Source organism: Schistocerca piceifrons, chromosome 5 (assembly GCF_021461385.2).
Source record: "Schistocerca piceifrons isolate TAMUIC-IGC-003096 chromosome 5, iqSchPice1.1, whole genome shotgun sequence".
Lineage (NCBI taxonomy): Eukaryota > Metazoa > Arthropoda > Insecta > Orthoptera > Acrididae > Schistocerca > Schistocerca piceifrons.
The window spans coordinates 341,837,795-341,909,883 of NC_060142.1; positions in this window are offsets into that span (position 1 = coordinate 341,837,795).

The window sequence follows — 72,089 nt, forward strand, 5'->3', positions numbered from 1 at the left end:
ACCCCAGGAATGTGTCAATAAAGTTTCCCCTTCCTGGGACAATGAATTCACGGTGTTCTTATTTCAATTTCCAGGAGTGTAGAATCAGTGGGTCGTGGGAATGTCCGCTTTACTGATAAGTCGCATATAAGTACAGTATTTAATAATCACTTTCTAAATATAGCAGGTGAACTAAATAGAATAGCGCTCTTAGAAAAAAGTGTTCCTAGACTGTTACCTAAATGCTCCTCCATGATACTGGCAAGAGGGAGATTGAGTTAATAATTAAATCACTAAAGACCAAGAACTCTCATGGATATGACGGGGTATCTAGCAGAATACTGAAGTATTGTTCTATGTATGTTAGCCCAGTTCTCAGCCATATCTGTAACTTTTCCTTTAGGACCGGTCGGTTTCCTGACCGATTAAAGTACTCGGTAGTGAAGCCACTTTATAGAAAGGGAGACATTGATAATGTTGACAATTTTAGACCTATTTCTATGCCATCGGTGTTTGCTAAAGTTATCGAGAAGGTTGTATATACAACGTTACTGGAACATTTAAATGCACATAATTTGCTGTCAAATGTTCAGTTTGGTTTTAGAAATGGTTTAACAACTGAAAATGCTATATTCTCTTTTCTCTGTGAGGTTTTGGACGGATTAAATAAAAGGTTGCGAACGCTAGGTGTTTTCTTTGATTTAACGAAGGCTTTTGACTGTGTTTACCACAAAATATTACTGCTGAAGTTGGACCATTATGGAGTGAGGGGAGTAGCTTACAATTGGTTCGCCTCTTAGTTTAAGAACAGAAAGCAGAGGGTAATTCTCCGCAATATTGAGAGTGGTAGTGATGTTCAGTCCCAATGGGGCACTGTTAAGTGGGTCGTTCCCCAAGAGTCGGTGCTGGGGCCACTGCTGTTTCTTATTTATATAAAAGATATGCCTTCTAGTATTACAGGTGATTCAATAATATTTCTGTTTGCTGATGACACCAGCTTGATAGTGATGGATCTTGTGTGTAATATTGAAACAGTAACAAATAACGTAGTTCATGAAATAAGTTCATGGCTTGTGGAAAATAATTTAATGCTAAATCACAGTAAGACTCAGTTTTTACAGTTTCTAACTCACAATTCAACAAGAACCGATATTTTGATCAGACAGATTAGGCATATTATAAGCGAGACAGAACAGTTCAAGTTCCTAGGCGTTCGTATAGATAGTAAGCTGTTGTGGAAAGCCCATGTCCAGGATCTTGTTCAGAAGCTAAATGCTGCTTTATTTACCATTAGAACAGTATCTGAAATAAGTGACACTTCAACACGAAAAGTAGTCTACTTCGCATATTTTCATGCGCTTATCTCGTATGGTATTATTTTTTGGGGTAATTCTTCTGATTCAAAAAGTGTATTTTTGGCTCAAAAACTGGCTGTTCGAGCTATATGTGGTGTAAGTTGGAGAACCTCTTGTCGACCCTTATTCAAAAATCTGGGAATTCTGACATTGCCCTCACAGTACAAATTTTCTGTAATGTCGTTTGTTGTTAGCAATATTAGCCTATTCCCAAGAGTTAACAGCTTTCACTCAGTTAATACTAGGCAGAAATCAAATCTACATGTAGAATGCACTTCCTTGACTCTTGTGCAGACAGGAGTGCAGTAGTCTGCTGCATCCATTTTCAATAAGCTACCACAAGAACTCAAAAATCTTAGCAGTAGCCCAAACTCTTTTAAGTCCAAACTGAAGAGTTTCCTCATGGCTCACTTATTCTATTCTGTCGAGGAGCTCCTGGAAGAGCTAAAAAATTAAGCAAATTCCAGTGTTACATTGCTGATTTTCTTCATTTAAACTTACGACTTGCCACCTGAATATGTTTTTTTATGTTTCATTTTATCTGTTTCTAATATCGTGTCATAATTTCATGTATTGACTCGTTCCATGACCATGGAGACTTTTCCTTAATTTGGTCCCACGGAACAATAAATAAATAAATAAAAAATAAATAAATTTAGTTTCTGAACAAGATCCTGGACGTGGGATTCCCACAGCAGTTTACTATCTATCCGAACGCCTAGGAACTTGAACTGGTCCGTCTCGCTTATAATATGCCCATTCGGTCTGATCAAAATATCGGTTCTTGTTGAATTGTGAGTTAGATTCTGTAAAAACTGAGTCTTACTGTGATTTAACATCAAATTATTTTCCACAAGCCACGAACTTATTTCATGAACTACATTATTTGATACTGTTTCAATATTACACACAAGATCCTTCACTACCAAGCTGGTATCATCAGCAAACAGAAATATTTTTGAATCACCAGTAATACTAGAAGGCATATCACTTATATAAATAAGAAACAGCAGTGGCCCCAGCACCGACCCTTGGCGAGCGCCCCACTTAACAGTGCCCCATTGGGACTGAACATCACTACCACACTCAATAATGCGGAAAATTACTTTCTGCTTCCTGTTCTTAAAGTAAGAGGCGAACCAATTGTAAGCTACTCCCCTTACTCCATAATGGTCCAACATCTGCAGTAATATTTTGTGGTCAACACAGTCAAAAGCCTACGTTAAATCAAAGAAAACACCTAGCGTTCGCAACCTTTTATTTAGTCCGTCCAAAACGTCACAGAGAAAAGAGAACATAGCATTTTCAGTTGTTAAACCAATTCTAAAACCAAACTGTACGTTTGCCAGCAAATTACGTAAATTTAAATGTTCCAGTAACGTTGTATTTACAACCTTCTCGATAACTTTAGCAAACACCGATGGCATAGAAATAGGTCTAAAATTGTCAACATTATCAATGTCTCCCTTTTTATAAAGTGGCTTCACTACCGAGTACGTTAATCGGTCAGGAAACCGACCACTCCCAAAGGAAAAGTTACAGATATGGCTAAGTACTGGCCTAACATACATAGAACAATACTTCGGTATTCTGCTAGATACCCCGTCATATCCATGAGAGTTCTTGGTCTTTAGTGATTTAATTATTAACTCAATCTCCCTCTCGTCAGTATCATGGAGGAGCATTTAGGTAACAGTTTAGGAACACTTTTTTCTAAGAGCGCTATTTGATTCCCTGTTGGGACTAGGTTACTATTTAGTTCACCTGCTATATTTAGAAAGTGATTATTAAATACTGTACATATACGCGACTTATCAGTAACACGGACATTCCCACTACGCACTGATTCTATATCCTCGACCTGTCTTTGTAGACCAGCCACTTCCATTACGACTGACCATATGGTTTTAATTTTATCCGGAGACTTAGCTATTCTATCTGCATACCACATACTTTTTGCCTTTCTAATAACATTTTTAAGCACCGTACATTACTGTTCGTAATGGGCTGCTGCATTTAGATTTTGCCTGTTTCTAACGATTTGATATAATTGCCACTTTGTTCTACAAGATATTCTTATCCCTCTAGTCAGCCACCCAGGCTGCCTGTTTCTGCTAGTACCCTGTTTTGAACTTCTAACGGGAAGCAACTTTCAAAGTCTTGAGAAAAGCATTATATTTATCATCTACTGTATCAGCGCTATAAACATCTTGCCACTCTTATTCCTAAATAAGGTTCGCAGAGGTCTCTACAGCAACTGGATCAGCTTTCCTAAACAGTTGATAACTATATTTAAGTGTTGCAGCACAAAAATCTTTTAAAGTTAAAATTTGTGCATCATGATCTAAAAGGCCATTCATCTTTTTGCTACCAGAATGCCCTCCTAGTAATGAGGAATGAACAAAAATATTGTCTATGGTTATTCCACTGATCCCTTGCACTCTCGTTGGAAAGAATACGGTTTGCATAAGATTATATGAATTAAGGAAGTCTACCAGCATCTTTTTCCTTTTACAATCACTTATGCAATTAATATTGAAGTCACCACATATAACTAACCTTTGGTATTTCCTATAAAGTGAACCAAGAACCTCCTCTAGCCTTGGCAAAAATTTGTGAAGTCGGAGTCTGGGGATCTATAAATAACAATAGTTAGAAGTTTATCTCCATTAAATTTAACCACACATGCACAACATTCAAACACCTTTGCAGTGCAGTACTGTGAAACATCAGTTGACTCAAATGGGATGCCGTTCTTCACATACAATGCTACTCCCCCACACCGCAAAGAGCTCCTAGAAAAGCTTCCAGCCAACCTGAATCCTGGTAAAGGAAGCCTCTGAATTATCTCCTTATTTAAGAAGTGTTCAGAAATACCAATAATTTCAGAGTCAATATCTATAAGTAGTTCACTAACTTTATCTCAAATACCTTGTATATTTTGATGAAATTTACTAATTCCCTCATTACTCGGATACCTAAGCTTTGTCAAAAGTGGTTCCTTTGTTAGAGAGACTTCTCTTAAGCAGGAATACCTATCAGCTGACTTCAATCTAAAAAAGGTGCAGCTCTAACACCCACTACTGAAGAAATTATTTTCTCATGAGTGAGTGATCCCAACCCCCCCCCCCCCTATGCTGTCACCTATAAGCTTTGCCAACCTCCCCTTCCCATACCTGTTGAGGTGTAGGCCATGTCTAGTGAAACCCGTCCTGCTGATAGACTCCACCAACACCACTGAAATGTGATTCATGCTTTCTATCATCAGCGCACCTCCAAGTCTCATGTTATTACGCCTGACGGCTGTATTAAGATGAGGCCGATTGTGACGCTGAAACAGTTCCACGAAAGCCAGTCTGAGTGGCTATCTTTTCCAAGTCACCATCAATGTCATACTCCCCATCCCTACCAATACTATTACCAGCCCCACCCACAATCACTATCTGATCCTCTTTAGTAAAATCCCTACATAACCCTCCTATGTTAACAGTCACCTGAGCCAATCCTGCATTAGGCTTCACAATGCTGGTGACCTGGTACTCACTCCCCAGCACTTCCTGCAACTGCTGGCCTACACCTCTGCCATCAGAACTACCTAAGAGCAGAACCTTCTTCTTCCTCTTTGACTTTGCAACTGTCCTATCCACTGTAACTGCTGAGGTCTGCTGCGGTCTTCCTACATCTACAGCTACTAGAGATTCCTCTCCGCTAGACTCAGACAGTTGGTCATATCTATTGCAAACACCAATAGTAAAACTATCTGAAAATCTTCCTCTCCTAGCAGATCTCTTGCCAACAGTCAGCTCCCATTCCCCAAGCCCCTTCTCCCTCCTCATCCTATCTAGCTCCTCCTGTGCGTTTTTCAACTGCACCTGAAGGGCACTGATCTTACGCTCCTGCTCCTCTATCAACTTACTCTTGCAACATAACCTGCAGTTCTAGGAGAGGATCTCACCATAATGCCCACTGGCTTCCCCACTGCATTCCCCCCAGTGAAAATACTTCGAACAAGTCTCACACCGCAATCCACTACTCACGAACCTACGACAAAGTCCACACTTCTAACTCATGGTAAAATTTTACTCTTATTGAAACAAGAAAACTACTTACCAAAGTTCCGCTACTACAATAAGAAGATGTTAAAAACCTGACTACAATAATCGCAGACTTACTCTACAAGGTAAGTAACTACTATTATTAACAGTCTTAATCAAGAACAAATGAAAATATAACAAAAGACTAATACAAAAAGAGAATCAAACGTCTAATGACACAGTAACGAAACTGAAACAGTTCTCAAAAGGTCCATCTGAATATATTTCACCAGAAAACGCAAAGAACGCTGGTTGAAGACTACTAAAGTTCCTAAATAAAACCACTATACACACACAATTAATTAGTACTTAGCTTTCGATGCGTCGCTACAGCTGCAACTGGTCAGCGCGGAATGTAAACGCAGTTAAGAGGTTAAGTTGCTCGATACGAAACACTCACAAATATCAGGTCAGAACACAAGAAAGGCAGAGGTGTATGAAGAAACCATTAATAAGTCACTTATATAGTAAATAATATCACAAAAACCGTTAAATATGTATCTGAGACCTAAAAATATATAAAAACTTAGAGAGCCATATCACAAGCAGTCACACGCTTATGGCGTCACACCAAAGACTTTTGGTCGTTATGATGGTATTCTTGACTGAAGCCGCTACTGTTCGGTCGATTAGCTCCTGAATTGGCATCACGAGGCTGAGTGCACCCCGAAAAAAGGCAACAGCGCATGGTGGCCTGGATGGTCACCCATCCAAGTGCCGACCACGCCCGACATTCCTTAACTTCGGTGATTTCACGGGAACCGGTGTAACAAATGCGGCAATGCCGTTGCCCAGCAGACTAACAACAGAACAGCAAATGCTTATGTTGTGAATCAGGTGGAGCCTCCGAGTCACACAGCACTATTCCATCTGAAAGTCATCAGTTGTGAGTGGTTGTTGTCTGTACTCAGGCATCCTTACTGATCACATCAGCGGACAGACTACCTTCTGGGTGAAGTAGTGTCTGGCCACAGAGAGCTGAGATTGTGGTTTAACCGTCACTAAGTTAATACGAATGGTTTCTTAAAAAATCTAATGGTCAGTCTCTTTCCCAAACTACTCTGATTCAAACCGTGCTAAAATTTTCCTAACTAATTTGACTAAAGAAATTTCAAACATGTGCAGAGTCAGTATGTTGTTGTTGTGGTCTTCAGTCCTGAGACTGGTTTGATGCAGCTCTCCATGCTACTCTATCCTATGCGAGCCTCTTCATCTGCCAGTACCTACTGCAACCTACATCCTTCTGAATCTGCTTAGTGTATTCATCTCTTGGTCTCCCTCTACGATTTTTACCCTACACGCTGCCCTCCAATACTAAATTGGTGATCCCCTGATGCCTCAGAACATGTCCTACTAACCGATCCCTTCTTCTGGTCAAGTTGTGCCACAAACTTCTCCCCAATCCTATTCAATACTTCCTCATTAGTTATGTGATCTACCCATCTAATCTTCTGTAGCACCACATTTCGAAACCTTCTATTCTCTTCTTGTCCAAACTATTTATCGTCCATGTTTCACTTCCATACATGGCTAAACTCCATACTAAAACTTTCAGAAACAACTTCCTGACACTCAATTCTATACTCAATGTTAACAAATTTCTCTTCTTCAGAAACGCTTTCCTTGCCATTGCCAGTCTACATTTTATATCCTCTCTACTTCGAGCATCATCAGTTATTTTGCTCCCCAAAAAGCAAAACTCCTATACTACTTTAAGTGTCTCATTTCCTAATCTAATTCCCTCAGCATCACCCGACTTAATTAGACTACATTCCATTATCCTCGTTTTGCTTTTGTTGATATTCATCTTATATCCTCCTTTCACGACACTGTCAATTCCATTTAACTGATCTTCCAAGTCCTTTGCTGTCTCTGACAGAATTACAATGTCATCGGCGAACCTTAAGGTTTTTATTTCTTCTCCATGGATTTTAATACCTACTCCGAATTTTTCTTTTGTTTCCTTTACTGCTTGCTCAATATACAGATTGAATAACATCGGGGAGAGGCTACAACCCTGTCTTACTCCCTTCCCAACCACTGCTTCCCTTTCATGTCACACGACTCTTATAACTGCCTTGTGGTTTCTGTACAAATTGTAAATAGCCTTTCGCTCCCTATATTTTACTCCTGCCACCTTTAGAATTTGAAAGAGAGTATTCCAGTCAACATTGTCAAAAGCTTTCTCTAAATCTACAAATGCTAGAAACGTAGGTTTGCCTTTCCTTAATCTTTCTTCTAAGATAAGTCGTAAGGTCAGTATTGCCTCACGTGCTCCAGTGTTGCTACGGAATCCAAACTGATCTTCCCCGAGGTCGGCTTCTACTAGTTTTTCCATTCATCTGTAGAGAATTCGTGTTAGTTAGTAAGCGGATCTAAATCATCTGTTCAGTCGCCCAGTGACCATACTGGTACCGGAAATGAAAATGAGTGAGAGACGGCTCAAACAATCAATTCGGTCTTCCTGAGTTCATTTAGCGAGGAAAGTCATAATACAGTCGCTAGTGTCGATCGTCGCACCAACGTCGATATATCATATATCGAGGCAAGTGACAGCGGAACAAAAACGCAATTATAATGGCTTAATACTGGAAAGGCTTCCGAAACCGGATACGAAATATTATGAGATTGTAGTAGCGGTGTACCCCTTCCGACCTTTATGCCTCTATCTCCGCCGCAACCAATAAGCAGCTCAACTTGCCGCACAACAGTACATCTGTACTGAAGCGCAACAGACCAGCTTGTGTTCCTGTAAGCCTGGCAAAATTCATGGCTGTCGTTCAACCTGCTGCACCTCACAGAAGGTTGCGCTATCAATCCAACGTGACTACAGAATGTGTATGTCTGCATAGATAATTTCACTGTAAGTCATTCAACACAACAATGAGAACAGCGACATAAACCAAACCGAACTTGAAGGAGACTGACGAGAAATTAAGAAAAGGGGAAAACGTACCAGTCCCCGAAATAGATCCCAAGACGAGGAGGGGAGAACCTCTAGTGCTGTCATGAGTCAGCTTTAAATAAATCAGTAGATGTTCCGTATTGCAAATTGTATCAAAGTTACCAAAAACCTCGAGTACGTTACAATATATTCGTAAATTTGACGAGTAGTTTCCTCACCTCATAACTATTTGGACTGACAACGGCCGGGAGAGCGGTGTGCTCACCACATGCTCCCAGATATCAGCATCCGATGACACCCATCAGCTGAGGATGACACGGCGCCCGGTCGGTACCGTTGGGCCTTCATGGCTTTCTAAATCTAGGGCAAACATTGACTGAAATAGGAAAAATATGTGGCTCAGTGAATACTGAAAATCATATGTTGGTGGTATGTAACGTAGTGCGAAGAAAGCGTAATATGAGGGAAAAGTTACTTTCAGACATGTAGTTTATAGAGAAACGAAATTCGAAAAACGAAGTTTTTGCTGTCTGCAATTGATTTGGGGAATACAGAAAGAACTATCATGGCTACTTATAATGAATTTACCGAACCCGCAGTACACTTCATTGAAAAAGTAAATAAAACTGTATAGCTGCGACCATATTTGGCTGAAGCACCTAAGGTTACGGAAAGTATACTTCGAATATATTACTTCAGTTTTCATTGCAGTATGCCGGCCGGTGTGGCCGTGCGGTTCCAAGCGCGTCAGTTTGGAACCGCGTGACCGCTACGGTCGCAGGTTCGAATCCTGCCTCGGGCATGGATGTGTGTGATGTCCTTAGGTTAGTTAGGTTTAAGTAGTTCTAAGTTCTAGGGGACTGATGACCTCAGTAGTTAAGTCCCATAGTGCTCAGAGCCATTTGAACCATTTTTTTTTCATTGCAATATAATTAACATCTTCAAGTTATTAGGTGCAACGTTTGCAACAGAAAACATGTATTAGATGTGACGTGATAATCCACCATTTTCGGGCCTCCAATGATCCAAAATGAAAATATATTTCATTCTGACAAACAGAAACTTTTCATCAACCTCCGAATCCTAGTCAAAACACTACAAAGAAAGCGCTTAGACTAAACGGCCAAGTAGCGTAGCACTGCGGAATTACGGGCCGACAGGCAAGCAAGACACCTTTAGTCTCCTTTGATTGGGCATAGCTTGGCTTGGATGGGAATAAAACAGCCTACCCGTTCTGCTGCTAACGTGCGGTAGCTAGCCGACCTGGGTAACAGGCGAGCATCCCCAGGTTAAAATTCTGATATGTAGAACACTGGGCTCTGCATAGTTACACGAAACAACTAGCAGTAGTTTATCCATCAACAGCGGAAACAAGCGGCGGACGTCTTGCTGTTACAGTTGAGGAGCGTGGTACTCAGCAGACCATCTAGAGTGGAAGCACTCTTGCCAGAAGTGCAACTCTGACAGCGCCTGACTCGGTAAACAAATCGTTAAATGAACAGAAGTTTGTATTTTTCTTTTTTGCGTGGTGCAGTAAGTTTCATGCCTTGTATATGTCATCACGTTTTTGCAAGTAATGATAAATGCAACCAGCGCTGCTCAGAAGCCGCTTCCGCGGATTGAGGAGCCTCATCGGCCCCGGATCGAATCTGCCCGCGTGATTAACGGTGAGGATCGGTATTCCAGCCAGCCTGGATGAGCTTTGTAGGCAGTTGGTGAATGCCAGAGGCTGGTAACCACATCGCGCCTCAGTTACACAATTTGAAAACGTTCACACACTTTCACATGGGATAATGCTACACGCAGACACATGTGGTACACAAATAACGTCTCGAGAGGAAGGCGTGGCCAATAGAAGGCTGCCAATAACTTTGTGTCCTATCCAGATGAACGTGCTGACCCAGTCATGACACAGAGTGTCGCCTAGGCAGCTCACCAGGCGTGAACACGTGTTACTATGAGTGTGTGAGTAAACATTATGATCGTATGTCGGAAAGGCGGTATGATTGTAAAAATCAGTGCAAATAAAATAATTAAACAACAGACACACTAGTCAGACTGTCACAGTATCGTATTACTGAAGTAAGTGCCGTCTCTCTTCCGCATGTTTGTTTCAGTATTTGAAATATTCTCTTAGCGAAGATAACAATTTCATTAAGACAGTTTCTTCAAGTTTTCGTCTGCTATGATCCAAACACACTATACAACAAGCAAATATCTGTTCCTACTCGTGCGCACCTGTATAAAAAACCCTGCGAAAAGTTACTTGTACATGAAGCTTTCACTTGACCCGAAAACGTCCATCAGCGTCGTACCTGACGACAGAGATGATTGTGACAAAGGCCTGTCACGCATGACGACAAACCAAGTGATTCCCCAAATTGTTTGTGTGTCATTTACTTTCAACAGCGAAGAGCATCATTTGTTTGCAAACTCGACGTACGTTTCTTGTTATAGCATAGAAATAAGCTAAAATCTAAACCGAACTAAACGTTTCCGAGCTACTCAAAACTATAGGTTTCGTGTATCACATGAGGTGGTAGATGCTCATGACTAAATTCTGATAATTTGTCGTTGCAGTTCGTTCTCACCACATACTATCAGAAACACATATACTCCAATTTCTGAAACGATTCGGAAGGTCAATGAACGCGCCTGGAGACTACCGTGAAAATATTTTATTTAACTCCCTTTTACGCAGTTCCGCGTCCAACCTCAGTGATAGATAAAGAGAATTGGGCAGTTAATTAGATACTTAGCCATACAAAATGAAGTTTCTTGCAGTTTCAGTTCGCGTTAATTAACTCAAGCGAGCTGCCTTCTGAGAAGAGCTTCCGATAAAGTGACGGCAAAAGGGAGGTACCGCTGTTGGCGGAATTTATAGCGAATGGTGTCCTTTGACTGTAGTGCACTTTCCCTGTCTCTTGAGTGAAATCTCTCAAACAACCCCTTCTCTCCCACCTTTTTCTTCCCACAGCTCGCAGTACGAACTATGTAGCTACTGTCGTTCGTCTGGCGAATCTTGTTACCTGTCTCCATTCATAATTAGTCTCATCTGCGCTGAACCGAGTAAATGAACAATAGAATCTATTGTACACACCAGTTAATCTCAATGGGAATTCAGAATACAGTTCTTTTATCTACTTTTCAAGTATCTAAGAGTTACCAGTACTTGCGAAAGGGAACCTCGCACTCACTTTTAGTAGGAATTTTGAGACGTAGTTCCATTAAAGTATAATTTAAAAACTGTGTTTCTATTGTTGAAATAAACAAACACAATCAAACGGAATCACTTCTACAGTCATTCCTTTCTTGTGGAATTAATAGTGCTGCTCTTGACTCATCATGTTTTATCCCCTTTCTGTGACGGTATAAATGCACTATATGTGTGTGTGTGTGTGTGTGTGTGTGTGTGTGTGTGTGTGTGTTCGCTCGCGCGCGCAAGCAAAGATGGAGAGGTTCCACATGAAGCATGCATATATGTGCAATGTGTAGGACATTTTAGTGACTTTCTTTTTCTTCAAGCCAAGAACTGGGAGTTCAAGGCCTGAGCGAAAACGTATCATCCATACCTAACCCTTACACAGGCGTCCATACTTAAAAGTTCCAGTTTCAAAATGCTGTAGGGAGAGAACCACTGCTCAGGCTGACAACAAATCTGTAGAATAATGAAGAAGTTAATGTCATGAATATGAAATGCTAGAATGTATGTTAATACTATGTAGATACACACGTAGAAACGCCACAGCAAAATGCAGTACATCTGGAGCAGGCGGCAGTAGATCCCGTAAAGTCCGCTTCACGAGACAGCGGCAGTGCCCTAGAGGCGGAAAAAGTTTGCTGATAGTCTTTCGCTCTGAACGCCCACTTACTCCTATATATACATTCAATTTACTTCATACCGGTATGAAGATGTACGTATAATGTCAAGATGGTGATACTTAAAATAGAGTTGTTTGTGACGATAGCTTCCAGCCGATGCGAGGCAAACTGAGAAAAGAAACAGGTAATTGCTTACAGTGTGCACTTAATACTGATATACATGTAAACCACTAAGATGTGAAGTGAATAATATCTCTTTATTCTGCATTTAATACTGATTCTCGAAACATTGTGAGTAATTTTCATCTGTCTTCAATCGACTGTCAGTTCAGGTTTTTCAATATTCCCGTTATACTCTCCCGTGGGTCAAACAAACTTGTGACCGGTGCTGCTGCAGCTTCGTCGTATGCGTTCTATACCCTCAGTTAGTCCTATCTTTGGTACGGTTACCAATATTCAAAGCTGGGGAGCAAAAGTTAATACTAAGCAGTGTACTTCGTAGAAAGACTGCACTTTTAGAATGCTAAAAAATGTGCTGTAGTCGATTCTGGTACGTTCAGTCTCCAGTGTTTTAACCATCGATGTAACATTAGCCTCTGATCTTTCTTTTTAACCTTCCTTTCTTACCCTTAAAACACTGGAGATTGTCTCACGTCCCATCAGCAACACGGTCAATCACATACCGTTAGCAGCATTGGATCAGACAGTGAATTAAATTGAGTATACGGTTTTTAAAGCAAGCAATCTTCCTGCCAGATACCTCAGGTGATTCGAAGGAACCGCTTTTCTCGGCTTTAAACGGGAAATCCTGTGAAGAGCCAGTTATATTTATATATTAATCGGGTACTTAAGCATCTTTTGCAGTCATGTAAGTCTCATAACGCGAATCGGAATATGGAACTCACTGTTAATGTAATTAGTGTGCAATGTCATTAATATTCAATTAGCGTTGATGATGATGATGAAGTCCTATACTCCTTGACAGAGCATAGGGGAACGATTCGGGAGACCCGCGCCGCCGTACCAGGCAAGATCCTAGTGAAGGTGGTTTGCCGTTGCCTTCCTCCGACCGTATTGGGGATGAATATGATGAAGACGACAACAACACCACCCAGTCATCTCGAGGCAGGTGAAAATCCCTGACCCCGCCGGGAATCGAACCCGGTATCCCGTGTTCGGGAAGCGTGAACGCAACCGCGAGACCACGAGCTGCGGGCTGTTAGCGTTAAGGACAAGATGCTCAGGACACAGAGAGTGAATTGGTCATTAATAAAGTGGGCAATTGCTAAGCAACGACTTGTAAATATATGGCTACCTAGGCTACCTGGTGCAAAATAAAGCCGCTGGAAGGTCAGCTTCAAGAGGCTTTGGAACTTTGAGAGCGTGGTAGTCAACCCTGTGACATCAGAGGACTCTGACTGGGGTGGGCTGGTTTGTGGTATCTGGTCTCATTGTCCACGACTGGCGCTGCCTGGCAGCGTACGGGCTGCGTGTCAGTGCGTGCACGCAGTTCTGTACGCACCAGTCGTCGCGGCGCGCGGGCTCCCGCGATCGATGGCCCAGTTCTGGGCGGGGCTAGGCCCCACTGCTCCGCGGCCTGCTCTTCCGTGACACACTCTCTGGAAGTCACCCTGAGTGCCGCCGTTTCGCAATTCCGTCTGAGTTGGTAAGACGCCTATCGCTGTTTAAGCGAAGCAGTTAATAGGCTGCCACCATAGTTTTATTCTTTCTCGTTTGATGATGTCCTATCTTTCACGTCACAGAATACGTTACTCGCGAGCTCCGGCAAGAACAACAGGCGAATACACGCCTTTTTAATGTATGAGTGTAAACCGTTAGTTCAAATTCGCAACATTTCTTAACATCTCCGTGCGAGAACTGATGACGCGAATTTTATGAATGAAAACTATTTGAAAGTACTGCAATGAAACAACTTGTGTGTGTCGAGTGGTTATAATTAAACTTCACCTATTTAACACGTTATAACATGGAAACTAATTACCGTACGAGTACCACACTAGTTAGCATTAATGTCCAGAGTAAGGGGTGCATGACTGCCATGCCTCACAGCGCCACCATCCAGTTCCAACTACGGCCACTAGGTGCCGTGATCAGTCATCGTGATTCGTAGTCTGACACACCCGGCCAGTCGCAGTGCGCTTGCTTCTGTTTCAACATGAGTTTGGACTAACGGAGCAGGGCATTATTGGTGAAGCTCTATTATGAAAACAACAATAATGATGCAGCTGCGCTTCGAGAATATCGCCGGCTGAAAGGATTACGGAAGGGTCCTCTTTCTCCACTTGCTGCGCGGAGAGTGATGAAGAACTTAGAATCAACTGAAGAACTGGGCATCGCTCCGGGAAGACGCCAACGACCTGTTGCACCACAGGTGGTTATTGAATTGGCTGTTGCTATGGCAGACAACGCTACGCTCAATTTCCGATCGTCAGGCAATGCGCGTGCTGTGTCACAAAAGTTGAACATCCCGTTGTCCACTGCACTGAAGGTGCTTCGAACCATTCTCAAGTTGTTGTTTTTGTGGTCTTCAGTCCTGAGACTGGTTTGATGCAGCTCTCCATGCTAATCTAGCCTGTGGAAGCTCCTTCATCTCCCAGTACCTACTGCAACATACATCCTTCTGAATCTAGTGAGTGTATTCATCTCTTGGTCTCCCTCTACGATTTTTACCCTACACGCTGCCCTCCAATGCTAAATTTGTGATCCCTTGATGCCTCAGGACATTTCCTACCAACCGATCCCTTCTTCTAGTCAAGTTGTGCCACAAACTTCTCTTGCCGGCCGGATTGGCCGTGCGGTTCTAGGCGCTACGGTCTGGAGCCGAGCGACCGCTACGGTCGCAGGTTCGAATCCTGCCTCGGGCATGGATGTGTGTGATGTCCTTACGTTATATAGGTTCAATTAGTTCTAAGTTCAAGGCGACTGATGACCTCAGAAGTTAAGTCGCATAGGGTTCAGAGTCATGTAAACCGTTTGAACCAAACTACTCTTCTCCCCAATCCTATTCAATACCTCCTAATTAGTTACGTGATCTACCCACCTAATCTTCAACATTCTTGTGTAACACCACATTTCGAAAGCTTCTACTCTCTTCTTGTCCAAACTATTTATTGTCCATGTTTCACTTCCATACATGGCTACACTCCATACCAATACTTTCAGAAACGACTTCCTGACACTTTAATCTGTACTCGATGTTAACAAGTTTCTCTTCTTCTGAAACGCTTTCCTTGCCATTACCAGTCTACATTTTATATCCTCTCTACTTCGACCATCATCAGTTATTTTGCTCCCCAAATAGCAAAACTCCTATACTACTTTAAGTGTCTCATTTCCTAATCTAATTCCCTCAGCATCACCCGACTTAATTCGACTACATTCCATTATCCTCGATTTGCTTTTGTTGATGTTCATCTTATATCCTCCTCTCAAGACACTGTTCATTCCGTTCAACTGCTCTTCCAAGTCAATTCTCAAGTGGTATCCGTAAAATATCCATATCGCACAGCAGCTTGCACCTCAGGACGCACAACGACGTATTCACTACGCTCTCTCCTTTCTCGTAATGATTCAAGCTGACAAGGGGTGTATGGTGAACGTGTCACGGTATGGTGTGTCTTCACGGCTACGTTCATCAGTGGCCCATTCTTTTTGGAACGGACTGGCGCGCAAGGACTAAAGACGTGCAGTATGATCGGCCAGCGTTACTGCGATATGGTTCGTCAGCATGTCATAACCACCCTAAAGGAGAGAGACGCGTTGATCTCTACAGTTTTTATGCAAGATTGGGCCCCACCACACATCGCTCATGAAGTAAACCTGCTTTTCGGAAATACATTCGGAAACGTTCGAATTATCAGCCGATCGTTTCCAAAGGCTTGGCCGGCACGATCACTTGATCTTACCCCCTGTGATATTTGGTTGCTGGGCAACCTGAAGGACAGGTTTTACCAGCACATATGAGCTGATCTGAAGCTCAGCACGTCAGGACAGGTAGTCAGCATACCTATGAACATGCTTCGTTCTGCTGTGCAGAATGCAATCCTCCACTTTCTGACTCTTCTGAACACTGATGGGCGCCTTATTGAGCCCCATTTGTAACACTAATGGTACCGATATGTAATGGTATGATGTACCGTAGCAGCACATTACAAGTGTTTTAATTGAATTGATTTTGCATTATTTCTGTTTCCCATATCTACATCTACATCTACATTGATACTCCGCAAGCCACCCAACGGTGTGTGGCGGAGGGCACTTTACGTGCCACTGTCATTACCTCCCTTTCCTGTTCCAGTCGCGTATGGTTCGCGGGAAAAACGACTGTCTGAAAGCCTCCGTGCGTGCTCTAATCTCTCTAATTTTACATTCGTGATCTCCTCGGGAGGTATAAGGAGGGGGAAGCAATATATTCGATACCTCATCCAGAAACGCACCCTTTCGAAACCTGGCGAGCAAGCTACACCGCGATGCAGAGCGCCTCTCTTGCAGAGTCTGCCACTTGAGTTTATTAAACATCTCCGTAACGCTATCACGGTTACCAAATAACCCTGTGACGAAACGCGCCGCTCTTCTTTGGATCTTCTCTATCTCCTCAGTCAGACCGATCTGGTACGGATCCCACACTGATGAGCAATACTCAAGTATAGGTCGAACGAGTGTTTTGTAAGCCACCTCCTTTGTTGATGGACTACATTTTCTAAGCACTCTCCCAATGAATCTCAACCTGGTACCCGCCTTACCAACAATTAATTTTATATGATCATTCCACTTCAAATCGTTCCGCACGCATACTCCCAGATATTTTACAGAAGTAACTGCTACCAGTGTTTGTTCCGCTATCATATAATCATACAATAAAGGATCCTTCTTTCTATGTATTCGCAATACATTACATTTGTCTATGTTAAGGGTCAGTTGCCACTCCCTGCACCAAGTGCCTATCCGCTGCAGATCTTCCTGCATTTCGCTACAATTTTCTAATGCTGCAACTTCTCTGTATACTACAGCATCATCCGCGAAAAGCCGCATGGAACTTCCGACACTATCTACTAAGTCATTTACATATATTGTGAAAAGCAATGGTCCCATAACACTCCCCTGTGGCACGCCAGAGGTTACTTTAACGTCTGTAGACGTCTCTCCATTGATAACAACATGCTGTGTTCTGTTTGCTAAAAACTCTTCAATCCAGCCACACAGCTGGTCTGATATTCCGTAGGCTCTTACTTTGTTTATCAGGCGACTGTGCGGAACTGTATCGAACGCCTTCCGGAAGTCAAGAAAAATAGCATCTACCTGGGAGCCTGTATCTAATATTTTCTGGGTCTCATGAACAAATAAGGCGAGTTGGGTCTCACACGATCGCTGTTTCCGGAATCCATGTTGATTCCTACATAGTAGATTCTGGGTTTCCAGAAATGACATGATACGCGAGCAAAAAACATGTTCTAAAATTCTACAAGAGATCGACGTAAGAGATATAGGTCTATAGTTTTGCGCATCTGCTCGACGACCCTTCTTGAAGACTGGGACTATTTGCGCTCTTTTCCAATCGTTTGGAACCCTCCATTCCTCTAGAGACTTGCGGTACACGGCTGTTAGAAGGGGGGCAAGTTCTTTCGCGTACTCTGTGTAGAATCGAATTGGTATTCCGTCAGGTCCAGTGGACTTTCCTCTATTGAGTGATTCCAGTTGCTTTTCTATTCCTTGGACACTTATTTCGATGTCAGCCATTTTTTCGTTTGACATCAATGCTACAAGTTGGCTCTTCGTACGGTAAATAGTTTCCGTGTTATAACATGTTACATACGGAACGTTTAATTATAGCTACACGGTATCTAAACTTTACTGGTGTACTGTTAAACTCGTTACGGTATTGATATTTGAATTTCATTTATGTAGCAGACTATTTGCCTGTGTCGACCGTCTTCGTATGATTAGTGTCGCTGCCGCCGATGCTGAAGGGTCCGGGTCTGATTCCCCGGTACCTCCTCCCATTTCTTGCTGTAGGGATTTCTGGAACGGGATCCACTCAGCCGTGTTAGGCTGAATAAGGTTTCATCTACTGGCAATAACGGCTGGATAGATAGGCGACCTGTTGTTCACATGTCCATTGATGATAATAGATCGCTCCTCCTGCTATCTTTTAGGCAGCAGACAGCTAGTCGCAACAGGCATACGACCTAGCCCGTAAGTGATGTCTACGGCTACTAATTGCTTGCGTGACTCTCACTCTCCAAACAGTGTAGGTAAAATGCTGTTTCTCACAGACTTTCTCCCTATCTCTCATTGTTTTTACATTTCTCTAAGGCTCATTCCGCACATTTATTCGAAGATTATTCTTCTTTCCCCCCTCTCCCCCCTCTCCTCTCCTCCCTCCCCCTCCCACCCAACTCCCTCCCACACCTCTCCCTCCCTTACTGTAATTCTAGTCTGGTCGGGGCTCGTAAAACGCGAAAAGATAGCAACTTTGGCAGAATATTTAGAAAAGAGCTTGAGTGTTGATTCTCCAAGAAAGAGATATAAATGGAAAAAAATTACCAAATTTGACGATTTTGACATGAAAGGTAGTGCGTATAACTGTACTTCAAAGATGTATCAGAGAAAAGTATTCGACTGCTACAAAAGTACAGAGCGATTCCGTGAAAAATTTCAGTATTCTGGCCAGAGACCTCTGTTCTTTGATTTCTCTGCTCGCTCAGTTTTTGATTCAGGAAGTATAGAGATGGACAAAAAACTTTAATAGAATGCAGAGACATTGCAGCAGCAAGAACGAAGTTTTATGTAAAAGCAAGCTCAGGACAATTGTCTTGTAGTATACTTCGATTAAACTTGAGTTTCACAAAACTATGCGCAAAAATATAGTTTGCTCGACTTCAACAAAAATATTAGCCTCGAAGTACTTACAGTATCTACATTTACTTTTCTATAGGGCGTATCGATGATCTAGGTAATGGGTCCAGCTTCGAAGGATCATTAAGAGCTTCAAATAAAATGTTTCGGGAGTTATAGAATATTCGTGGTCGTATTAAGGCAAACTGTCGCAACTAAAATTCTGGCGGCGGCATATAAGTACTCGGGCGCTCTCGCGCTCCTAGTCTCACGAAAATAAAATGCTTTCGTACGTAATATGATTTAGTTATGACTCAATGGTAGCAAAAATAATTTCACAGTTTTCTTAACAACTTCATTCCCGCAAGTTTCTATAGCGCCTAACGAAACGTACATACATCAGCGGCGGCATTTTTCGTTACACGGATGGAGAAGTTTCACACTTCTTACGTTTTTATTTTCTATCTCCGAATACTTTTCTCTTTTCACAATAAAGTATATATCACATTCATCTATAAACTTTGAGAATGTTTATACATTACTTTTCGCCCAAATAGATCAGCTTTTTTTCTAGTAGTTAAAGTGAAAAATACTTTTCTTCAAAATTCTTACTTTTGAATTTGGTCCTCGCAGTTGGCAAGAACTTCTGAAATAAAACTAGAGATGTCTTGTATTTTGTTCGGAATTTTCACTGAAATCTTAAATTATCATTAACAGCCTATTTTCGTGACAGCCGCTATAACCATTGGCGAACAACTGAATGTCTTCTGAGCGGGAGTTTTGAACCTCGTTTTTGACTTACGCTTTCAGAAGTATTCCTGACATCCAAACAGTGCGGGTTAGAATATTTTCACCACTATGTCTATGACGTCATACGTCTTCTACACCATCCAGCACATTCGCAATGACATAAACACAGTCCGTTCAAAACTACATGTCACCATAGAAACAGAAAAAGACAAAATTTAAACTACCTTGCAACACCAGTACTACAGCCACACACAAAAATTCTAAGCACGCTATAATATACAATTTAGCTGGTTTACAATATATGCAGCACAGTCTGAATGAAATTCTACTCAACGAAGACAATCAACCAAATAGCTGTAGATAATGGATATAACTTGAAGATTACAGACAAACTCGATAGTAAAATTAAAAATTGAAAAGGATGCTCGGTACATAAAAATAAACAGATCATCACCAACGAACTAACACAGGCACGTAGAAAATAAACACCAACAACACAAAGACACGTAAAACACATAGACAAACATAAATGAACAAGAAGCACCCACAAAAACATAAACACGGAACACTCTCGTTTGCTACAACAAAGTAGCTCACAAGATAGGCAACAAAACAAGGACTGAACAGATAGCTCAATATACTTGACAACTAATGAAAACTAATTACCAGCACAGCACATCTAGAACCGTATTTACCAACTGACATGTCAAGACTCATTTATTCTGAACAGACAAGCAAAAACATCAATATTAGATACACAGAAAATAGAACACGGCTAAAATGTAACAAATGTCATTCTGCATTTGCAGTACATCTTATTCAGAAGCAACACTGACCTAAAAATTCTCAAATATAGCACCAGCCGCTGCAGAAATTAATAAATGAGGAAAACTAGAAAATACAGAAATTCATAGTTGAAGGTAAGGAAATAATAAACACGGCTCTCTGCAATGGAACTCTGTTCCGTACATTCAAGGAACAGTCAGACGAACCCTTCCCTCCCCGCCCCCCTCCCCCCTACACACACACACACACACACACACACACACACACACACACACACACACACACACTTTTACGCCGAATAAAACAGTGTTAATAAAGTATAGCCTTACCTGTCGAAAATTTTCGATATAAATAAATTTTTACATCAAGCTCTCTGTGGCAGCAAATAAACTGAAAGACAAACAGATATAATGCAAAATATCGAAAGCCACATGAACCCAGAAGATAATGACCAGCTACATTTTTAGAAAATCTTGGTCTCGAATGCATTTCCGAAGAAGTGCAGTTCTATATGTAAAGATACAGTATCAAAGAGCCATGTAACGGAATGAAAATAAGAAGGCCACTGGTCACTAAATAAATTCAGCGAAACCTGTCTTAGCGAAAAGAGGGAAACGTTATGTTTGCTCAAGGCTGAATCTATCCAGAAACAAAATTATTTGTAAGAAAACGTAGACATAACAGTGAGCTTAAACCCCAAGGTGAACATTCATTCAAAGTTGCGCTTAGCGTTATTTATACTTAAGACTTCCTTTCCCCCAGATTACAAGAACATGAATAACCGAAACAAAAATTCCACAGCAATTATAATAATCTTTTTTACATCGTTAGTCCTCGTTGTTATCCGTATTCTACGTCCTACCTTTATTTTTCCTGTTCACACGTAGCTGTACTTTCGGATTCGGGTATTATCTAGAACATTCAATAATAATATAACGCCAGTTTCCTCCCCCCCCCCCCCCCTTTATGTTCCGTGAAATTCCTACATTGAAGAACTTCGTCATGTTGTTCATTTTCCGGCTGCAACTTTCCCTATGCACTGGAACTGGCATAGCAACATTACAAGCACAGAATTTTAACGTGATGTTCCCATTGGTAAATATAAATTACAGTGTTTGCTGGACAGTAAACATACCTTCTTTATTAGCTACACTATTTGATAGCCAATCAATGTTTTATGAACTGGAACATAGAAACAAAGGCGTCGAAAGTCTGATGTGACAAGACCTTCTTCTCTTTGCTTACCACATGAATGCTATGACAGTGCAACTATCTGCAGTTAGCGAGATCGTTAGCATACGTTCTGAAGCTGAACGAATAGACGTCCCGTCTATGCTGCTTTTTTAATTTTCACTGTTTCAAATGCTCATTGTTGTCTACTGAACGCCAGTTTAGTGTCTTCCATGCGACCTTTTGGCAGGAAAGGAGTCCTCCTCTGACGCCATGGCTGCCACAGATAACATAAACTCAATCTCCTATGTAACCGAATGTAGCTGATATATAGCGCTTATAGCGAGAGTGTGGATACGAGACCTTCACTATCGCAGAGAATGTCTCCCACGCGTAAACCGTCACACAGCACGATCACATGTGTTTTGATGGACGAATGTCACGTCACCTCCTTAGAGTTATACGAGGTGACAGACGGCATGTTGTGAGGGAAATTGCCGGCTGTCAGGAAACCATCTACACCGTCACACCGAGCGCCATCTCGAATTATTAGCTACTCAAAGTAAATCTGCAAGCAGATAATTCTCTCTTTGTGGGGTACTCGATTATCAACCATAGGTTAGCTTTAAGAAATGACGGTCTTTGAATTTCAGTAGGATATTTCTCAAATGGTTTCTGCTGTTGCGAATTTAAGCTAATACGCCGTGTTCTAAGATCTGGTGTTCTGTACGAGAGGAGATTAAGCTACTGTCACAATATCCGGACTGTAGGCCCTCCAGTATGAAAAATTACCAAAGAATACTAAAACTCTTGTTTAACTTAGGTTCTTGGCTGTAGCCTTGCTATAAGTATTGCAGCTTTTAGTAAAACTATTTTGTTTAAGTGAAGCTTAAATTAACATTCATTTATTGAATCATGTGTTTTTAACAAACAAATACTTTTATAACAAACAAAAATACACATTTATGAATAAACTTTCTATTCAATTTCCTTTCACAGTGTCGGTTAGCCTCAGTAAACGGTACCAACTAAAGTAAAGGAGTGGGAGAGAAAAATGGACGCTATCTTAGCTCACACTGAATGGCGCAGAGCGTGATATGACGCTCCACCATTCCCATGGTATTCTTCGAAATACACTACCAGTCATTGTCCCCGTCGTGCAGTTTTGCACAATGTCAATTTTATGTTTATATTGAAGTGAAAAAACTAATCACGGAATGTTTCTTCTCACTTACGACTCACCATTTAAAAATATTGAATTTCGTAAAGGCAACATAGTACATTACACCGAAGCGTGTTACGGGACTGTAATTCGAAAAGTTTTTGTTAGTTACAACTCGAAAATTCGTTGTTAGGTTAGATTCATGGAGAAAAAAAGATTGTGGAATATAGACTGAGGAACTGGGTAAACGCTGGACGTAATGTGCTCCTCTGGCAAGGAGTATTCATCCCCCTACAGCATAGAGTTGATTCTGCTGCTTGCTAATGTCCTGAGAAAGTTCTTGGAACATTCAGAAAAGTGTTATGAAAAATCCTAAATATTAATAAACCGCTTCAGCTGTATTAAGTGATTTATTGTTGGATCACTAACGGTTTCCTGGCACTAAAAGCCACAACATTAGGTGAACTTCTGTATAACAGTAAATCCAGAAGGAATAACAACCCTGAATATACGCTGGTATTGTAAACTATTTTACGATTTTAAGATTTTTTAAAAAAACATTAAAAACTTTTCCATGAGAATATCAAAATGTTACTACTCACACAACCAAAACGTTAGAGCAAGAACTCGGAATCTTTTTACCTAACACAGGCCGCTACAGTCGCAGGTTCGAATCCTGCCTCGGGCATGGATGTGTGTGATGTCCTTAGGTTAGTTAGGTTTACGTAGTTCTAAGTTCTAGGGGACTTATGACCTCAGAAGTTGAGTCCCATAGTGCTCAATGCTATTTGAACCGTTTTATTTTTTTTTGTTACCCAACATCCGTTATCCGTCAGAAGAAAACACCGCTAAAAGCCGGTATGTCACAGATAAAGCAGCCGGATTCCAGTACAGTCGGTCCTAAACAATCATGACATAGTGATCCAAGGATGTCTGCTATGAAACAGAATGGATTCATTAGTTGCATTGGGGGAACTACTCCGTGTGACCACTGCTACAGCACTTCCTGACGACAGTAAAAATATTTCTCTATATAAGCTCTACAAACACCAGAATAAACATTCGCACATTGACCGAAAATAATTTTTAGAACGTAAAAATACTATTTATTTCTACCATTTAACTTCGATATGTACCATTTGATTCATGTTATTCGGCAAGTGTGTGGAAAGTATGCTCAAATATTTTGAGAAAGAGGAAACTATTCTGATCAATAACCAAATCAATGTTACCTTTGTCTAGGATCCACACACCGAATAAAATTATTAGGTAACACCATTTTCCCTTACTTGGGTTGTATTTATTCTACAGTAGTTTTTCGGTCTCCCACCATAGGTGTCAGCTGATTTCGGCCACTCTGGCGATTATAAAGAAACCAATATGTACATATTGATGGTTTGATAATGGCTATAGTGATGGATACAATCTGAATGGTGAAAATATGTAAATTATTGTTGGATATTAAAGCCAAATGTCCTCTCTTAATGTAGCCTCTCGTACCGTAATTATAGAAATTAATTCCGTTTCGACTAACACAGAGCTTTTCATCAAGAAATTTGACTGTTAACAGTATTCATCTCTCTAAATACGAATCTACCACATATTTGTGCAACAAAAACACAATAATTTTACAAAAGGATGTAGAATTTGAAACATTTAATTTCAGAGGTGAGCTGTTGCAACATCAACGAGAGTAGAATTTTGTAAAACAATTTGTTTAGTAGGAAATAACCTGTTTTAATTTTAGCTGTCAGTAGTATGTGCGCCTAAAACGTATATCACTTCACAAACTTGCCGTCTTTATACTACACTTAGTGATAGTGATGTATCATTTTCGTATGACACTCCCCATTCAAATCAAGAATGGACACTATATGCAGATTATTATTTAATAGATCGTACCAAATCAATATCTGTAAGTTCATTTCATAGTTATGCTGAACGCTACAAGTTTTAATTGATCTTCTGACATAGAAATATGCAAGATAATCGTAAGTGGTATCAGTTTGTCTGAACTACTTAGTAATAAAGGTCAAAGGAAGTGATCGATGGAGAGACGAATTGCGATCCCGAATCATAATTTTTGGATTGTAAGAAAGAACAAAATTTCATAGGTGACATCGACATACATGTGAACGTCTGTTCATAACGCTATCAAATTAATCTCCACTGCGTTTTGTATTACAGTTGGAGCGCTGGTACCTAGGAAACTTTAGAAAAATGAAGGAAAAACTAATCTGTAGGCGAAAGGTTCTTCCGGCAGCGCCTGTGAACGGGCTAGAAAGGTAACATTTGCCTAGGTCACAACACAGAGAATACCGGTAAGAAAATTCTTTAGTGCTCTACTGTTGTCAACAATAATCTCGAGAGACTACACGCACAGCAAAACGAAGGCATCATCATAGCGCAGAGCGTACAGCACACCAGGATTACTGTTGAGACAATCATCCGCAGTATGACTGATAATCACTTTTAACAGCCTTCACTGTCGTCCTATTTATGGATGATCACACGTGCTATTCGATCCATAGTTCCTATAAAACCAAGAAACCCCGTACTCTATCCGTAGAGCCTTCAACAATTTCAGGCTTCCTTTACTCACTCACCTCTCACCTCTTCCTTCGTGTCAAACTACTTCTCAATTAGTACATTAACCTGGAGATGAGCATATCGATATCAGGCACTGCCGGGACAGTTCCTGTCAATATGGAACTCTACTTTCCAAAGATGGTGCACACCTGGTCTGAAATTTCACACACTTTTATAACTGTTTTTTCCCTTTATTATTCTCCTCCCACAAAGAATCTTTCTCTCCGTAGCAATATTTAATTCACAATAAATGTACAAAGGTAATCCAAATAAACAAGATTGACACATATTCAATTTCACGCATCAGGAAATTGTTCTTACTGTACATTTTTAATGCTACAAATTGACCGCAAGTACGTTACTCTTTAGTAAGAATTTATCATTAGCTTATAACCAACTACAGTATCTGATAATTTGGCATAGTTTAAAGAAACTCGTTTTGTGCGCCACAGTTTCAACCTGATATGCTAGTGATGGATTTGTTGAAATAGGACTAACCTATAGGAAAGGACGGGTAATATACAATATGTATAAGAACGTAGAGGCAACACTCAGAATGGAACACCAAGAACGAAGTGCACGGATTAAAAAGCGTGCAAGACAGGGAAGTAGTATATTGCCACTGTTGTTCTGAATTAAAACACAATGTGAAAGGATTTCAATGTTACGAGTCCTGAAGACATTGTCATCCTGAATGAAAGTAAAGAAGAATTACAGGATCTGTGGAATGGAACACTCTAATGAGTACAGAACATGGACCGAGGGTAAACGGAGAAAGACGAAAGTAATTAAAAATATCAGCAATGAAAACTACGTGACACCTAACGTCACAGTTCGTAATCACGAAGTAGATGAAGTTAAGAAATTCTGCTATGTAGTAGGCAAAACGACCCAAGACTACGCAGAGCAAGGAGGACATACAGAGCAGACCAGCAATGACAAAAAGGGGATCCCTGGCACAGAGAAGCCTACTAGTACCAAACACTGGTCTTAATTTAAGGAAGAAATTTCTGAGAACGTACGTTTGGAGCATAGCATTGCACGATAGAGAGACGTGGACTGTAGGAACAAAAGAGAGTAGAAGCATTCGAGAAGTGGTTTTACAGAAAAATGTTAAAAATTAGATGTACTGATAAGTTAAGGTACTCCCCAGAATCGGCGAGGAAGGGTATATGTGGGAAACACTGACAAGAAGAAGTGACGGGGTGGTAGGATATCTGCTAAGACATCAGGGAATAACTTCCATGGTATTAGAGGGAGCTGTATTGGGCAGAAACTGTATCGGAAGACAGAGAGTATCCAGCAAATAATTGGAGACGTAGGTGGCAAGTGCTACTCTGATATGAAAATGTTGGCACAAAAGACGAATTCGTTATGAGCTGCCTCCGAGGCCGAGATCGCTAACGCTCGCGCTCGGCCCGGGAATGAGGTTGTTTGACTCCTGGTGCCCGAATAAATGGTCACTGCTGTATGGTCGGAAAGGAGAGGAGAGGTGGCGCCGTAAAGTTCCGATCAACAGACTTTATGCCAATGTCCTGATTTAAATAACAAACGTCTCCGCAGTGTCTCATGAAGTGAGGACACGTAACACTGTTGTTGGTGATACGTCCGTCGGATGGGAATGTTAAGCTAGGCGACCCTCTTGGCGCTATTCTCAAGGGGTAAGCATGTGCCTACACCAGGTTTCATCTTCTACCTTCTCTCATCATGATCATCATCATCATCATAATCATCACATCATAATCATCACATCATACAACACAACAATGCACTGGACACACACGCACACACACACACACACACACACACACACACACACACACACACACACAGTACTGGCATGTAGTATTACAAGTAGTGTCTAATGGAGAATGTTGTAAAGAAACAAAACTCTGTATGTGTGCCTCACAGTATAAAATATAGCACTCCTTAAACTGCACATTGTTTCGAAATATAGATATTGTGGCACTCTGAATGGACACATAAAGCAGCTTCAGCTTATTTGCGCTTCTTTGCTACAAGTGTTACAGAAGACCAAAGGCGTATGCAAGGAACCATCTCCTGCTTGATGGTGGATGTAGACGACAAATTGTTTTTGTAATGTTCAGTCGCACTGTCTCTGTATCCACATCGCTATGCCCAGTGCGGCGACTGTTTGTCTTGAAAATTACCATTTTTACCATTAAAATTGTTGATTCACAAACGGGTAATGTGTTACTGTAAATGACAGTTTGTAGAACTCGGGAGTATGTAGAGCAGTTCAAGGAGGATGCTCTGTAACAATAGATATTGAATGCAAACAGACAACAGTTTCATTCGTATTGTTTGCACACTCAATTTTGATTGGATCTCAACGGACAATAGTTTACTGGTTATATATCACATGGAATTAGACGTATTTTACACTCACAATTTCACTACTTGTACACGTTCTTCTTTCCACAGCACTAATTGTATAAATTACCTTGGAAACGGTAAAGTTCATTTTCGAGGAAAAGATACCAAATAAACACATTCTGCTGTTGTTCCTCTAAAGTTTTACTTTCTAACGCTAGGCTTTCTTTAAGGTATCTTCGACATAAATGATTAGCTTAAATGTGCTTTGTTGTAAATTTGTTGCCTTCAGTGCACGTTATCCTCAACCATTTTTACAAGTGCCATTACTTCCGACTGCATTGTCCGTAAATTGCCTCCATCTCAAGTTGATACGATCCTTACATCGTTATTCACTTAAATTATATGAGATATAGGTATGTGTACAACATGTGTACATATGTAAAATTTACATATTTCACATAACGTAAATAACATTAAGCAAAGAGAACAAAAGAAATAAATGAAGACTTAAAGAAAACAGCCATTACGGTGAAATTACAATGAAATCCTGAACTTAAGCTGCTTCCAGGCGTTGACAAATGTCAGCGGGGACAGTTGAAAATGTATGCCCCGCCTGGGACTCGAACTGTTGATGTCATTCTTACCTGGCAGACGCTCTACCCGTCTGAGCCACTTTTCTTTGCCTTTTGTTATCAGATTGACTTAGTATTTTCACGAAAATCAAACAACCATACTCAAATCATCATTCAATATCAGCTGTAAAAAGGAAATCAGCAAATTATTTGAAGCGCAAACAATTATTAAATTCTGAACGGGACGCCATTATCGTACCCTTATTGTCAATTTTTTTTGTATACATGTGCAAGAGAAAAAGTGACAAAACAAAGCTACGAGGGAGGAAACCCAAGCTCAGGGAAGAAAGAGGGATCACAGTGGAGCTTAACCAACACTCAGACCGTTAAACACAAGAAAAAGCATATTCTCAAAATGCGTTCGGTATCGTTGCAACCACTCCCGTTTCCAATGCACAGTTGTCAGATAATGGTAAAAAACGCGGGGATATGAGTCATTCCAGCCTTCAACGACGTAGTGAACATAGTAACCCAAGAGCCAGACAATCGTGTTCGTTTTCATCTGAGGAAAAATGATATGTACGGATGTAGGAGAATGTCGTCTGGGAAAGCGGTTTCAGGCCCTCGGGTAAGGAAAGCCAATTGACTGCGGACCCAGAGCCAATGAGCCCGTCCACAAGCAACAAGCCTGTGAAATAAGATGTCAGTTTGATGACATTACTCATACTACTCTGTCGGACGAAGACCAATACGAAAAAGACGATCACCAGTAGGTATCAGACGGTGAATGACCTTATACCACGTTGAATCAATCACCATCGGCAACGTTGTTGTTGTGGTCTTCAGTCCGGAGACTGGTTTAATGCTACTCTCCATGCTACTCTATCCTGTGCAAGCTTCTTCATCTCCCAGTACCTACAGGAACCTACATCTTTCTTAATCTGTTTAGTGTATTGATCTCTTGATCCCCGTCTACGCTTCTTACCCTCCGCACTGCCCTCCAATACCAAATTGGTGATCCCTTGATGCCTCAGAATATGCCCTACCAACCGATCCCTTCTTCTAGTCAAGTTGTGCAACAAATTTCTCTTCTCCACAATTCTATTCAATACCTCCTCATTAGTTATGTGATCTACCCATCTAACCTTCAGCATTATTCTGTAGCACCACATTTAGAAAACTTCTATTCTCTTTTTGCTAAACTATTTACCGTCCATGTTTCACTTCCATACATGGCTACACTCCATACAAATACTTTCAGAAAAGACTTCCTGATACTTAAATCTATACTCGATGTTAACAAATTTCTGTTCTTCAGACACGCTTTCCTTGCCATTGCCAGTCTACATCTTCTCTACTTCGACCTTAATTAGTTATTTTGCTCCATAAACAGCAAAATTCATTTACTACTTCAAGCGCCTCATTTCCTAATATAATACCCTCAGCAACACCCAATTAATTTCGACGACATTCCATTAACCTCGTTTTGCTTTTGTTGATGTTCATCATATATCCTCCTTTCAAGACACTGTCCATTCCATTCACCCGCTCTTCCAGGTCCTTTGACGCCTCTGACAGAATTACGATGTCATCGGTGAACCTCAAAGTTTTTATTTCTTCTCCATTGGATTTCAATACATACCCCGAATTTTTCTTTTGTTTACTTTACTGCTTGCCCATTATACAGATTGAAAAACATGAGGGACAGGCTACAACCCTGTCTCACTCCCTTCCCAACCACTGCTTCCCTTTCATGAAACTCGACTCTTATAACTGCCATCTGGTTTCTGTACAAATTGTAAATAGCCTTTCATTCCCTGTATTTTACCCCTGCCACCTTCAGAATTTAAAATAGTATCCCAGTCAACATTGTCAGTAGGTTTCTCTAAGTGTCCAAATGATAGAAACGTAGGTTTGCCTTTCCTTAATCTAATTGCTAAGATAAGTCGTAGGGCCAGTATTGCCTCACGTGTTCCAACATTTCTATGGAATCGAAACTGATCTTCCCCGAGGTCGGCTTCTACCAGTTTTTCCATTCGTCTGTAAAGAATTCAAGTTAGTATTTTGCAGCCGTGGCTTTGTAAACTGATATTTCGGTAATTTTCATATCTGTCAACACCTGTTTTCTTTGAGATTGGAATTATTATATTCTTCTTGAAGTCTGTGGGTATTTCGCCTGTCTCATACATCTTGTCCTCCACATGGTATCCGTAGTTCTAATGGAATGTTGTCTACTCCCGGAGCCTAGGTTCGACTGAGGACTGTCAGTGCTCTGTCAAACTCTTCATGCACTATCATATCTCCCGTTTCATCTGTATCTACAAACTCTTCCATTTCCATAATATTGTCCTCAAGTACATATCCCTTGTATAGGCCCTCTATATACTCCTTCCACCTTTCTGCTTTCCCTTCTTTGCTTAGAACTAGGTTTCCATCTGAGCTCTTGATATTCGTGCCAGTGGTTCTCTTTTCTCCAAATGTCTCTTTAATATCCTGTAGGCAGTATCTATCTTACGAATAGTTATATACGCCTCTGCATCCCTACATTTGTCCTCTAGCTATCCCTGCTTAGCCATTTTGCACTTCCTGTAGATCTCATTTTTTAGACGTTTGTATTCCTTTTTGCCTGCTTCATTTACTGCATTTTTTATTTTCCCCTTTGATCAAATAAATTCAGTATCTCTTCTGTTACCCAAGGATTTATACACTCCTGGAAATTGAAATAAGAACACCGTGAATTCATTGTCCCAGGAAGGGGAAACTTTATTGACACATTCCTGGGGTCAGATACATCACATGATCACACTGACAGAACCACAAGCACATAGACACAGGCAACAGAGCATGCACAATGTCGGCACTAGTACAGTGTATATCCACCTTTCGCAGCAATGCAGGCTGCTATTCTCCCATGGAGACGATCGTAGAGATTCTGGATGTAGTCCTGTGGAACGGCTTGCCATGCCATCTCCACCTGGCGCCTCAGTTGGACCAGCGTTCGTGCTGGACGTGCAGACCGCGTGAGACGACGCTTCATCCAGTCCCAAACATGCTCAATGGGGGACAGATCCGGAGATCTTGCTGGCCAGGGTAGTTGACTTACACCTTCTAGAGCACGTTGGGTGGCACGGGATACATGCGGACGTGCATTGTCCTGTTGGAACAGCAAGTTCCCTTGCCGGTCTAGGAATGGTAGAACGATGGGTTCGATGACGGTTTGGATGTACCGTGCACTATTCAGTGTCCCCTCGACGATCACCAGTGGTGTACGGCCAGTGTAGGAGATCGCTCCCCACACCATGATGCCGGGTGTTGGCCCTGTGTGCCTCGGTCGTATGCAGTCCTGATTGTGGCGCTCACCTGCACGGCGCCAAACACGCATACGACCATCATTGGCACCAAGGCAGAAGCGACTCTCATCGCTGAAGACGACACGTCTCCATTCGTCCCTCCATTCACGCCTGTCGCGACGCCACTGGAGGCGGGCTGCACGATGTTGGGGCGTGAGCGGAAGACGGCCTAACGGTGTGCGGGACCGTAGCCCAGCTTCATGGAGACGGTTGTGAATGGTCCTCGCCGATACCCCAGGAGCAACAGTGTCCCTAATTTGCTGGGAAGTGGCGGTGCAGTCCCCTGCGGCACTGCGTAGGATCCTACGGTCTTGGCGTGCATCCGTGCGTCGCTGCGGTCCGGTCCCAGGTCGACGGGCACGTGCACCTTCCGCCGACCACTGGCGGCAACATCGATGTACTGTGGAGACCTCACGCCCCACATGTTGAGCAATTCGGCGGTACGTCCACCTGGCCTCCCGCATGCCCACTATACGCCCTCGCTCAAAGTCCGTCAACTGCACATACGGTTCACGTTCACGCTGTCGCGGCATGCTACCAGTGTTAAAGACTGCGATGGAGCTCCGTATGCCACGGCAATCTGGCTGACACTGACGGCGGCGGTGCACAAATGCTGCGCAGCTAGCGCCATTCGACGGCCAACACCGCGGTTCCTGGTGTGTCCGCTGTGCCGTGCGTGTGATCATTGCTTGTACAGCCCTCTCGCAGTGTCCGGAGCAAGTATGGTGGGTCTGACACACCGGTGTCAATGTGTTCTTTTTTCCATTTCCAGGAGTGTATTAGCCCTTGTCTTTTTACCTACATGATCATCTGCTGTCTTCACTATTTCATCTCTCGAAGCTATCCATTCTTCTTCTACTGTATTTCTTTCCCCCATTCCCGTCAATTCTTCCCTTATGCTCTCCTTGAAACTCTCTGCAACCTCTGGTTCTGTCATTTTATCCAGGTCCCATCTCCTTAAATTCCCCCCCCCCCCCCCCCTTTTTGCAGTTTCTTCAGTTTTAATGTACAGTTCATAACCAATAGACTGTGGTCAGAGTCCACATCTGCCCCTGGAAATGTCTTACAATTTAAAACCTGGTTCCTAAATTTCTGTCTTATCATTATATAATATATCTGATACCTTCTAGTAACTCCAGGTTTCCTCCATGTATATAACCTTCTTTCATGATTGTTGAACCAAGTGTTGGCTTTGATTAGGTTATGCTCTTTGCAAAATTCTACCAGGCTGCTTTCTTTTTCATTTCTTACCGCCAATCCTTCTTGACATACTACGTTTCCTTCTCTTCCTTTTCCTACTCTCGAATTCCAGTCACCAAAGACTATAAAATTTTGGCTCCCTTCACTATCTGAATAATTTCTTTTATCTCATCATAAATGTCATCAATCTCTTCGTTATCTGCGGAGCTAATCGGCATATAAACTTGTACTACTGTAGTAGGCGTGGGCTTTGTATCTACCTTGGCCACAACAATGCTTTCACTATGCTGTTTAGAGTAGCTTACCCGCATTCCTTTCTTTTTATTCATTATTAAACCTACTTCTGCACTACCCCTATTTGATTTTGTATTTATAACCCTGTATTCACCTGACCAGAAGTCTTGTTCCTCCTGCCATTGAACGTCACTAATTCCCACTATATCTAACATTAACCTATCCATTTCCCTTTTTAAAATTTCTAACCCCCCTTCCAGATTGAGGGATCCGACATATCACGCTCCGATCCGTAGAACGCCAGTTTTCTTTCTCCTGATAACAAAGTCCTCCTGAGTAGTCCCCGCCCGCAGATCCGAATGGGAGACTATTTTACCTCCGGAATATTTTACCCAAGAGGACGCCATCATCATTTAACCATATCATGCCCTCGGGAAGAAACACGGCTGTAGATTCCCCTTGCTTTCAGCCGTTCGCAGTACCAGCACAACAAGGCCTTTTGGTTAGTGTTACAAGGCCAGATCAGTCAATCATCCAGACTGTTGGCCCTGCAACTGAAAAGGCTGCTGCCCTCTTCAGGATCCACACGTTTGTCTGGCCTCTCAACTGATACCCCTCCGTTGTGGTTGCACCTACGGTACGGCTATGTGTATCGCTGAGGCACACAAGCCTCCCCATGAACGGCAAGGTCCATGGTTCATAGGGGGAGGCCATCGGGAATATAGGAAGACTAAGATGAGATCTGACCGTTTTCCAGGACGTTGACGAGGAAATAAGTTCAACAGAAGAAAGGGGACATATTGCACCCCAACGGGGTGATACCATTTTGGTATTAATATGCGTCATAGAAAGTATACCAGCACCTAGGATACCAATAATTAGAAAGTATTCACGAATGTGCCGCTATTTAGGATTAATCCGTCCAACATCGGCAGGGGGATCAGACAGACCGGCCGGGGGCGTGAGAGTAAAGGAGAGGTAAGTGAATGCGGAGCCCGCGTACAGGTTAAAACAAAGCGGCTGCCAAATAAGACCGATGTATTCATTTTGATATCGGAAAGACCCAATCCTCAAAGCTTTCTAGGCCTGGCAATTACTTCATACGGGGCACGAAAGATATGGCGGCGCAACAGGAATAGATCAGACAGTTGTTTCAGTCTGCGGGCCATCAACGCGGGAAGACCTGCGTAACGTAATACACTTTAATGAAAACAGGTTTCTAAAACTAGTACCTTGTGAAGGAGGCTAAGGGAATAGTGTTCATGTTCAATGATCGCTCCGTGAACACGTCTCGTAATCTCACGCCAATTTAGTGTCACCATTTTTATCGGATTGCGATCCACTAAGATCCCTAAGGTCTTATGGCGATTGACGACCGTCGCCCAACGAATGACGACTTGATCGTAGCTTGTCAACGGTAGGAACGTGCATTTACGATCATTAATGCGAGCACCAGCAAGACGACAAAGTTAAACCGAGGTATCCTGAAGCCTTGGTATGTCCTCGACATGTCGCACTAAAACCATTACGTAATCGGCGTATGCACGGACCGAAAGAAGTTCCCAAATATAGTCCAGCCATCTTACTGAATGGCGAGGCGGCGAAGTAAGGTCTCTAAGAACAAGACAAAAAGGAATAATTCAAAAGCCAAGATCGCTCAAATACTGTTTACGGGATAACCTGTTTCAACACACTATAGGTGCCATCGTAATGTCTCAATGTAGATTAACATTTATAAACCATTTGTATGTAACGCTACATGAGGCAGACCAGTTGATGCCGACCACTGATAGGCGAGCAGCGGTCATGTGCCAATTAGTTTTATCTTGTGGCTGCGGTTTTACGTATCTTATCAGAGCAGTTGTTTTTTTATTTTTGTGACAATTATTTTATATCAGCTGGTCTGCCTCAAGTAACGTTATATCCAAACGGTTTATAAATGTTAATCTACATTCAGATCCGATGATGGCACCTTTAGTGTGCTGAAACCGGTTATCCAGTAAACAGTACTTAAGCGATCTTGGCTTTTAAATTATTTCTACAACAGTGTGATCGCCCCACTACGCACTATGTGTTCACAGCAAAAACGACAAAAAGGGACATGGATAATGGTCTTCTCTGGGGTAAACCCTGTCAGATGGAAATCCGGGGGTTAGGGTGACCGTCCACAATCACCGAGACACTGATACCGGTAAAAAGGCGAGTTAAGACCTGTCGAGCACTATTATTAAAGCCGTCAGCGGTGAGCACTCTCGTTAAAAAATCATGGCTGATAGATCAAACGCTTTTTGGAACTTAAGAAAAAGGAAAACCCCTGGAATATTAGCGGCAGCCGCCTCAGAATTACATGGCGACATTCGAGAACAGAAGTCAGTAACGTGCGTCCAGGCACACAGGTTTGGTGGGCGGCAGTAATGGTGTCCTGCAGCTTAGAGAGACGGATATTAATTGCTCGAGCGACAGTTTTATAATCGAAGTTAAGGAGAGTAATAGGGCAGAGGGAATCAATCGTAGGTCGACCTGTGGATTTCGGGAGGAGGACTAGTTTACCTTCCTGAAAAGGAGCAGGAAATGATACTCCCCGCATCACTTCAGTTACCATTGAGGTTAAGGTGTCACCAATGAGTGGTCAAAATTCAACATAAAACTCCTTATGAATACCGTCTAATCCAGGCGACTTGCAGGACTGAGCTCCTGTAACAACATCATATTTATCATCCTTGTGATAGGGACACAGAAAGGCGTCATTTAATTGAGTGACAACGCGATGCAACAAGGATGTAAGGTCGTTGAGATAGATTGTAGCCGGGACATTGGTATCATACAGATCAGTAAAATAGATGTAAATAAAGTCGGAAATGTCACGGTGAGAGGTGAACATGTGGCCGTCAGCGGTTATGAGGGAGGCAAGGCACACACGTTTCCGGTGCGCTCATAAACGGATTAGATGGTAAAGTGACGTCAATTCGTCTTGTAAAAGGGAACGTGGTTGAGATCTCGTACGCAGTCTCTCCATTTGAATGCGTTTGAGGTACAGCAATTTGGCTATGATGCCCTGTTTATCAGTAACCCGTACGGGAGTACGCGTAGCACTATCGTACAGTTCACTTAGGACTGAGTATTAAAATTCTTGCGTTCGTCGATCGTCTTCCACCTGCGCAGCTCCAAAACGCGTAAGAGCCCTATGGATTTGTGGTTTAACATGCAGTGTCCACCATGCCACAATAGACGAGTATCGGTCCTTAGTACGAGAACAACGCACCCATACGTCCTCCAAGACGAAACCAAGAGATGTATCTTGCATATAGGTTGTATTGAGCATCCAGGGACGACGAAACAATGATACCGTTTGCAGCTCGTAATTAAACGTGACAGCTACGGCGCAATGATCAGTAAAACAGGCTGGTATCACATCCAGAAGTTGCCCACACAAGGAATTGGAAAGGTAAAAGCGATCGAGGCGACTGCTAGACGTGGGAGTAAAGTATGTATGTCGCATATACGTAGGAAAGCAAGAAAACCACATGTCACGCAGGCGCAAGGAGCGCACCAGATCGTCGATTTCTTTACTGAAATTAAAATTCGGAGACTGATACATTGGCCGGAGAACACAACTGAAGACCCCACCTAAGATAATCTTTGTCGGGGATTTAAGAATCAGGTAAATGATTTCTTCTTTATAGAAACTCGAACGTGCGGTAGTACGACCTGTGGCAGAAGGGGCATAAAGAAGGAATAAAGTGAGATCACAAAACTTGCACCCGATCCCCCTTCCACTGTCGAGTACTTGGAATCCATCAACGGAATGGCTTTCCTATAAAACAGGGCAGTGCCTGTAGAAATTTCGGAAGCTACATTAAAAAAAAAATTTGATAACCCAGGAATGGAAAACTGGTCGAATAAAACTTCCTGTAAAAAAGCAACATCTGTCCCAGATTGATGTATAAATTGTGGCAAAGCGGCGAGCCGAAGCTCAGAACATATTCTGTTAATATTCAGAGTAAGAAATGTGTATGCTTGCATGGAACTTCAACGCAGAGAGAAGAACAAAGAACGGTAGAGATACGTCAGGTGACGGAGTAACATACAGGTAACCTTACCACAATTTGTCGCCGAACCAGGGAGAGAAGAACTACGAAACACAACCCTCAACTTCCCACTGCCTTTTCTTCGGCCATGACGCGGCTCTCTGTGGCTTCTATTGCGGCTCTGCCGGCCGGAGTGGCCGTGCGGTTCTAGGCGCTACAGTCTGGAGCCGAGCGACCGCTACGGTCGCAGGTTCGAATCCTGCCTCGGGCATGGATGTGTGTGATGTCCTTAGGTTAGTTAGGTTTAATTAGTTCTAAGTTCTAGGCGACTGATGACCTCACAAGTTAAGTCGCATATTGCTCAGAGCCATTGAACTGCGGCTCCGCGGCGCCGAAGCTGCCGCGTTCGGTCGCGTGAGAGCATCATGTAGGTATTCTGTTTCAGATTTCCAGGGAGTGGCCTCTACATCCCAGTTGTCCGCAGACATGGGTTCACGGGGGGACATTTGGTGAATAACAACGGAATCCACTGGCTCTTGAGAATCAGTTGTTTCATGGGAGAAGGCTGTGACCCAGACGGAGGCGACAGAAGCCTCAGAAGAGGAATGGGGACAGAGTCAGCAAGAGAAGTGTCTGAGAGAACCGGAGAAGACACGTGGGAACCCGAAGCAGTTTCCTTCACGGGTGTCTCCGGAGGGGCGGCCTCGACAACAGGAACAACGCAAGATAAGGTGTCAGGGATCTTCTGCACAGGCGTGAAGGCCCCTGTGGCGTCCTGATCCACGATTTCAGACTAAGAAAGAGGGTCGTTTACTGGAGGCCCAACGGAAGGGTGAGCCAATAGGGAAGGTTCATCTTCCGCATTATCCTGTGTCGGGCGACGCTTGTTGTGAGAAATCACGGCGGGCACATCGGAATTAACGGCATCAACATCCCGATGCAAGAACAGCGGGGGAAAATCACGGGCGTTGTCGGGCAACGGATCACTGCGTCCTTCGGTAATAGGGAGCGATTCAGTCTGAGATCCCTGCGGGAGATCAAGTAATGTCAATTTTTTATGCCGTTCGTATGTACGTTTTAATACCACCACACGACGCGGACAATTTGTACGGATATGACCGGTTTGATTACAATAATAACATGTGCGTAATATGGACCCTATAACCAGATACCTGTAGATGAGGAGGCATATGTTTTTTGACCACCATTTCCACTGACCGCATACCACTACAGACCTGTAAGCGGTGATGAGTATATCAGCGTTCCTTTCGAATATGATGAATTTCCATATAAGGAAGCAAAACGAGCCTCAGGAAACAGTCGTCTACCTCGGGCGGAAGGTTAAACATCCGGACATTCGTATACACCACTTCTGCATTTGCGAAGAGAACCATGCTAGTGGAACCATCACGGTGCGTAACGAGTACCTGAGAACCGTGACGAGAAAGTATCCTATCAACCACGAGCGGATCAAGAAACACACATAATTCGCTGTCAAAATATGCAGCATGCACCTGATCAGTAGTGGCTGTAATTGTATTTACTAACCATTCATGTATCTCCAAAGAACCGGGCTGGACGTAAGGCATGGATTTGCTTAAGGTGAAGCTGATAGTACCTGTATGCGAAATTTTCGTGGGAACCATGGTGGACATGACGGTGCGAGACGACGCCGAGACAGGAAGGGCCGCACTAAAAGGATACGAGGCGAGGGAAACACGCAGCGCTATGTTGGAGGTGGAACTAATATCACAACCTAGTCGCCCGACGGGCGCAGCGGGAATGAAGCATCGAGGACGCACTGCACGAACTTATCTCTGCCACGCTCCCTGTGAGACCAAGTTACTGTTCACACACTACATGTCGGAAAAAACAGATACCATCTTCATATAACCATCACGGCGGAATTGAGAGTTAGGCAGCAGTACTGAAGCATCGAAATCTGGTGTTTTTCCAGCCAATTGCTTAAATATGTTTCATCAGAATTTATATTTTCTGAAACCACTACGATTGTCCAGGGTTATTTCTATTTTCTTGGGTTTTCATAATGCTGTTTCCATATTGTGGATAGGATGTTACGAATGCTTGACGGACCTGAGAGGAAGTCGAGATAAATTTTCTCATACTTATTAATTCAAATGCTCTTTTCGAATGTATTGATGCCCAAGCTAGAAACTGCCTTTTAGATTGTGTTCGAATGTTTTAGTCTATAGGTCTAAAAAGATTGAACTTCAGCATGTAGAAAATTACAAGATTAAATCTTTCATTTATTTGTATAAAATAGAAATGTTAAAATACTTCCAGCATCCCATGACGTTCTCAAACTGGAGCCTAAATCAGTCGCGTTGGAATGGCTTATATATCTTAAGATACAAAGAACCGTCTCGCATAACTTCCTTTAATGTTTTGTACTTTAGCTGGCATTGTGAGAGCAGAAACACAAGACGCCTTATCAGACGATAGCTACTGGATGAAAAGTAAATTAAAGTGTCTAAGTATGCCTGTGTCGCAACGCTGTTTGCCTCTAGATGAAATGGAATCTTGTCTTTGCGAAATCTGCATTATGAAGGAGGCCGCACTGTACGAATCTGCTTTTTAATAAAAGCTGCGCGATGTAATTACTTTATTTTATTTGCGCAGCCCGCTGCTCCTGAGCGCGCAATTATATGGGGGAATTACTGCTGGTTCGCAATGGTGGCTGAAACACACTTTCATAATTTAACAGAGATTTAGTTTCCACTGTAATTAGAGATGAAATTAAGGTTGTTCATAAAAGTCGGGTTATGTGGCGTCGGCTTTACTGGGGCCGTGTGACGGAGCCGCTAATTCCTGGGCGTAATTATCTTTGCCTTAATGTTTACGCACTGCGGGAGCGACGCAAAGCGCATTCCCACGCGTGTGGAGCAGCGTTTGTCCCCGGCGGTCTCGGGAGACGGCGCAGGCTCGACGTTCACGCCTCATTTAATTTTCTCCGCCCGCCGAGTTAAGGGAAGCAATATAAAAACTACGCCGTATTGTGTTGTGGCATCGAGTAATGAAGCTAGATTTAATAGTTTGTGGGCTTCAGAGGAACAAAACTGCCCCACCTTATCCCATACAGCATCTGCGCAAATACAAATTTCATGAAATCGTATACTTTCAAACGGACAGAAGAACCTCAAGGTGCGATCAAAAAGATCCCGTATCGGGGCTTTGCTGCAGCATATATGCAACGTAGCGCGACTCCGTTGCAGATGTACGAGGGTTTTATTTCTTCTGAATGACGATTGGTTTCATTCAGGATTTCAATACACCATACTATTCACCATTCTTTCGGCTACAAAACAGTATTTTTAACATAATCGCCGTCCAATGCGACAACCATGCGCCACTTTACTGGGACAGCCTGTAGGCACACACAGTATCAGTCCACTGATCGACGTTGGAGCCAGTGTCTTGATGCATCAATAACCTCCCCTTAATCATCCACTTCATTCCGCAAAGTGCGTCCTCCACTGGGCTAAACAGATGGACGGTGCGAGATCTGGGCTATAGAGTGGATGGGGAGAGGCCGTCCAGTGAAGTATTGTGATTAGTGAGCTCCCCTCGGGTGCGCAGACTTGTTTGAGGCCTTGCGTTGTCTTGCAGAAGGAAAAGTTGGTTTGCATTTTTGTGGCGAAGAACACGCTGAAGTCTTCCTTCTGTATCCTGAGGGTAGCACAATTCACTTGAGAATAGATCGTTGCACCATGAAGGAGGACGTCAAACAGAACAGCCGCTTCAGAGTCCTCGAAGACTGACTTTAACGGACTATGATGTGGCTTCCAAGTTTTGCTTCGGAAAAGAGGGTGGTGTGCCGATACTCCATTAATTGCTATTTCCTTTCAGGTTCGAAGTGTGGACCAATTTTTCATTGTCTCTGACGATGTTCGACAGAAAATAGTGGAGATCAGCCTCAGAACGAGCAAGCAATTCCGCACAGATGGTCCCTTGTTGCTCTTTATGGTCTTTTGTTACGCGGTGAGGAATCCAGCGGGCACCCACCTTCTAGCGCCACAACTGGTAGACGACTGTGTCAGCACTACCAACAGGGACATCCAGTTGAGCAGCGAGGTGTTTTTGATCCGTCGATCACCTCGAACGAGAGTGTCCGCACATTCAAACATTTGCAGGTGTCACAGCTGTGTGCGGCCGGCCGGCACGCAAGAGACAGTACAAGTTAGCGCGATCTTAGCGTGATTAAGACAAATGCCTCTCCCAACGACTCCCAGTGGTTTTATTTACTGTCAGTTCGCGTAGATATTCTGCAAGCGCCTATGACAGCTCTTTGCTGGCAACGCACCTCCGTTACAGGGGCCATTGTGAAGGCTACGTATGGCGCCGCCTCCTATCGAAACTTCGTGAAACCATAGGCGCTGGTGGATGATATTCCATGATGTCCAAAAGCAAATTACACATTTTTTCAACTGAAACTGGCCGAGAAAACAAAGGTGTGGCGTTACGTGTGAAGGAACCTCGTATAAGCACCGACATATACTCAAGGAATTAGTGTGGCATTCGTATATTTTGAACGAGCGTGCGCAAAATGCGGACGCGTAAATTGTAGCGACGTTATTACCAAATACGTCCAAATGTGACCAACGTGCTGTTTTTCTTTACTGGCCGTTGAGGGACAAACACCATAGACATACATCAGATAATGAAGAATGAGTATGGGACAGCACATCAATCGAGAACCATCGTTGTGGAATGGTGTGTGACAGCTATCCTAAATGAGTGGGCCCCAGTTGTGGAACGAAAAGGTTCCCAAAATATGACAGAACCATCTCTGGCTGGAACTACAGCCACTCTACTTTGTGGGGTAGACTTCTCTCTGAGGTGTGGATACACGTCAATTCGCAACTTCTCGGGCTACACTCCAGTCATCTGTGCATGAGTGTCTGTGTTTTTTGGCCCATCGGAGACGTCCAGCATCATCTACTACTGTGAGCAACGGAATTTTGAGAGACATTACCACAGTTACCTTCGCAATATTAGCTCAGAAACTGATTGAGAGGGCCACGCATTTACCGACAACAGTAATTCCCGTTGCATTAGGAATCGAGTGTCTTCGTTAAAGCGTGCCAACTTGTCTCCGTTTCCCGTCGAGTAGTATACTTCTACGGCTACCTTTCTTCGTCGGTTTTCATGATGGCGAGTGGGACTCTATACTTTGCATATACGTTTCTGACAGTACGATTTCATAAACCAAAAAATTGAGACAACTTCATTCGAAGTATGGACCAATCTCTAGAATTCCTTTGTAGAATTCTGCCGCATCTCCGCATTTATTCCCTTCACTGATCTCATTCTTGCCACATAAACTTGACGATCTGTGTCAGCAGTGGAGAGTCACATCACCACCTGGTACTATTTCCACACTATCTACTTTGCTACTGAACGACCAGCGAGCCTTTTAGTGGGTTATTGTGTATGATAAGATTTCTTCCGCCTGACGACTCAAACGTCATGCATTGACTACAGACGTAACTGGGAAACGATGAACAAGTGAGCAGTATATTGATCTTACATTACAGCGATCCTACGCTAGAACGATCATGCAGTGTACTTTCCACGGTTTTTGAAAAGACTAGTTCTATATACAGGGCGGTTATAATTAAACGCCGCGGCGGATTAGCCGAGCGGTCTGACGCGCTGCAGTCATGGACTGTGCGGCTGGTCCCGGTGGAGGTTCGAGTCCTCTCTTGGACATGGGTGTGTGTGTTTGTTCTTAGGATAGTTTAGGTTAAGTAGTGTGTAAGCTTAGGTACTGATGACTTTAGCAGTTAAGTCGCATAAGATTTCACACACATTTGAACATTTTTTTAATTAAACTTTCCCTAGTTATGGGGGCCCTCCATGAAAAACAATTGATCGTAGGACAATGAAACTTTATGGAAACGTTCATGAGGACATGTGGAAGAGAAAGAAGCCATTGAAACAAACACATTTTAATATCCACATGACAGGGTAACATTAATTAATTGCGTGCCATTTTCACGTTCCATATTACAGACGATGTTCACTGTCACGACCATCTGCATCCACGACAGCCTGGAACCGCACCAGGGACTGTTTTACTGCTGCCCAAAACATCTCATGTGGGATGGGTTACTTCCCTCTACATGCTCAGCTTCAACCTCCAACGTGTCTTAGTCTCCCGTTGATAAATCCTGTCCTTCAGGAAACCCACAGGCGGATGTCACATTGGTCCGAATCTCGTCATCTCGCTGGCCACGTAGTTTGGAATGGTCGACCAATGATTCGGTTTTCTCTACATGTGTTACAGAGCAACCGAATAACCTCACAAGCAATGTGAGGTGGAACTCCATCGTGTGTCATAACAGTTGCGTCCCGTCTGTACAGCAGAGATCATATGTTTGCGAAGTATATTACAGTGACATTAACAGGAGCCCTTCACGTTGCATGTCCTTGGCCCATGGTTAGAGGTCCTCAAAGGAAAATGGGGCAGTCATGAGATGTGCCGTGAAGCCTCACCACACAGTAACGCGGGAACTGTATGATCGGTCGAGCGGTTCTAGGTGCTTCAGTCCGGAACCACGCGGCTGCTACGGTTGCAGGTTCGCATCCTGCCCCGGGTATGGATGTGTCTTATGTCCTTAGGTTAGGTAGGTTTAAGCAGTTCTAAGTCTAGGGGACTGATGACCTCAGATGTTAAGTCCCATAGTGATTAGAGCCATTTGAACCATTTTTGATTTTTGAACTGTATGAGCATTCATTGGCGGAGACAATTCCCAAATGCTACACTGGTGTGTGTTCACTGTTTCAGAGAGTTTCAGACATGCTTCATCACTCCAAAACAATGTTCTCAGCCCACATGTCGTCAGCTTTAACGATTCCAAGAAACGTATCATCAAAGTTTACTTGAACATCTGCTTCACGTAGCAAACGCTGATGAGTAATTTGAAGTTGCCACGAGTAACATTTCACAGTTGTTCGGAACACGTTTCGGACTGTGGACCATGGAATGTTCAGCTGTCGTGACACAGCCCGTGTACAGCTTGAAGACTGAACACTACGTTCAGCATTCTCGGCCATGGCAACACTAACTTCTTCAACAATTTGTGGCGCAATAGGCTGTCGGTGTCTCCAGAAGCAATTCCCAAATCACCAGTTAACTCTAACTTCCGAATCTTGTTTTTAAACCCCAGTACAAATAAAACATCTTCGTATCCTTTAATACGTCTATACTCGTGAGGAGCAGCGCTATTATTGATGTTATTCTGATTTTATCTTGTAACTCTTCCATTTGGTCCGTGTTTGCACAGAAAACAGTAATATCAGGAATTGAGTCCGCCTTGATGCAAAATACCTTGTTATTCCTGTATTTCTTTATCCTGCCAAACTAGTTTCGGTGACAAATATCACCATCATCAGTGGGTATTTATTTTAATCTAAAACATGCAGAAAAGAGCATGGTTATACAAACACAGTAGCATATAATTACATTAAAATGTAATAACAGTATGAAAAGCTTTAGGGGGCGTTTCAGGATAAGTTGTTTTGATGTTGTTCTGATAAAACAGCTTTACGATATAAAGCCTGCCACATTGTCCAGACTCATTTTGACTGCCTGTAATGCATACTGCAGCTTGTGTTCCAACCCTGCGTCACCAAGCAATTACCAAAAAAATGGTTCAAATGGCTCTGACCACTATGGGACTTAACATCTGAGGTCATCTGTTCCCTAGAACTTAGAACTACTTAAACCTGTCCAACCTTAGGACATCACAAACATCCATGCCCGAGGCAGGATTCGAACCGGCGACCGTAGCGGTCGCGATCCTTACTACAGTGCTATCGTTTTTATCGCTCTCTTTTTCGGTTTTAGGAAACCAGACGAAGCACTCGTTTGGTGACACCGTATCTGCCGGGCCGTTTTAATTTCCGCTCGCAACGGCTCGAAACGGTAACTTCAATGCTAATTAATTCCAATTCGTCGTAACGTATCGAACTTTTTTCTGAAGAATTGCATCCTTGCACAACCTACTCTGCAACACCCCTACAAGCTTTTCAGACCGTTTCTGATCATCTAGTATACTAAAGCGCAGATTTACATCATACATTTATGTCTCATGCTTCATACGTCTGGAGGCCACCCCACATATGACGATCATCGCTTTACAACGCTATTGGTCAATAGAGTGTTGTGGATGATGATTTCAGACAACGCACGGTGATGCCTGCCTATGATATCTGAGACACTCTAGATTGATCGTCATGGGACTCTTTGGCATAATAAGAACTTTCTCTATTTAATACACATGAAATACGTTTGAATGTGGGAATAGAACTGTGGTGTCACCGCCAGACACCACACTTACTAGGTGGTAGCTTGAAATCGGCCGCGGTCCATTAGCACATGTCGGACCCGCGTGTCGCCACTTTCAGTGATAGCAGACCGAGCGCCACCACACGGCAGGTCTAGAAAGACTGACTAGCACTCGCCCCAGTTGTACGGATGACTTCGCTAGCGATGCACACTGACGAAGCCTCGCTCATTTGCAGAGCAGATAGTTAGAATAGCCTTCAGCTAAGTCAATGGCTACGACCTAACAAGGCGCCATTAGCCTTACATAGCTTGTATCTAAAGAGTCTCACTTGTAGCATCAAGAATGATGTACCACAAGGATGGATTAAAGTTAAGTATTCCAGAAGCTACGTACTTTTCTTTATAGCATTCATTACGTATCCTGTTTCAGACCTATCTCTAGCCTGCGTGGGTTAACGCGTGCATATCGGCTTCCTCACTCAGGTAGTGTTCGTGGTGTTGGCTAACTGATAACACTACAAGAACGATCTGTGTTTTATTTTAATAGCTCACAATCTCCACGTCCGGTCTACTCGCTTTCATTGGCTGGTGACTGCGTGAAGTTTGAATGTGATGGGATATGGACAGGTGAGGGACTAACCAAAGATAGTTGAAGAGTAGTGCGTTTTCCAAGGTATAGCCTGTGAGGAAGCTAAGTAAAGAGATTGCCTGAGCGCTTCGTACAAGATCGACAGAATGTACAGTAAATGGTAGCAGATGGCTCCAGCCAGTAGCAGACGTTCCCCTCCAAATATTTTGAACGAGGAAGCATAGTCTTCCAAAGTCCGCCATGTTTTCGGCATTGTTAGATGGACTGGCTTGAAGTGCAGGCGCTCTTGTGGAGCTCTTGCTGTTATGGTGAAGAGTTATATCATCATAAATAATGGTCGCCACGTGTCGTTTACAGGCAGTCTAGTCAGGGAAGTGTTGGAATACGGTTCAGTTGTTATAATTTTGATGGTATAGAGTAACAGCCAAAACTGTAGTTGTGACCATTGAGACTGAGTGTTGGCCATCAAATCTGCATTCTATTTCATGAATAACTATAGGTGAAATTGGTTCATTTGAGAGAAGCATTAATGGAACAAAAGCCACTAGAAGGTGAATTATTGCCCTGAAAAGAAAGGAGGCTACCGCCCTCTCCACTGAATGTGTTGGTTCGAGGTGTCGTTAGCGTTATGGGTTGCATTGTTAAATGGATAATGATTTCGGGCTCCATGCAGAACCAGTAAACACACAGTTAAAGTTGGACTGTTCTTATCAGATAAAATCGTTGTACTAAAAACCCCAACATAAAACCAGAGGTTGAGATTTGCATAGCAGACACCATAAAGTAGTGAAAGGTATAAGTACAACTTGCAGATTCATCAATACAGAGTAAATAGAATAGGAGAGCAATCGCAATTCATCTGCCACACATCCAATAAACTGCGTCGACGGTAACCTTGCAATTCTTTGCTGAAATAAATCTCAAGTCTGCGTTTATATTGAAATAAATGTCAGTTCCCTTATTTTGGAGGTTACGAAATGTGGCTGAGCACGAAATTTCCTATTGTTGTGTGCCTCATATCACAGTACCTCTAAGCACAATGTTCTCAATGAACTGCTAAAAGTTTTACAGATTTTACCAGTTCCTCCAATTGTGTATCTCTGTAGCTCTCCGCGTTGAGTAATGTGCCGTCTAAGCTTTACCTACAACTTGCCTCTCCGATCTTCCAGCAAAAGTATTCTGTAGATTTTTATCGTCTGTAAACACAGCCCCTCATCTTCTACTTAGAGCCTTTCATTGTCCAGGAGTTTAGATGTTTCCAAATTCATTTTCCGCTCTTATCTGAACTGAGTTCAGTATGTACTTGCTGGATTTCTTTCTAGATTCTAATCCTTCACACCACAGTTTTCTAAACAACTCCATTTTTTTCGTGAAGTTCAGATTTCTTCTAATATGTGACCAACAACGACAAATAATGTCACTTCAGGAATGTTCATCTCTGTTAATTCCTGTATCGTATTCCAACATTTTGCTTGGTTTCGATGACCGTTACCACTGGTCCTTCGGTTCACATCATCCGTAATCGGCATAAATTTTCTGATGCGTGGCTCATTCGCTTAGTTTAATGCTACTTACGTTTAACTATTATTACTATTAAAAATTCGGAGTAGGTATTCAAATTCATGGACAAGAAGTAAAAATTTTGAGGTTCGCCGATGACATTGTAATTCTGTCAGAGACAGCAAAGGACTTGGAAGACCAGTTGAACGGAATGGACAGTGTCTTGAAAGGAGGATATAAGATGAACATCAACAAAAGCAAAACGAGGATAATGGAATGTAGTCAAATTAAGTCGGGTGATGCTGAGGGAATTAGATTAGGAAATGAGACACTTAAAGTAGTAAAGGAGTTTTGCTATTTAGGGAGTAAAATAACTGATGATTGTCGAAGTAGAGAGGATATAAAATGTAGACTGGCAATGGCAAGGAAAGCGTTTCTCAAGAAGAGAAATTTGTTAACATCGAGTATAGATTTAAGTGTCAGGAAGTCGTTTCTGGAAGTATTTGTATGGAGTGTAGCCATGTATGGAAGTGAAACGTGGACGATAACTAGTTTGGACAAGAAGAGAATAGAAGCTTTCGAAATGTGGTGCTACAGAAGAATGCTGAAGATAAGGTGGGTAGATGGCGTAACTAATGAGGAGGTATTGAATAGGATTGGGGAGAAGAGAAGTTTGTGGCACAACTTGACTAGAAGAAGGGATCGGTTGGTAGGACATGTTTTGAGGCATCAAGGGATCACAAATTTAGCATTGGAGGGCACCGTGGAGGGTAAAAATCGTAGAGGGAGACCAAGAGATGAATACACTAAGCAGATTCAGAAGGATGTAGGTTGCAGTAGGTACTGGGAGATGAAGAAGCTTGCACAGGATAGAGTAGCATGGAGAGCTGCATCAAACCTGTCTCAGGACTGAAGACCACAACAACAACAAACGTTTAACTAAGAGACCAAGGAGACCAAGAAGGTATACTTTTTTTTGTCATCCACCTTTTCTTCAGCAGACGTATGTTGGGAATATAGGTATAGAGTAAACCACAGATCCATACACGGACGAAAATGATCTCACACTCTCTCTTTCTCTCTCTTCATCTCTGTCTTTCTATCTGTCTGTTTGTCCGTCTGTCTGTCTGTCTGTCTGTCTGTCTCTCTCTCTCTCTCTCTCTCTCTCTCTTTCTGTAACAGACCAAACCACCAATAATCAGTTTGTACTCTCATTTCGGCCCGCTGCGTAGTGTACGTCACACAAGGACGTTATATATTATGCTATGAAACTAGTACGCTAATGTCTTCACTTATATTGTTTACGACAATAGGCTACTTCGGCGTCGTTGCCCTCTTCAAATTATATCAGGTGGTCTTGATATGTATTTGACATCGACGTCTGATCTACTGTCATACTACTGAATAAGTTTTCTCCCTTGATGTTGGTGGAGCTACAGCAAAACATTTGCTTCACCAGTTCTGTGTGACGCTCTCGAATTATGAAAGTTTATTTTATGAATACATTAGTTAATAGCTGTACTGACACCTCTCAAGGAACGTCATTACGAAACAAACTTTCATAATTCGATAGCTTCACACATAAGTGCTCCAGCAAAAGTTTAACACCTATCGTAGCTCCACCAACATCAAAGGAGGAAACTTATTCTGTAGTGTGACAGTAACTGATGCATCCATATCACAAGGGTATCAGGACAAACTGATATAGCCTGATGATGAAAATCACGTCGAAACAGGCGTGCCGCCCGCTATGGACGAGCGGTTCTAGGGGCTTCAGTCGGGAACCACACGGCTGCTACGGTCGCAGGTCCGAATCCTGCCTCGGGCATGGATGTGTGTGATGTCCTTGAGTTAGTTAAGTTTAAGTAGTTCTAAGTCTAGAGGACTGATGACCTCAGATGTTAAGTCCCATAGTGCTCAGACCCATTCGAACCATTTTAGACAGGCGTACTGTAATAATATAATCGAACACAGCAGCTTCTTGGCCTCATATCATAATTTATAATAATCAGTTTGTTTTCCGGTGATGTTGGCTGTGAGGCAGTGACACACAACAGTATCAGCTAATGATGTGTGACTGACGATGCGAGGCAATCGACAAATTCTTTCTTTCATTTCCTGGTGAATAAGTCATGTCACAAGAATGCAGAGAGAAACTGCGAGTAAAGGTGTAGATTTCAATAGGTTAAACGAAAGTCACAGATGCAGAATTACTAATGGAGAGTTCCGTCGCTACAGAAACAGTTCATCAAAGCGTCACTGAGGCGTTCTTCTACTTGATGCAATGAATCGACACACAAGGTGCATAGCAGCCAGCTTTTATTCAGTAAGCCTATATATACTTCTGTGTAGCATTGTTAACGTCCATCCAACACTACTGTAAAGAAAGAGACCTGAGGCCAAAATGATCAGTACTTTAGGCAAGCATGAAGCAGGAGAGTAAAGTGAGTATAAATGTTTTCAACAGTAAGAGGCGTGGGGGAGTGGAACATGTTAGATTCCAGAAAAAAACACACTGTAAAAACTGTCAACATTTTTGTCTTCTGTCCGAGAAGACAGCGGAGACCTCCGGTCCGTTGCACCTCAGTACTAAGAAAATACTCTTGTACAACCTCTGAAATTAGTCGGTGAAGATCAGTTGGGCATCGCAAATGAAATTACCGTTTCCATTTAACGCACCCTACGTGAAACATGTAGTACAAAGAAGGAAGTTTCATGATGAGTGCTTTTAATGGAAACGGGAAGTTTATTTGCAATATCAACCTGATTTTTCACAGATTCATTGTAAGGAAATATAATTTTATTTCCATTTTAAAGCGATTTGTAGTAGCAATTTGACCTTCCAGAATACTGGGTGAATGATCACTTCTTTAAATTTAACCTAATCACGTTTTGGAAAGCCCTATTTTTTATATAATTATACTAATGATTTTTTAAAAATGCGTCTGATTGTTGACGCCAAACTTCATTAGTCAATGCGTGTAGCGATATGGATGTGTGACTGGGTTTGCGAGGTACTCTAAAAATTTTTCAATCAGTTGATAATCCATTTCACATAGAAAGGCTGCAGTGAGCAATTGGGAGAAGTGGTACTTAGATTAGATAGGCAAACACAAAATTACGGATGCTGAATGTTTATGGAATTATAAACTGGAAAACTGCGATAAGTAGAGCTTATAAAAGGATGTAAGGAAGGTACAAATCTCTTCACTTACTTTTCTCAACCAATTTAGCCTTCCAGGTGTATCGTTTTCCCAATAAATATTTCATGAAGTTGTATGATAAATGTGTTTGTTAAACAACATGAAAAGTTCGGGAAAATAATAATAATCTTTTTAGATACCCCCTCTTAGAGCTTTTCCAGTCACACTCTAGCATATAGCATAAGTAATTGGCCGCAGAAGTAACCCTCCATGTGTGTCGTTTTTGCTTATATTATAAACGCTCCTCTCAAAGTATGCAATGTACAAAGAGCTGTTAAATATCGTCGACTTCAATGCATCCCATTAGTATCCAACCCGAATACGTGGGCACGCAAAGTATGGAGGGAACAACCGGGAAGAAACACGACGATAGAGAGGCCATCATAAACTGTAACCGGACGCAGGTAATATATATACCGTTACGGATGGGGCATGCTGTAGACAGAATCTAACGTCTATCACGACTATTCGCTTTCTCGGTGGAAACTTCCCACAATATCTCCAAATGGTTGACATCAGCCCTCTCACTTTTAAGTTGGACGAAAAATTAGAAGTTTCAAATCACTTTTTTTGTGAGTGGTATCACTAGTAAGTTAATGGAAGAGACAATGCCAATGAATGACCAATTTCCCAGCAGCAACAACACTACTCTTGCGTCAGCAAATGCAGTAACACACAGAATCAACGTTGAGTTATTGCGATAGTGTTATCTGCACGTAGAACTGGCTCAAGTGACAGTGCCGCACCGTTTATTGCTTAACCTGAGCTTTACTGAAGCCATCATACATGCAGAAGACAATGTAACAATATCAGTAGCCATCACACATCCGGAATAAAGTGTAATAATGTAACTTCTGATCAAATTAGTATATTTGTTTATATGTATGTAGACTGAAGCTTCGAGTGAAGTTTGTACCAAGGCCGATATTCGAACGCGGGTCTCCTGCTTACTAGGCAGGTGCGTCAGCCACTCAGCCATCGTGGCTCAGTGGCTCATACAACGGCATAGATTACCCTGGCATGTCTCCCTAATCGATCGAAATCCGATTCCCGCTTGTGGTACCAATTTTCAATCGCCTCTACAGTCTACATACATAAAATCAGATCTGTACTGGACTTGTAAAACCTCTGAAACTGTGTCATTTCATTTGACTAAGTACGTGCTCCTCGGTTTCAAGATGGATTCCCATTTACATTAGAAGCTGAGGTGCTATTCCAGAACATGGAAAGCCTCGGCAATTCGGCTCGTGTGTAAGAAGGAATTTAAAATAGACTGGGGTGGCAGTGATAATTTGGATCTAGGAGGGAGGCATGCCAGGGTAATCCGTGCGCGTGTCCTCATCGCTGTGCCATGGTGGCGTAGTAGCTAAAGCACCTGCATAGTAAGCAGGATACCCGGTTCTGATTCTCGGACTTAGTACAAATTTTCACTCGCCGCTTCAATCAATATGCACAAAATCATACCTTTATGATACCAGTAAAGCCTCTGAACCTTTGTCATTTCATTTGTAGTATATTTATGCCGTTCTACATTGTTTCTCTTCATTAATGTAGAAATAACCAAAACAAAATATTTTTAATCCTAAGCTGTACCCCCTACGTAGCATAGTCCATGGCGTTGTTGTTGTTATTGCTGTCCTTAATCCGAAGACTGATTTTATGCAGCTCTCCATGGTGTCTGTCCTGTGCAAGCCTTTTCATCTGCGATTAACTACTGCAACCTACATCCCTCTGAATCAGAGAGTAACTCAAAATCTTTATCGTTTTCTCAGAAGCGGTGGAAAATTTACCGATAAGCTGAAACACGTGTTCGCTTATTTTGACCCATCTTCCACTGAACAAAGTTTCTGGGAAATCTAATGTGACACCTGCCTTTTTCTCCTCGTTAGTTTAGTTGGAGAACAGTTCCGAAATGGCCCGGTACGACTAGCGGCGAGGACAGAAAGGCGGGAACGATGCTTTCGTGCCCACTACGTTACATCTCCCACTGACTGCACCGGGAGAAAATCCTACTTCAGAAATCGTTTCATCAGCTATAAACGAGTCTTCAAGAATCTTGCGAATACGAGCGGCATCGTCATTCTGCAGTTGTTTCATTAGTGGTAAGTTAACTTGTTACACGCGAGAAACAGATAGCAAAACGTATCAGCTGTACCATTCGAACGGCAGCTGTAAGTACGTAGTTACAGCTTTAGCGGACTGGTTCAAGAAGAACACGAGCGAAAATATTAAAATAAAATTCAGTTTTCTGAACAATGTAGCTTAAAGAATAAGAGTTGTGAGCCCATGTAATACTGCCCATATTTTAAGAGAACTGGGAACATTGTAGTAGGCTTTTGGCCTCATACTTTTTCTGAATTGTGTGTTGTATTGCAGGCGTAGGTGTATGTACCTCGAAGAAAAGCCACGTAGAAGCCTGACTTTTTCTGTTGGTTCGCGACGCTATTATCTTTAAGGGAGGGTTTTAAAAAGATGTTGCTGTCACAAATTATGGTTCAAAAATTTTTATAATCATCATCAAAAATTTCAATCATTGACTCATAGTTTTTCTTTAAAATGTGTCTTCAGTTTTCAATTTTAAGTCTTAAGAACAGTCTACTTCTTAGTTGAGGTGTTTCACGACACTTAACAAAATTTCAGCCGTCTATCGTTCATAGTTTTCACCAACATATACTAGAACGACAGAAAAGTAAGCTCTTGGGAAATTCAAAGTCAAGTTAAAACACGTTTCTCTATCTAGTCTGCATAACAGTACTGCATCCCGAATCCGTATTTATCTTGCTTCTGGTGTTGCTCTTCCTTCCTTATCTTTTTCAGATTTGTTCATCTTATTCTTACATCTTCGGTGCCTCCCAACACTGATTTCTCTGCTTCGAAGAGTCTCCTGCGATCGATGGCGTTTATAGTTCTTTACATATTTAGTTCACCAGGCACACCCATTAAATCCGTCATCTTAAACCATGACATGGAGCCGTCATTGAAACACAGAAGTGCATCCAACACACTTCAAAGTATTTATTCCCGTCAGAACAGTTTTGCATATCAGATCCCGTATAAAGCTGCTAAAACTTTCCTTTGGGTTTTGAGCACTACCAGGCAAACACTTCTTTATTGATCCTATTCCAAATGGCAAAGAATGCTTATGGTGGGAACAAAATTCTGTTATCAGCGGAACTGTCTGCATGACGTGAGGGCACCGTCATGTGCTCAGCCACTTTTAAATTCCTCTGATTTTGGGGATTTGTTCGGTACAATCTCCTCGAAGTAAATTTTACCCGTTTCGAAAACTACAGAGAATTTTTAAGATTAAAACATTAAAAAATCAGTTTTCTTTAGATTTATTCACGTACTAGTCCCCTTACGATGCAGCCAATAAATTTGTGTGAACACAATGTTATGGAGCTATGTTACGTCATTCTAGAAGGCGAGGATTGGAACTCTGGAAGGTTTCACTATATCTCGATTTGAAAACGTTTGCATCTGTTGGAAGCCGCAATTAGCAGTAGTGTCACCGATTTCGCTCTTACCGGACGTAATAAATTTAAACTGAAGTCTGCTCTTGACTTACGTGCGAATAATGTAGTAGAAACTTCAGTGTTTACATGGATAGTCTGTAAGTTTATATTCCCTGATTTTTGACTACGAGAAAAAGAATTGTTCTGAATGCTTTCACGGATATGTCAAATAAAATAAAAACATTTTTTGTCATACTGTGCAGGATTTAAGTTGTGTCAGTCAGAAAGTACCATGAAAAACCAAAAGTCAGTATGACTCACACAGGCGAACCAGCGCCAGGGCTTGTAATTACTTTTAAATCTCAGAGGTTACTTGTTTGTGTGTACGTTCACGGAGTCAGTTGTCCCGTAGAGCCGTATGCGGCCAGGTTATGTGGTGCGGTCATGGCACCAAGCAATGCCATAGTCAGCTACGATGTGCATCCTGCGCATGTCCACGTGACATTGAGGATAGTGGCACATCTTGCCCCGCAGTTTGTGCACATTGTTCCGATGGTCAAGCCTCAGAATGATCGTTGCTGTTCTGATGTTCTGAGTATGCTAGACAGAGGCATATTAAACAGGTTATGGCATATGAAGACGTAACTCAGAAACAGGCTGTGAGATTTATGGGGGTGAAACATGCGGAAATGTGGTAGCAGCGCTACCACATAGCCATTAGGCCTTCCTGCCGTTACCTCACACACACACACACACACACACACACACACACAACCCTGCTAAAATAAGTCAGGAATATATCGTAGCTGTGGCATGATCACCGACAGGTAGGCACTTTGGCACAAATGTCTCTTTAACTTAGCTGGCATACGCTCCTGCACCACCTGCCACAGCTTAAATAACAGGTAGTCAGATTTCTTCATATTACAGCCCCCATCTGCAGCATTATCGTCATTCAGGGGGACATAACATAGAGAACGTTTTCTGATCTTAAAATACGGAATGTATAAGAAATCTTTGTGTTAAACCATTACAAGATTGTTCCTGTCAGCAACAATGCTTTTCCCGCCACCAACTTACCTGTGCCTGAAAATCAATGATAAATTTATCTAATACAGCCTGGAAGTAATGCTATTAGTGTTACGATCAGTCAAACCAGCCGTGCACTTAGAATCACCAGCCTAGTGCAGAATTATAAAAGTCCTTATCGTGAAATCACTTGCAGCACCCAGCAGTACTAATAATTAGTTCCATTATATTATACAGTGGAATTCTCGTTTATTAAAGTGTGACAGGGACAGTCTACAGAAAATTGCTAGAACAATGAAATATCTGTATGTTCCATATCAGGAACGTGGATACGACGAGGCGAACGTATTCCAATTTCAGGATACGGTATGATGAAAAAGACCGGAGGAATGGCTAAGGAGGCAGCGCCATCTGTAAAAGAATGTATTGAAGCACAAAACTATGTGGTGGTGACGTGTGGAGCCACTATGCGCACGAAGAATGGCCGTGTGAAACTCTTATCGATTTATTAGTCTCCTAGCAAGTACATAATAGGAGAACAAGTAAGAGAAATAATTAATGCTGTTGACCACCCAAAGCAGGGGACATGAACACCCTTTGTCCTACTTCAGAGTATAATGGTGAAAACGGTGTTGCAAGGGAAACTGCAGAAGAGATAGAGACGAACACCTTAGCGGGACTAATTGACTGCAGACCAACGAGAATTGATAAGCGTCAGTTTCACATCGACTAATTTTGCGCTACAAGTTAGCTGGGAAGTACTACAAAAACCACCCAGATCTGACAATCTATCGATACTGATACAGCGTCAGAACAGTCTCAATAAAGGAGTAAAGATCTCTCCGCAGTGCAAATGAAATATAAGAAAATCACTGTGGTCAGAATACGTGGAAGTGGTGACGGAGAGGCTGAAAGACTTTAAACAAAGGTGGGGCGCGAGAGGTGACTATGCTAATCTAGTATGTAATATTCAAAGGGCACCCGAAGCCTCAATCCCCAAAACACGCTCTTCTATATTTTTGCTAGGCCACCTCCAGTCTGGTGGGACGAAGAATGTGAAACGGCAGCCAAGGAGACGAGAGACACGCTCAAAACCTACAAGCGACGAGCCACGGAAGGGAATTTACTTCATTTAAATCGCATCCAGACAAGAAAGAAGCGTCTACATAAAAATTAAAGCAGAGAAAGCTGCCGTAACTTGCGCAATAACTAGTAGACGAATTAACACAGCAACGGAAAAAGTACAGACAACATATGGGGGCATTTTAGCTAACATTTTACGCAACCTGACTCCAGACGCAGCAAAAGCGAAATAACAATCACATGGTAGATAGTCAGATGGAACACCTACTAAATGGAAATTTCGTCCTGCCAGAAATGACTTAAGCAATACCCCACAGCAAGGGTACGAAGCCGGGACCGGATACATACATTATTCTTTGCTACAGCACGTGTCGGAGAAGGGTCGAATTCACCCACTAGTCATCTTAAACAAAATATGGACCAATGAAATCCATGTACCAGAAACAAAGAATGCTCATGCCATTCCAATAAATAAAACTAAGAAAATGCCTACGTGTGCTTCGTCGTACAGACCAACAACTCTCTTATCGTCTCTGTATATGACTTTCAAACGAATGATTAAACACAAATCAGAATGGTGGACTGACAGTCGTAGTTCACCGCCTCCTCGACAAATCAACTTTGATAGCGTAAAAGCACAATTGAAATGCTGGTACAGTTAGTTGCTGATATACTACTTATTGTTGGCCGATAGAAATCTGATTCACACTCAACATTTATGCTGTTAAATTGTTACAATGTCAACAGTAACAAAACTCATCTAGTATACCGCACTACAGAAGCAGTTCAGGAACTTTAAAACCTAAATAAGACGACCATCAAGTTATAGGAGAAGACACGCAGAGAAATAAAGTGAAATGAAAAGTAGATACTTTGGCCAAGCAAGGCATGTTCAGTGGTTCATTGAAATTTGAGGAATTGCCACCCGACAGTCTTCTTCATACCATAAGGACTATATGCAGAGCCCGATGGAATGAAACTCACACGTAATCTTCCAAATTAGACACTATGTCGCAGTTGTGCCTGATCTCCCATCACGTCCTTGGTATCATAATAGCAAATACAGCATAAACTTTATAATGGCAATGGAAAAACTTTGATTCAAGTGCAGAAGATTCTGGCAACATCTCTACCGCCTGAACACGTTCACCACATCTTTCTGATCTGAATGTGGCAGTGAACAAGACGTTAGTTTCATTTTCTTGAGCTACCACAAAAATTATTAAGAAACTACGAAATCGTATGACACAAGTTGACCTCTGGAAATGCCTTGCCAACAAATATTAAAACTCTTTCAGCAACAGAACACATAAAAGGATCAAACAAGAGCATAGGAAAAGAGATTTTTATACATTATGTTGTAGTAAATATGCTAATTTGCTCAGCCCATTGACATAAATTAAGTTTGGTTGGCTGTAGCTGATAACTATTTTTTATGGTTCTGAGGATGGAAATATGGGTGATGCCCAAAAGCAATTAATAAACAGAAAAAAGCTTCTTATCTCAAGATAATTTGAAAGTAATGTGACTGGGTAGTTCAAAATCACGCACTCTCACTTGCCTTTACCACTCATTGCATTTACAACTTGACAGAACTGTAAGTTATACAGTTATTACATAAAATGTGCTGACAGTGTAGAACTATGCAAAACACTGGAGCGTTGTGAATGAAGAGACGCATTGTAATGCAAGATTTAAACATTTATTCCTTACCAGTAACTACATCAGTTATGACTTTAAGTTATTTGGCATTGATGGTATATCCAGAGCTCATTCACTATTACAATGATGTCCTTTGTATTTCGCAGCTGACGTTCAGAACATGCTATTGATAATAAAATAATATCGTTGGCGGGTTCAAAATGTACACGCAGTCTGTTGCTTGGGTGGCTATACGAAAAGAAACCATCATCTACAATGGAAGGGTTAGCAATGTAAAACGTAACTACTACTACCCTCTCCCTGTTCTTGGCTGAGTGACTGAATAAAACAAAACTGTTAACTAATTTATGTCAAACTTGAAGGTTTTCGATTTAATGTTAAGGCACACACATTGTTGATTTACACCCAACAATGACCTCGTTATCACAATGCAATGGGTAATTTTGTTTCATGTTTAATCATTCAGGAATAGAATCAGAATAACATGCATATTTTTATTAATGTGAAATTCATATTGAGCTCTCGTACGTGCAATAATGACTCCTACGTGCCGATGGCATGACATTTATAAGATGAATGATTTATTCATCAGACATTTTTTACGAGATTCATACTATGTAAAGAAACTACATTTGTCAAGTCAACGCATGGGCATCGTCGCTACTGTAAATGATGTAAATAAATGATTAAATTTACTGGGATATCTACATTGAATGGGGAATAACAATAAAAATATGGTTTAAATACAGGCATTTCACACTATGAGCCCCCTAAGCATACTGAAAACACACACACACACACATACACACAGACAAACACATACAAACACAAACACACAAACACAACAAACACACACACGGAAAGCGATGTGGACGTATACAGATGACAGTACACAAGGTACAAATAGGCCGTGCATTCGCAAAATTGGCAAATATACTCGGTTGATTCATGTCAAAAGGTTTCCGACGTGCTTATTTATTTATTATGAATTGCATATTCCGGCTAACCAGATTATGGCCGTAAGGCACTCACTTTCATCTGACCGGTAACAACGCATACAATAAAATTACATAACAATCACAATAATAATAATTTGCATTATCAGTAAAAATAATTGGTGATAATAATAATAATAAGAAGAAGAAGAATTGCAACACTAATAATGGTGCTAAAATAATGGAGTAATTAAGAACGATATTAATTAGTTCTTACATAAAACTCAATAATAGTAAATTGCATTATTAGCAAAAGTAATAATTTGAAATAGTAATAACAGCAATAATAATAACTTTAATGATAAAATTGTGGAAGCGTCAAGAACGATATTGATTACTTTAGCAATTTTGAAGCTTTGCTTCGTACTGTATTAGAAGAAGTGGAAGGGATAATGAAAGGTGAGAGGGAAGATGAGAATTTCAGTAGATAACTCTACAGACGAGGAGAGAGAAAAGAGTTGGGGGAGGGACGCTTGACGAAAGTGGCAGAAGGTAAACCATTAGCTGTCTTTTGAAGTTTGAAAGGATTTTAATTGTTCTAATATTTTGGGAAATGTCAATATTGTGAATTGGTACAGAAGGAATTTTACTTCGTTGGGAACAAGTATTTCTGCTACGATACTCAGGTAGTACTGTAAGTGTTGAAGATATAGCAAGAATAATTGAGAAGATGAGTAGACGATACAGCAAACACAGGGTATAAAAATTTCTACACTTATCGACAAGTAGTCATGATAACTGTACACAAACATAAGTGAAGTTCTTGAAATAGCGTACATCACAAACGTATCTCATACAAGCATTCACCAACAGTTCCAGCCGACGTGAGCTCTCATACGGAAGTCATAGGAGAACAGGATCACTGTACAAGTTTCTTTTCAAGTTCGAGAGGAAATAATTTTTTATATGTCTGTAATGAATGAAGTGATGCTGATACCTTCTTAAGGACTGCATTTGTGGATTCAATCCAGTCAATTTAAAAGAATAACACTTCCCTTCAGACTATCTTAGGTGACGAGGTTCTCCTTGGCTTCAAAATTTGATAGGAAAGAATATTACAGAGGAATTGTGACTTGTACGGAGAAAAAGAAGAAAACTTTCTCTAGTAGTAGGATTGAAATAAATAAATCGTATAAAATCCCATTCTGGATATACAAGTTTCAGAAGACGACTATGAGAAAATCTTCAAGGCGCACACTATACACAAATACGTCAGTGGATAGAGCATCTCTGTAAGCTTTAATTCGCGTTACAGGTACTCAACATACGCTCCGTTTGTTACGCAGCAAACAACAGTAGGTGCGTGCAATACGCATGTTGTGCAACGACGGCAGGACGCTTAGGATGTCTGTTCATTGGATTGCCCGTCTACAGTCGCGACCTGTTTCGATGCGACAATATGGTGCACATGATTTGTCTACTCATTCTGAGACGCCTGCCCCCTTGTTGTGGGTTGTACAATTACGGAACGGATCGAATTAGTAATAGAAATCGGGAATGGTGCTTTATTCTCTGATGTGTGTCATGTCTCTCTGTGAATTAAAGTTTTCACGAAATGGTCTTTTGAAACGGGTGAGGTACTTCCGAATAAGACTTTATAAATCAATGGCATGGGTGACGAAAATGACTTTACATCTCATTAAGTGGAAGTCGATTAAATTTTGCCCCAAATTTCTTCGAATCAGATATATCTAATTAAAAGGACATGAGAGCAATAGAAATTGCTAGTGGAACCTGAGGGCCTCGCCATGTTTCCGGGACCCCAAGGTCAGTGCAATTGTTGGTCGGCCTCAGCGGCTGCGAGGGGGTGGGAGGGGGCGTGGTATCGAGCGGAAGAGCCTGGGCCAGGACCAGCCTTTCATTGCTCGCCTCTACTACTTTATTCTTTCCCTTAACGCAAAGTTTGTTTCACGAGTTTAAACTTTCCACCGCTGCCGTTGCAGAGACGACGAATTCGCGGCGCAAGTTTTGCCAACCTGATGAGGAATCTTTATTCGCTGCCCGAAGAAGACTACACGCACAAAGGCAGCAATTGCAAATATTTCAGACTTCTGCGTGAGCTATGCCGCCTGCAGACAAAACGAAATATTGAAATGCGCAGATATATTTCAGCAAACTACCTAAGGGGCAAGGCTCTCGAGTGTTTCGAAAACGGCGAAGCTGGTCGAATGTTCACGTGCTACTGTCGTGGGCATATACACAATTAGGGAGAAGTACAGTAAACTACCACTATGCGCCAAATGACTGGACGTTTACGACTCATCATAGAACGTGGGGTCCGGTGGCTTGTCTGCTCTCTAAAGTAGGATAGACGATGGCCTGCAGCATCTCTGCGGAAAGAGCGCAGTGCTTGTGCTCGCAAAAGTGTCTCGGAGCACACCGTTCATTGTACTTTGTTGAACATGGAGCTCCGCAGCAGAACTCTCTTACGTGTTCACACGTTGATCCAACGACACCACCAATTACGATTGCAGTGGCCACGGGACTATCGAGGTTCGACCGTTGGTCAATGAAAACGTGTCGGCTCTTCGAGTGATCATTTTTTTGCTACAATAGGTCGACGGTTGCCTCAACGAGTGCCGCCTTCAACGTGAACGGCGGCTCGAAACGTGCTGCACGCTACGAACGTAGGCTGGTGGCAGTAGTATTATGCTATGGGAGACATGCTCCTGCGCTTGCATGAGATCTGTGGTAGTAATCGAATTGTCCGTGTCTCGGAGTCACAACTGTGCTGCATTGGTGTGCGGAGCGCTGTAGTAAACTAACGTTGATGTCTCGACGATGAAATTCGCCTGATATAAATCCTATGTAACCCATCTTGGCCTTTAACAGGAGCCACCATCGCGTAAACAAGTCAAGGGTCCGTTATTTACACGAATTTTATGACCTGTGCGTGGCAATGTAATATCACGTAGCTTCACAAACCTACTAACAAACTGTCGAATCTGTAATACGCATAATCCGTAAAGTATTTCACTCCAAAGAAGGACAAACCAGCTATTGAGCAGGTGATCACAATGTTTTGGTTCATCTGTACATATATTCCTGATGTTATTATACGATGCATGGTGGTGAGTACCTTGTAATACTTCTACTCATTCTCTTTGCTGTTCAATTCGTAAATGGAGGAAGGAGAAACGACTGTCCATACGCATCCGTACGAGCCATCATTTCCCTTATCTGTGCAATCGCTATGCAAGACATTCTTTGATGTTCGCGCAATCGTTCTACAATCTGTCGCAAATTTTTTTTTTAAGGAAAGAAGGTCTTGTGCCTTCCACGGATTCCCATCACGTTTATGGAGTATTAATTAGGTAGTATTTGCGTGTTGATCGAACCTATCGGTAACACATGTAGCGGCACCCCTCTGAATTCAAAATGTACGATTTAGGGAACACGACTATACCAGTCAATAAACACATCATTCCGTAACAACAATAAAATCGGTAAATTGCTATTATAAGTAGAAGGTGATGTTCCAACAGATGAAGGGTGAAATAGCTTTAATAAGATATTACTGAGCATAATGCTGATTTTGCAATACGATTCAAGGGAAAACTCTAAGTCTATTAAAGAAAACGGGTAATCGCTAACCTTATTTTCAGTCTCATCTTACGCGGGTCGGAAGCTCTTACACATGTTTCTCTAGGTGGGCGATTTAAAATTTGGTTAGTTTGAAATCCGCCATATGCAAAACAATGTATCTTTTTATTCACCGAATAAATTTTTCGGCAACAATGTGGTGGGATAAAGTTTATTTCTGTAAAGTATGATGCAAAGTTTATAATCGTTCATCAGTTCTAGTCCGAAAGATGATAACGTGTACATTTTGTTTCGTATGTTTCGATTTTTCACCACAGAATTACCGAAAATGCATTTCCACAGATACGTTTTTATGACCTTTTTTGTTGTTTTGACGGCATGTCTTCTGCAAAGTAGTCGTGAGGGACGTTTGTATATTTTGGAAGTACTTTTCGTGGGTAGTGATAATTTATTTTACTATATTTACTTTTTCGTCCTGTTGTGTATCTCTGATGTATATCTCTTCTCCCTGATACTGAGTACACTGTTTCCACAGTGATTTTTATGAATTTTCGCTGTCACATTTACTTCTCACGTATTTTCTACAAAACGTGCCTTGAACCGATTCGTCTCCAAATTCATTCAGAGGTGCTATGTTACTGTCGCTTTTTATGGTACCAGATGATTATCAGTGAACCGTATCTTAGGAAATTTTTTTCACACGTGTGACGCGTTAAATCGTATCTTATCTTGCTGCGATGCAAATGACAAATAGCATCTGATGAAAACCCGAAATGTATACTGCATATATTCTTTATTATCTACAGCATCAGTCGCCTGAAAGCGTGGTATGTGCCACAGAATCATGATACTGTAAGTATTCAGTGCGTGCATACACTTCTTTTTACAGAAGAAAGCGAATACTTAAATTACAATATAATGTGCGCAGCCTTGAAATGAAAATAACTACATGTCTGAGAGCTACATCAGTTTAATAACTAGGTTAAATTGTCAACCAATTTTAAATAAATACAAGCGTCGTTCGGTGGCGTAATTGTCAGACTACAAATAAAAATACCCGAGATCCAGCCTTCAAAAAAAAAAGAAGAAAGAATCAGACACCTCAGTCTACCTCTGGTTTACTTTTTGACATTTACCGCTTCTTTCACATCCGCAACAATTAACGTGTGTGATAACTGCGGAGTTAAATGGAGATTCTAAGTCCACTTAACTTCATTTATTTGATCGAGGCGCCGATCAGAGATACTTGATACCTTTGCTACATGTGTGTTTTCCTGGTTGCCGCATGGACACGTGGGGCGTGGCAGTAAGTCGGTAGTTAGCGTCGGCCGCGCTTGCGAAGAGGGAGAATCAGCCACTTCCTGTCTAGAAAGATACACGGCTGGACAGCAGCGCAGGGCTAGCAGCACCATGACCTTGATGTGGGACGAGCCATAGCTTGTACCATTAAGTGGTAGTTCTCAGCCCAAATCGCTCCTGAGTGTGGTGTACGTTACATGATTGCTCATCCATGGTCGCTGCCAAGAGGGTACGTTCAGCTATTGCATGTTGGATTTGTACCTCTGTAAATGAAACTGGTGAGCATCTGGTTCTGCGAAAATCTTGTGACTATGTTCAGACCTGCGTTTTCTCGCAAAGCTCGTGACAGTGCTCTGACGTAATTACTTCATGTCAGCCTGCTTTCTTTGAGTCATCGATTTCCTGACTGGTTTAATACGGCATGCCACGAATTGTTTTCCTGTGCCAATCTTTTCATCTTAGAGTAGCTATCGCATACTAAGTCCTCAATTATTTGCTAGAGTATTCCAATGTCTGTCTTCCTCTACAATTTTTACCCTCTAGTCTGCTTACTCAGAGAAATAGTGTATGCATTGGAAAGCTGGCAAGCAATTAGTTGTTACTTTTATTTGCCTGTTTTGTGTCAATACCTCCAATAGTCAGCTTCTGAATCCGTGTTATGGTTCAGCTGTCTTTTAATGTTGATTGCAAAGAACACTGGTGAAATTTCGTTGTATGTTTTGCTTTCGCAATTCCACAGCATATATTGCGAGAATTGGTTGCCGTTCTGCTAAATTTGTTTCTTCTGTGCTGCATTAAATGGAGCGTCTGGCAACTCTTTGTCTGTATTGAACTGGATCCCATTCACAGTTGCAAGAGCGTGTAAGCTGCAAGCAGCATGGTGCTAACGATTTTTTCCTACGGAACTCTGTTCATTCACCAATTTGGTTAATGTATTTCTCAGTATGTTACAGATTTACGTCTTGTTAGGTATACCAGATGCTTGCGTAAAATTTCTTAAAATCTTTTGGAAATAATGCTTACACAGTATGAAGTCTTACCTGATTAATTAAGTTTTATGTAAGTTAATATTGCACATTGAAGGACACACTAAAGCCGTTCTGCCTTAAAACACTCTACATTTCCTTAATTCTGTCTTTTGTTCTAGCTATTCTCATTCCAATTAAGACAAAATCGGTAAAAACTGAGCGCAGTGCACTGGTCTGGTGAGTTAGTTATTGTTAATGAGGAGTTGATTTTATACAAGGTTTATATTGTGCCAAAATTCTTTGAAATTGAGAAAAGAAACAAAACGACTCCAGGACATAAATGTGTTACAACTTGACAAAAATATTTCTCTTCTGGGTAACCAGCCCTTGTCATTTCTATGTCCATGCCTTTGCTATTCAGTAACATTTCATTCTCGTTCCACCATAACAAGCTGAGTAAGGCAGATCGAACGTCCTGGGACAATCTGAGCAGTTCTCTCATATGCTTCGCACATGATGCTGTCGTTTTCCGTCTAGTAATGTCACAAAGATCGGGAGAAAATACAAAATGATGTTACCAAGGTACCAGCACAGTATGAGAAATGTCAACAGATCCTTAACAAGAAAAAGTTTAAGACCCTGTACATGAGAACTAAATACCTTGCGCAAAATTTCACCTACAAGACAAATAATACAAATTTAAAGGCTATACAATGAAGTAAATATCGAAGGATTATAATTGCAAACATTCTAAAAGGAAAATATTGTTGGGAAAGCGGACTACAGACTGCGATTAATTGTCAGAACATTTACCTGAAGCAACAAATTTACTAAACTACACTATCTGATTCTGGGGTTCCGCTACTCCGAATGGCACCTTTACCAGAAGGCATTGACGGAGGACATCAAAAATCTTCCAAGAATGGCTGCTGGTTTTGTATCGCTGTGAAGTAGAACATGATACGAGAACTGAAATGACAACTTTGTAACGACAATGTTTTTCATTGTGTCAAGATCTCAGGAAATTTCTGTCACTCACTTTTTCCTCGAATGCTAAAATATTTTACGATATTGTAGTGCCTGTATTGTTAAGAAGAACGATGCAGCATGTTATGAAATACGTGAGATGTTTTCGCAGTAGCGAATACTGACAACCATCAGCTTGTAAGGGAAATATGTTGTTCACATTTACCTATATAGGAGAAATGATTATCGTAATAAAATGAGTCAGAGCTCGCATGTAATAACTTAGGTCTTCATTTTACCTACGAGCTGTTTGAGAGTGGAACTGTGGACAAATAGTCAGAAAGTAGTCACATGAACCCTCTGTCAAAGACTTTAGGATTGAACTGCAGAGAATCATGTACATGTAGATGTAGAAAGGTCCAATGATTGTAGACGCTTACTATGGTGTCACCGCCAGACACCACACTTGCTAGGTGGTAGCTTAAATCGGCCGCGGTCCATTTAGTACATGTCGGACCCGCGTGTCGCCACTGTGTGATCGCAGACCGAGCGCCACCACAAGGCAGGTCTCGAGATACGATATAGCACTCGCCCCAGTTGTACGGACGACATTGCTAGCGACAATACGGACGAAGCCTTCCTCTCATTTGCCGAGAGACAGAATAGCCTTCTGCTAAGTCCATGGCTACGACCTAGCAAGGCGCCAATTGTAACAGTGCATGTATCTTATGAGTCTCATTTGTATAGTCAAGAGAGATGTATCACAAGGAGTGATTAAAAGTTAAGTATATTCCAAAGCTACGTATTTTCTTTATAGCAGTCATAACGTATCCTGTTCCAGACTTGACGCCCGTCGGCGTGTGTGTACGTGTGCCTTTCGGCTCCCTTCTCAGTGTGGCGTAACTAGCTTGTTACGCCGCAACAGATTGGCGACGAGAGAAGTGTTCTTTCTGATTGCTTACATTTACTTGTGTCATGGCTTCGCCAGATGTACTGTCCGAATTTTATCGCTTGCAGAATCAGCAGACGCAGGCGTTATTGGATGCCCTTGGACAGCTCGTCCAGGGTCAACGTGCCATTCAAACCGATGCGGAGGCCGCCGCTTCACCGCTGCCGCAGCCACAACTCGCAGTTGCACCGCCTTTTAGGCACTATGATCCAGCGCAAGAATCGTGGCCAGAATGGTCCCGACAGTTTGGCTTTCATCTAGCCGCCTACAGAATTCAAGGTAATGAGCGGCAGCCGTTTTTGCTTTCTTGTGTCGGTGTGTCCACCTACCGTGTGATAGCGAAATTGTGTCCCCAACGCGACGTAGCAACTCTGTCCTACGAGGAAATTTTGTCTGCTTTAGATGCCTATTTCAAAGAAACAGTTAATGTAGTTGCAAAAAGGTATACTTTCTTTCGTACAAAACGTACGGCCGGTCAAACTAATAGGGAGTGGGTAGCAACATTGCCAGGACTTACTAGGGACTGTGCCTTTGACTGTGACTGTGGCCTTTCTTATTCAGATACAATGGTGCGTGATGCAATTGCACAGAACGTTTCTGATGTTCGCCTACGGGAGCAAATTTTGAAACTAGTTAATCCCTCCCTTCAACAAGTGATAGACATATTGGATAGACAAGACACACTTGACTGTGCTCAGGAATCTTTTGAAACTTCGCCAGCCGTGTGTAACATTGACCGGCCCGCTGCGCGGCCCGGTCACCTGCCCTCGCGCAGTTCGACGCAGCTGCCGCCGCGCTCTAAACCAGGTGTGCCGCGCCAGCCCACAAATGCAGTAAAATCATGCCCGCGGTGTGCTACTAGACATTCGCGTGAACATTGCCCGTCACGCCAAGCTATTTGCTTTTTCTGCAATAGGAAAGGACATGTTCAAAGTGTTTGCCAGAAAAACCTCAGATCAGACAATCACAACCATTCCAGGACCTTTGCTTTGCGCCGGAATCGAACCAAGGACACTCAGGCTCGTGGACCTTCGCCCATGGACATTCATGTCGTTAATTCCACTTCGTCCAGTGCCACTTCCTCTAACAGTGACTGTGTTCGTCCCACAAGAACTGTGCGTCGACGTCGCCGGAAATCACGTCAATTAGCAAGTGACGCTGTACCTGTATCAGTTCAAATTGCACGAGACAGTCGCTCTTGTCATCAGCAGGACAATAAACTTTTTGTAGATTTGGACTTTCATGGCAAGGTCATACCATTCCAGCTCGATACCGGAGCTGCAGTTTCATTGCTCAATCACGACACGTACAAACAACTGGGCGCACCTCCGTTGCGTGCCGCAAATGTTAAGTTACATAGCTATTCAGGACAGAATATACCTGTGTTAGGACAGTGCAGCCTTCTTGCCACATACAAGGGACAAACAAAACTTGTGTCATTTTACGTTCTTCGTTCTTCTTCTGCAGTGAACTTGTTGGGTTTTGATTTATTTCAGTTGTTTAACATGTCTATTGTAAATCAGGTCCTATCAGTGAATCAGACTGTGCCTTCAGACAGTGTTTCTCGTCTGTGTGAAGAATTTGCAGACATTTTTGCACCGGGCGTAGGTTGCGCTAAAAACTATGAAGCACATTTGGAACTGAAAGTCAACGCGCAACCGAAATTTTTCAGAGCGCGCAATGTTCCCCACGCATTGCGTGATGAGGTCGCAAGAACATTAAACGATTTAGAAGCACAGGGTGTAATTGCACGTGTGAAAGCTTCTCTCTGGGCCTCACCCTTAGTAATTTTGCCAAAACCTTCCGGAAAATTGAGACTTTGCGTGGACTTCAAAGCCACAGTGAATCCACAACTAGTGACTGCTACTTTTCCTTTGCCCCGCCCGGAAGATCTTTTTGCTAAACTGTGCCCGGGAAAATATTTTTCAAAGTTGGACCTAGCCGATGCGTACTTGCAAATACCGGTGGACGACGAATTCCAGCGCGTATTGGTGGTTAACACGTATCTTGGATTGTACAGGTTCAAAAGACTGCCGTTCGGGTGTGCATCCGCCCCTGCATTGTTTCAGCAATATTTACAAACTATTTGTGCGTCGGTCCCTACTGCAGCAAAATATCTGGACGATATAGTGATCTCCGGACAGACAGAAGAAGATCATCTTGCGAACCTACGAACATTATTTCAGGTCTTGCGACAAAATGGTCTTCGCTTGCGGAAGGACAAATGTGTGTTTTTGGCTCGTGACTTACCATACCTGGGACATGTCATTAATGCCCAAGGCATACATCCGAGTCCAGAGCACCTCCGTGCCATACAAGAATTGCCTTCGGTACAAAATATGAAGCAGCTACAGAGTGTGTTGGGTAAAATTAACTATTATCATAAATTTGTGCCGCGCGCTTCTTCCATTTCAGCTCCGCTTCATCGCTTACGCCGTAAAGGTGTTCCGTTCGTCTGGACGACGGAATGCGAACGCGCCTTTCGCCAGTTGAAATCGGCGTTGCTTTCTAATACTTGCCTTACGCCATTCGATCCCCAGAAACCCCTTTTGTTGATGGTAGATGCATCGGATTTCGGGATCGGCGCTGTGCTTGCGCACAAAATTGGCTCGCATGATCGCGCTATTGCCTTTGCGTCCAAATTGCTCTCGTCTGCGCAAAGAAATTATTCACAGATAGAGAAAGAAGCTTTGGCTCTCGTGTTTGGTGTTACTAAGTTCCATGATTTCTTGTATGGTCGTCACTTTACCATCATCACAGACCACAAACCTTTGACGTCACTTTTTCATCCGAACAAGCCTGTGCCTCCGCGTACAGCGCAGAAATTCATTCGCTGGTCTATTTTCCTCTCGCAGTACCGCTACGATATCTTGTATCGGTCCACTGCTAAGCACGGAAACGCCGATGCGTTGTCCCGTTTGCCTGTTGCTGAGGATAAAGCATTCGATTCTTCCGAACTTGCTTGCAGGTTCATTGATTCGGAACCGATGAAGTGGTCGAATCGTTTCCGATTGATTTTCGTCGTGTAGCTACAGCCACCGCTGCTGACCCTGTCCTTGCTACCGTTTTGCGTTTTGTTGCTACGCAATGGCCTTTGTCAAAGTCTCGGATCGAGGACCCGTTGGTTCGCCGATTTTTTGCTCACAAGGAGAGACTTTTTGTTCGACATGGTGTTTTGTTGTTGCGTTCTGATAATGATCAGTCAAGAGTCGTGGTCCCACGTTCGTTACAGTCCTCTGTTTTGCGGCTTCTTCACCAAGGACATTGGGGTATAGTGCGAACGAAACAACTTGCTCGTCAGCACTGTACTTGGTTCGGAATCGATGCTGCGATTACGAATATGTGTTGTTCTTGCATGGCGTGTGCCGAACAACAATCCGCACCGCAGCGGAAAGTCTTTGCATGGCCAAAAGCCACTTCCCCTTGGCAACGCTTGCACATTGATTTTGCTGGTCCGTTCTGGAATGGTCGATGGTTGGTTTTGGTAGATGCCTTCAGTAATTTTCCTTTTGTTGTCCGGATGTCTTCCACGACGTCATCTGCCACCATCCAAGCATTGTCTGCTATCTTTTGCATTGAAGGTCTTCCGCAGACTATTGTTTCCGACAATGGCCCACAATTCATGTCCGCAGAATTTCAGTCATTCTGCCAGGCCAATGGTATTCAACATCTGACATCCGCGCCGTTTTCGCCTCAGTCAAACGGTGCCGCTGAACGATTGGTCCGGACTTTCAAGTCACAGATGTTGAAGTTGAAAGAGTCGCATTCTCGGGAGGACGCGTTGTTGCTCGTTTTGTATTCGTATCGCTCTCAGCCCCGAGATGGTCGCTCGCCGGCTGAGTTGCTCCACGGTCGTCCTCATCGCACCTTGATGTCTTTGCTGCATCCGCCGCATCAGGTTCCTGTGCAGCGGCAGACTTCTGCTTTTGCTCCAGGCGACGTTGTATTCTTTCGCAACTATCGAGGTTCACGGCGTTGGCTCGCAGGGCGCATTCTTCGCTGCCTCGGCCGCGCGATGTATTTGGTTTTGGGGGCCTCTGGTGAGGTGCGTAGGCATCTCAATCAGCTGCGCCTCTGTCGTCGCACGGGTTCTGCCGCTCCCCGTCTGCTTTCAGCGACGGTGCCGTCCGGTCAGCGCCCTGGGGACCCATCTACTGGCTCGCCTCATCCCCAGGTGTTACCGACGATGCCTTCCATTTTGCCCCATGGCGATGCGCCGCCGCAGCCGCCGCCGCCGCCGCCGCCGCCTGTTCTCCAGCCGGCGCCGTCCGCAGTGGTCGCTTCGCTGCAGCCGCCAAGCGCCTCCCTGGGTCACGCGCCGCTGATCGCTGTCCTCCGCCGAGGAACTCTTGCCCGCTCCGGACCACATGGCGTCTTCGCGCGTCGGATACCCCGACGCAAAGGAGGTCGACCATTCGGCCACTCCTGTCTCTTTACGGGCGCATACACCGCATGTTGACGTGCACCCTGGAGTAGCTTTTCAGGCGTTTCCTAGCTCCCCTCGGACCGAATGGCCGGGTGCGGGTGGCACAGCCTCGCCTGTTGTTAGGCTCCCCACCTCGTCGTATACGTCAACATGGGGTCCTCCCCACGGCGGGCGGGAGCCTTATAACACGACCGTTCGCCGATTTGCGGGGGAGGAATGTGGTGTCACCGCCAGACACCACACTTGCTAGGTGGTAGCTTAAATCGGCCGCGGTCCATTTAGTACATGTCGGACCCGCGTGTCGCCACTGTGTGATCGCAGACCGAGCGCCACCACAAGGCAGGTCTCGAGATACGATATAGCACTCGCCCCAGTTGTACGGACGACATTGCTAGCGACAATACGGACGAAGCCTTCCTCTCATTTGCCGAGAGACAGTTAGAATAGCCTTCTGCTAAGTCCATGGCTACGACCTAGCAAGGCGCCAATTGTAACAGTGCATGTATCTTACGAGTCTCATTTGTATAGTCAAGAGAGATGTATCACAAGGAGTGATTAAAAGTTAAGTATATTCCAAAGCTACGTATTTTCTTGATAGCAGTCATAACGTATCCTGTTCCAGACTCGACGCCCGTCGGCGTGTGTGTACGCGTGCCTTTCGGCTCCCTTCTCAGTGTGGCGTAGCTAGCTTGTTACGCCACAACACTTACCATACCAACGAAATCAAGCTCTGAGAAGTACTGTGGTGTTGAAACAAATCTTCAGATAGAGAAGAGCTTTATGAAAGAAATTTATGACGCAAGTAATACAAGGTAGATAAATATTAAGGAAGATACCATATTTTAAAAAAAAGTATTGAGTGGGGTACAGAACTTCGAGAAACCCTAGATCACCGTAACGGTTTTACCATTCATTCTTTCAAT